Here is a 72,089-nt window from a genome sequence, read left to right as displayed (position 1 = left end):
AAATCCTCATCATAGTTAGAGATAGTATCAAAAAAAATTTTTTGATAAGGATTACAACCTTTCAAATCATTAGATACTTCAACATATTTTTTCCTCACAACTATGAGGATACAATTTTTTTTTTAAGTTGACGAGTCTCTTCATTTATATTTTATTCAAAAGGGTTGAATCAACTTTTATGGGGTGAGCTCTAACAATATATTCCACCCCATTTTTGGTGAGATGGTACTTATTCTCATTCTTCAAAACAATAGCCTACTTATCATATAAGTATGCGGTTCCTAAGACTATGCCACAAATTTCAAGTGGGACAACATCTAAATTAGCCTCATATACCAACTTTGAGGTGATGGAAAACCTAACCCTACACTCCTTGTTGACATTGAGATTTTCATTGTCACACACACAACCAAGCGTATAGGGTTTTGGATGAGCTATCATTTCCAAAACAAAATTCATAACAATTGATTCTGATATCAAATTAACTTAGGAACCTATATCAAACAATGGATCTATTTTTTAAATCTTATATACAACTCTTATATGAAATAATTTTCTCCCTTTCCTTTCATGATCATGATATTTACTTTCAAAACTTGAAATAACATGAAAGGAACCTTTACCATGTAACCCAATGGTTATGACCTACATCTGATGACTAGAATCACTACCAAGATGTTATTGTACTATAGCAATTAACTTCTTCTTACCTTTTCTCCCAAGCATATTAAGCCTTCATTGTTGATGTAACTTCTAACAATGCTCCCCATCATTACCATTTCTCTTGCAATGGGTGCAAGAGGGATTTCATTCCTCTTTCTTTGTTGTCATTCTCTTCTTGAATTTTCCTTTCCCATTGAAATTTTCGTTCTCAGGCTTGGATGGAGGCTTCATTGCATGATCTTATTGTGAATGCTTTCCCCTACTTTCAAGATGATTCTCCTTCACGGTAGCTTAATCTAGATTGGTGGTATCAAAAAATAACAATAAATGACAAAGATAATTGCGTAAAGAATAAATGTATTTCATTAAAGTTTCTAGTGAGTCTAAAGTGACATTGAATGTCAATGCTTGCTTCCTAAAATATTCTATAAAATATTGAACATTGTAACTTTTACTGTGTCTCAAGTTGTGTCATTTGATGTTGGATTTTTGCTTGTAACCTAGTAGGTACAATTCCCTCTTAATACATAAATAAATTTTAGCCATGAAGATGTTGGGAGTGCATTATATTCTTTCCACAACTAGCCCCATGTGTGAAGTCGGTGGGTTTGAGGGGGGCGGCAACCTCCCACTACGGGGTCCAGGGTAGCGCTCCTAGAATTCCTTTTTTTTACCCTATATTAGGTAGGCAGACCTGTGTATGGTTTTGTTGAAGGGTTTTGCACATGGTTTTGGGCATGATGGTTTTATGCCCATGATATCTCGTAGACACGGTCAAGGGAACTATGGTTATGTTCTAATCCAGGGTTAATGGATTTTGGTTTCTGAATGCTTCAGCATGTATATATATGTGTTGTAAAATTGAAAGGAATATAATGAAAAATCAATCCGGTAGTCCCAGATTTGGGATCCAAGGGAAAATATCTGTGTATATATATTTTATGTTTTATGCTCTCGCTATTATTATTTTTCTATTTTTTTAAGAATTCATTTATAGGTAATTTCTGTACAGGTTTAAAACCTACATTTGGTATTAGAGTTGTTTCGGCTTCAAAGGGATGCCTTTGCTATTGAGGGGTTTTCTCAAGCCCGTGGTAGACCCTATTCAGTGGGAGATTTGTGGGATCAATTCTTGTGGTGAAAGCACATGGAAAACTGTGGAAAGATAGATATCAAGAAATTTCATGGTCAGAGTTTTGAGTTGTGGAAAATCAATATCGAGGAACTTCTAGTCTATAAAGATCAGTGGATCGTGGTAGGTACAAGTACTAAAATGACGACATCAGATGAAGACTAGATGAGGTTGAATCAAAAGGAAAAGAACACAATACAATTGTGTATCCTAGATTTAGTATTGTTGAATGTATATGGGGAAGCTAGGATGAAGGCTTTGTCGGACAAGTTAGGGACTTTGTACCAGTTTAAGAATTTGGTGAATAAACTATTCCTACGAAAAAATTTGTATAACCTACGGATGAAATATGGAGACTCAGTGAAAGAGCATCTGAACACTTTCAATACTGTGATAAGCCAGTTGGTATCTATTGATATTAAAATTTTAGATTAAGATAACTGCATCAATTTGTTGTGATCTCTACCAAATTCGTGGGATAGTCTGGTTGTTGCAATAGGTAACAATAAAACTACCTTGAAGTTTAATGAAATAGTCTCATCCTTGTTGTTGGAGGAGATGAGACGGAGAATTATAGAGAGATAGAATGGAGATGCCTTGTCTGTACGAGGATAGTCCCAAAAAAGAAAAAAAAAAAGTCTTCAAGTGGAAGATCTAAATCTAGAGGGAGATATAAATCTTCAGGAAGACTTTAAAGCTATCTTGGAAATGTGGAAAGGAAGGGCACTTCAAAAAGGACTATATATCTAAAGCTCCTAACAAAGGAAAGGGATCTAATGATGCTCCTTCTGCATAGGAGAAAACAACCTCAGATGAAGGTGGGGATGTGTACTTGGCTTCTTCTTCAAGTACATATGTAGATCATGAGGCATGGTTGATTGACTCAAGTTCATCCTTTCACTTCACTCCCCATAGGGAGTGGTTCTGCAGGTATGAGAAATATGATGGTGGTGATGTATTCTTATGGGATGACAGGAAGTATAGAATCGTTGAACACATAAAATTCAAGCTGAAGTTGCAAGGTGGAAGGATTGGAACACTTCTGTGTGTTCTGAATATTCCTCCATTGGCCATAAATTAGATTTATGTAATAAAGATGAATGATGCGGGTGTAAAAGCAATGTTCGAAAAAGAAACCAGAAAGATGGTTTTGGGAGAATTGGTACTGATGTAGGGAGTTTGGATTGGAACTTTGTACAAGCTTTTAGGTAGTACTATTATTGATGGGTGCAACAGTTCTGTGGTTCCTGAAAGTGGAGCAGGAAATCTAATGGTCTCTGAAGAAAAGACCTTGCTATTTCATCAAAGGCTTGGAAATATTGGAGATAATAGGCTTCAGATACTTGATGGTAATGGTATGGTATAAGGTATGTCTAATTTCACTCTAGATTTTGATTTATGTGAACATTGTGTATATGGGGAGAAAAATCGGGTGAGTTTCCCCTATGGTTCTAAGAGGGAGAAAGGGATATGAGAGCTTGTGCATAATGATGTGTTTGGATCTATGTTGGTTCCATCATTAGGTAAGTTTGTGTACTATGTGTCATTTACAGATGACTTCTCGAGGAATACATGGATATATTTCCTCAAGAATAAGTCTGGAGTCTTTGATAGGTTTAAAGAATTTAAGGCTCTGGTGGAAAACTAAATAGAGAAGAAGATAAAGGTGTTGAGGAGAGATAATGGTGGAGTGTTATGCAAGAAGGAATCTGAAGAGTTCTATAGGAAGTGTGGTATAGCACGGAAAAATATTACTCCATACACACATCAGGAAAATGGAGTTGTGGAAATAATGAATAGGACATTGATGGAAAATGAAACAACCATGCTCAATGGTGTCAGGTTAGGACGTGAATTTTGGGTAGAGGCAGTGGATACAACATGCTACCTGGTTAATAGATTGCATTCATTAGTGTTGGACGATAAGTCTCCACATGAGGTATGGACTGGTAACAAACCCTCTTTTTAACATCTGAGGGTATTTGGCTGTGATGCATATGTAAATGTTCCAAAGGAAGAAAGAACCAAGTTGGATAGTAAATATGAAAGGTGCATCTCTATTGGGTATAAGTATGGTTCAAAAGGTTATAAGCTTTGGAACCCACAAACAAGGAATGTTGTGTATAGCTGAGATGTGGTGTTTGTAGAGGTGAAAGATGTTACTAAACATGAATTCATACCAAAGGAACATGGGAAGATAGAGTTTGAGCTAAAGGAGGAAGAATCAGACTCTACATCAAAAGAGGAATCAGAATAGGAAGAGCCAAAAACTCCAGCTGAGAGAAGATCAGTTCGAAAAAGAAGGTAGCCAGAAAGGTACAATCCATCTGCTTTTTGTTCAAATATTTCTTTATCTATTATTGATGATGATCCCATAACTGTCAGGAAGTCAGTAGATTCAGAAAATGGAAAACTCTTGAAAGATGCAATGTTTGATTAAATGACATATTTGCACAAAAATGAGGCTTGGGATCTGGTGGAGTTGTCAGATGGAAGAAAACCCATTGGAAGAAAATGGGAATTTAAGAAGAAGATGAATGTAGAAGGAAACGTGCAGAAATACAAAGCTTGTTTGGTAGCAAAGGTTTATTCCTAGGTGTCGCGAATTGATTTCGGTGATATTTTTGTCTTGTTGCTAAGGTAACTTATATTAGATTAATTTTATCTATTGTTGCTACCTTTTATTTTGGGGTAGAATAGATGAATGTGAAGACATCATTTCTTACACAGGAATTTCAAATAAGAGATCTACATGAAACAACCTGAAGGATTTGAGGTGAAGGGTGAGAAAGAATTGGTATGCAGATTAAAAAAAATATCTATATGGGTCAAAACAATCACCAAGGATGTGGTATCAAAAATTTGATAGATATATAAGGGGACTTGGATTCACCGGAAGCCAATCAGATCACTCTGTGTATTTTAAATTAATTGGTGACCATGTTATTTATCTGGTTTTGTATATGGATGATATGTTGCTGATTGGAAATGACAAAGAAATTATCCAAGATTTTAAGACCCAATTGTCCTCCAAATTCGACATGAAAGATATTGGTGCTGTAAACTATATTTTGGGCATGGAAATTAAACGAGATCAACAAAAGAGTAAGCTCCGGTTAAACCAAAGGAAGTATGTTGATACAATATGATAGAGGTTTAATATGAAGGATAGTAAACCAGTGAAGGTTCCTATTGTTGTAGGTGTAAATTTATCTGATGAACAATGTCCCAAGGCACAACAAGAGGAAGAGGACATGTCTCGTGTTCCATACGTAAGTGAAATTGGTAGAGTGATGTAGTAAATGGTATGTACTAGACCAGACATTGCACATGCAGTGGGAGTATTGAGAAGGTTTATGTCAAAACCACGGAAGGAGCATTGAACAACAATAAAGCAGATTTTCAGGTCTTTGTGTGGCACTAGTGATTATGGACTGTACTACCAAGGGGTAACAGAATTGGACAGATCTTTGGACATCTGTGGCTTTGTTGATGTAGAAACGGTTGGGGATATGGATAAGAGAAGATCTACTAGTGGGTATTTGTTTAACCTATTTGGAGGCGCAATCATTTGGATGAGTAATAGATAGTTTGTAGTGGCACTTTCAACTATAGAGGAAAAATACATGGAAACCACTCATGAAAGCAAGGAGGAAGTTTGGTTGCAAAGATTGTGTTCAAGTATAGTGTTAGTACATTGAGCTATAAGGATAGACTGTGACATCCAAAGTGAAATTTTATTTGAAAAGAACCCTTCTTATCATTCAAAGACAAGGCAAATTGATGTTCAGTATCACTTTGTGAGGGATATGGTTGAGGAAAAAAAGTTGTTGCTGGTAAAGGTAGACATTTTGAAGAATACTACAAATGCAATGACGAAGTGTGTTCACACTAAGAAGTTTTCTTGGTGTAGAGGAAAAATGGGTGTTGCAAGGTTGGACCAATGGCTAAGATCTCTTGTGCCCCCCTGTGTGGAAAGAAAACAACAAGTGAGAGAATGTTCAGTGTGTGTTATATTCTTTCCATGACTAGCCTCACGCACGAAGTGGGGGAGTTGGAGCAGACGTGACCAGTCTCCCCTTTGTTGTGTTAGGTGTAGTAGGGGATTGGAAACCCCCCATTTTGAAGGTTTTGAGGGTGCGGAAGCCCCCATCTATGAAGTCCAAGGCAATGCCCTCAGAAATTTGTTTTGGACCCTACATTAGGTGGGCAGAGCTGCCTATGGTTTTGTGCATGGATTTTGCACATGGTTTTGGGAATGATCATAAAATTACCATGGTATCTTGTAGATCCAGTTAAGGGAACTACTATTATTTTCTAATCTAGGGTTAGTGGATTAGGGTTTTTGAATGCTTCAGCATGTATATATATGTGTTGCAACATTGAAAGGAATATAATGAAAAATCAATCTGGTAGTCCTGGATTTGGGATCCAGGGGAAAATCTCTATGTATATCTATTTTATGTTTTTAAGATCTCACCATTGTTTATTTTATGTTCTTTTAAGAATTCATTTGTAGGCAATTTATGTATATGGTTAAAACCTACAAAAGAAAGGAGTTTACCATTATGTTGACTACCTTTCTGATGTTTTCTCTTGTGCCTCCTAGGTGAAGAGAAGCTAAATCAATGTTTGATTCATCCTCTTTCATCTATTTTTTCTAGAATTACACTTTGATCTCTCTAATCTAATTGTTTATTTTTTTTGCATTATATTCTCTATTAAACATGGAAAAATCAAATCTCACATCTAAACTTAAATATGGATTTTTATAAACATTTTTTTGATAACTATTTTAATTATGAGATTGAGGGGAAGAGGAAGATATTTACCTTGAAGATGGAGATCGAGAAGGTTCTTCTCCACCTCCTTGGTGTACTAACACATTGTCATTTACTAGATATCCCTCTTTCTTTCCTTCCCTTACAATTCTCCATTCATAATCTACAAAAACCTTTTCCACCTAATCTACCATATGGTAGGAGGCCTTAAGGAAATCCTGCTCATTCTCTGTGCGTATGTTAATGTTATACACTTTCTTTTATTGTGTTACATGTTAAATATCGGCATTAAAAGACTTGAGCTTCCCTTCACCCATTTTTAGTACGGTCCTGGTAAGCATCTACTTTCAAAATTCACATCAATGAAAACTACTCTAATGCCAACATGACCCAAGATATTTTCTTCAATGGTGTTAAATATAATTTCTTAAAGAGCATGAAAATACCATAAATAAAGCATCAATAAAAAATAAACAAAAAATGAATACAATATAGACAATGCACCAATGTTTTTTAATAGAGTTCACTAACAATGTGTGAGCTATGTCTCTAGGCCTAGCTTCAAAGTTCAGAGGCCTCTATATTATCTGAGTAAAATAATTGTAGGTACATGGTAAAATACATGGAAATAACTCACTTCTCCGAGTGACCTAAATTTTGTTGCTCAGATCCCAATTTTGACTACACTAGTGGATTCCTCATGAAAATTGAGCAAAAACTTTACCAAGTTCTATAACTTCTACCTCTTGGTCTCTCAGGGAAATTTTAAGATCTCATAATAGTTAGAATATTCCCACTATAAGGAAAAGACCTTGAAGTGAAGTTTATAATAAAGGTTTTTAGTGTTATAAAACTTGCAAAAATTATCAAAAAACATTTGCTAAAATATTTGTGTCTAGGAATGAGTGATTTAGTGAAGCTTATTATGGAACTTCATTAAACTAAAAAAAATTGAACGGTTGGAGGTTTTAGTAGAAGATTTATTTTCGGTACAATTTATGGAACAAGAAGCCCCGATGCGCTACTTATAGAAATGCGTCAGGCTTCATACATAATTCAAATCACCAATGAGTCTAATTGAAAGAGCATTAGAACTTGAAATGTATACCACCCTAGTGTTTACAAGAAAAAATTCTCTCGTGCATTCAACTTAAAGAGTACCAGAACTTGAAACGCATTCTGCATCAGTGTGTATATAAAAAATTCCCTAATTGTTTTTTGATGAAGGAACGAATCTAAGGCATGCAAAAAATAATTGAAGCTTTTGTGTTTTCTCTTAAACATGCCACACTGACATGTCTTGTTTACATAAAAGCATTGGTGAGTTTGTTATATAGAGGGTTAGGTGTTGTTAATTTTAATAGTGCACCAAGAATGGAAATAATATTTTGTAGAACTAGGGGGTGTTATTTCTATGAAAGCACTGGTGCATTAAGTGTTACAATGTATCAATGCATTAATTAAAAAAATAATGGTGCTTGAAGATATGAAATCCCCAGTGATGTCCCTTTTCAAAAATGTGCCTATTATGCTAAAAGACGACGTCACATTGTTTTTATTTAAAGTAAATCACTGGTGCATTATTATGTTATGGACACACTAGTGTTCTGGTTTGAGATTTCCTCTTTTTTGGGGATATCAACCTGTGACAATGCAATTATTGTAATTTTAAAAATTCGTTATTCATGGAGAAATCAATATATATCTTATAACAATATTTATATAAATTATTATTTGATTAGTGCATTTGTATATAATGTTTGAATTAATTTGTTATATTGTTAGATTTCACATCCCATCATTAATATTTAATAATCGATATATTTAATCAGCGGTGTAACATTTCATAGTGACATTGGATAACACAATAGAATAAATTAAAATTTGTTTTATTATATATCAATAAGAGTCTCATTTTCATGCAAAATTGGATTGTTATTGGTAACCCTTTTTCTTTCAATTGGGACATTATGTCCATAATTACATTAAAAAAAAATGTCTGATTTTCACACACAATTATTTCAAAAAATAGAACAAGTTGCATTGATATCGAAATAGGTCATCATTATTCGTTGAAATTGATGTCAGTGCTCAAGCTACTTCCATTACCTTGGTTATTTGGAGGATTGTTTTGTTTATTTCATTGATTTCTTTCATCTTCTTAGTTTTTTTCCATCTGCAAACATAAAAATAAAGTGTAATGAGTGTATATACATTGGTGAGAGTAATGAAAATTGAAATCAATAATATACATCAATGTAAATTGAAAAACAATGTACCATAGCAAGAAGTGACTCATGAATTATACACATTCTTTCAAAACCAAATCTCATGCCTTCTTTCAACAACTCTTCTATTGGCGTAGTTCCATACTTTGTTTCCTGTAAGTTTTATACCCCATAATTAATAATATATTTAATATAAAGGATTTTTTTTTTATTATATTAATTATAAACTCGGAGAAGTAAAACAACATAGATACTTACGAATTCCACTATTAATTGTTTATATGACAACATATATCCATAACCATTATTTAACCCAATGTCAATCAATTATTCTGATGGCTCTTCTTTGTATGTTAGCACCTGTTTGAAGACATTGAAGGATGGATGTTGTAAAAAAACTTAAAATAGACAAAAATGAAACCTTTAGTTGTTATAAGGAAATATTAACAATTACTCACAAACTTTGAAATCAACCCTTTTCTTCCTTGTCGTCTTATTTTATGTGCTGAATGAGTTCCATCTTGTTTTCTTTTTTGCAAGAAAATACTTTAAAATTAAAATTTAATGCTAAATTATTTTTTATATGTATGAAGTCAATCATGATTACATACATTTGAAGAACGTTGTTTTTGAGATGGCTCCTCCTATGATGCAATTATGTCAATTTCTTTGACCATCTCAGCACGTTTATCATTTGAGATTTTCATAATATTCCTTAAAAAAGTAATAATCTACTTTTATAATGATATATCAAAAACAAATATAAAAAAATCCATGTTAACAAATTAATGGTTTGTTGTAATATATATGTATAATTCTAGGAAATAGTTTTATACAATTAGGAATGTTACCTTTTGAATGATACTTTTTAGTTGTCTTATGTTTTTTCTATTGCAACTATGGCATGTCTCATTGACCATTGCTATGGAAATTCTTCCTATAGTTTAGATATAATTTCATTCTTCGAATCATTGCATTTGTTTTTTTATTGTAAGTGGAAAGTATGTCTATACGTTCTTTCGACTAGATCCCTCATATTTCTATAAAAAAATCCACCTCTTTCTTTAACCTCTGGAAGCACTCCGGATGAGCTAAAAAACCAATTTATTGTCATTTATATGTTCCATAACTTTTATTTTCTTAGAATGACATTGGTCTTTTCCTTCATTATTGGTCCATGTAGAACATTAAAAATATATGAATTAATAGATTGTTTGAAACATGTTATCTAATATTCTTAAGTATATTATTAAGGAAAATTAAAGAAAGAAAAAATCATATTGAATAATATTTTTTCATTTACCTGATTTGGCATTTTGCAATTTTTCTATCAGACTTTTACACTCTTTTTCACTTAGATTAGAAATAATGTTATCATCCTTGTCCATTTTGTGGCCTTGTGTGACACACATCAACTAATACATATTACTTAAACTTACATATATTTCGAACATATTAATTTTGTAAAGAATTTATAAAGAACTTGTCTTCTTTTATTTTTTTGATGTGTTGTCAATGTCTTGATTAGTATTTTTGTTTTGTTGAACCTGTTGAGACATTTTTTTATCAATAAACACCATGTACCATTCAATACAAATCCATTAGATATATTTTCCAAAGAAATCAAATAATTTTTAGCCAAAAATGTGTTTATAACATTAAACGCATTGGGCTTTTAATTGTTCATCACCGTCATGGAAAATAATTAAAAAAAAAAAAGATAAATTAGGACGGTGTGATTTGTAAGGCTAAACACACCACACTAATTTAATGGTCCTATTAGGAATAGGCACGCCCGTGTGTTATATTACATCGGAAGAAACGATGAACACACTAGACACAATTGAAAGTGTTATAATATACCAGTGCATTGAAGTACTCATGTAGTTGTTACAGTTCATTTTGTCACCATGAAAAATAAACATCAAAATTGGATCTCTCACCATCCATCCAAGTGTCATGAAGCACTCCCTTGCAAGTCGAAAACTTATATACCTTGAATAAAGTGGAAATTCTAGATCTCTTGCAACAAAACCCTACTTTTGAACATCTGTGCAGTTTTGCTGAAGAAAAACCGCACATGTGTAATTTCTTCCACTGTAAAACTACGTAGAACTACGCTCTGTGTGTGATCAAAAACTGCACAGGTCAATCGATAAAAATTAAAAGAAAAAAGTGAGATCTAGAAACATTGTTGGGAAAATCATTCCCAATAAAAAGCCTCAAACTGATGTTTATTCGAGCCTAACCTCATTTTTGATGGAACTAATTCCCATTCTTCAAGGAGCCCTCATCCCTCTTTTAGTGGATCTCATCCTTGGACTAAGGATTTCAAGCTACTTCCTTTTGGCCTATAAATCAAGCCATAGGTGGGGTAATTGAGGGAGGCTCGTGAGAGTAAGTTTATGCTCAAGTAATCAGGTTGGAGAGCTTATCATTCTTGGAGAGGGTTGAGATCAACGGGAGGAGCTTCACAACATCAAGCCATAGGTTTTGTAGTTCCTTTCTGTTTATGAAATTAATACAAACAAGCATTTCTTCTCACTTCATTGTTTAATGGATTAATTGATCAATTTCATGGATCATTTATGTTATTAATATTTCTCCATTGGAATGATGTTATTTATATTTGTCCATTGGAATTGTTCGTTACTAGTCTCCTTGGTCACTAGTTTGAATTATTGAATCATTTATGCTGCATATGGCTTTGATCCTTTGTTGTCTCCATGTCTATAGGTCTACATTCAAGCATAGAGGTGTTGCACTAAAGCACAAAGGGGGATCTTCATCAAGTATGTCGTAATAAGGTATGAATTTCCATTTCTCACCTTGTTAGATTATGATTCAAGGAAAGATAGATTTAGGGAAGGATTTAGCTTGATTGTTTGTTTGTTTGTAGTTTCCTTTTAGTATCTAGGGACATTTCTCTTGTCCACAAGAGGGATTGTCTGCCTAACAAACTGGCAACTCCACTGGGGAACATCTTGTTCTCTTCCATCTCTTTGTTTTTAATTCTCGAACTTGTTTTGATCGCTTTATCTTAGTCTTGACAAGTTAATGATCTTCCAAATTTTGTGATTTGTTTAGATACTTTTTTTTTATTTTTTCCTTTAAGTTTCTTAACCTGCATGATTTTTGTTTAAAAATAGAGCGCATATCTGTGCAGATCTATACAGATTATCTTTAGTAACAGTGTGCATGTGCAGTGTACTATACTATCTAACTATGCATACTATGAGAATTTTTGGAAAAAAATAGCTTTTCCTCTCATTAAAGTTTGAATTTTTTTTTAAGGTTTCATTACATCTGTCTCCAACTCCCTTCAGTCTCCACGTGTTCGATCGAGTGTCATGAAGAAGCTTCCTCGAGAGTTGTCTATTTTCAAGGATTGAATGGTAGGGTTTCTCAGGAATTAGTGTTTTGATGAGATTTGCTTCTTGTGTTGCATTGAAACATGAGTCATTTTTATTCTAGTACTGAAGTTAAATATGCATTACACTTTAAGTGTTGATTTCATAACATTCAATCAAGAATTTTAATTTTAAGGATTTCTTTGGGTGTTTTGAATTTGATTTCCTTTGATCATTTCTCACAGATTTGTCTTAGTTTCTTAACAACTCTTGCATATTTTTTTCTTTAATTGTGTCTAAGTGTTAATCACCTTTAAGTATCATTATTTTTTTATCTTTGGAATTTGACCCAATTTCCTTTATTTACACTTTATTTCTTCTTTAGTTGTATTGGTGAAGGAAAATAGTCTTGTTGTTCTTTCACTGATTTGGAATCATCTTGTTTCTGTTTTGAAGAATTATCTTGCATAGATTACATTTGCATGGTTAGATTTCTCATTTCATAAATGAAAATTGTGCATAAATTACATTTTCATAGTGTTCACAAAAATTTTTCATAGATTACATTTGCATAGCTTTCAGGAAAATTGTGCATAGATTACATTGCATGTTTTGCAACTTAGAGCTTTGAATTGGATTGGAAAATTAAAAGTGGTACATTTTTTGAGTTATTATTTTAAAGAAGAACCTCTTTACTTACTCTAGCTAGAATTCAACGAAATGAAAAGATTACAAATTTCATATTTGATGCATTGGATTTTTGAGTCAAGTTATAACACCATCAGTTTCACATCCATTTACATATTGAGTAAATAATAGCTTAATAACACAACGTTAATAAAATTCATCTAGAATTTTGATTATTTTTAGGGCTTTTTCGACCTATGGTAGATTAGGTTGTAAGGCTTTGCAATAGTGAAGGAAGTAAACTTTCCAAAGCTACAAATAAACAATAGAATCTTGAGTTAGGGAGAGAAAATCCAATTAGTTCAGTTTTGCTCTAGGAAGTTATTCTTATACATGAGTTAAGCATGAGATCACGTCGGATCTGGTGAAGTGGTCATACACACTTCATTGGCTATGATAGAGTGATTTACATGTATTAAAATGGTGCTGAAAGGTACTTGGGGTCACTTGAAAGTAAACCTCCAATTGATCATGTGGAGGAGCCTTCAAGGGGATTGAGCTTGTTACTCTGCCCTTGCATGTACATCCGATCTATGACTTCCCCCCCAGGAGAAATTGTTGTAGTTGGTAAACTTAGTGACCATAATGCTAGGGCCCTACCTAAGGTGATGGTAGAGGGAAGGTCCTACTGTACCTAGAACAAATGTTGACTAGACTCACTTGGACTTTTTGCAGGGTAGTCTTTGCTCAAGATGGTTTATAGCAAAGTTACTTCCACCAGATTGTTTCATTAAGTAGGTTGTCAAGGTAACCGGTTCAAAATGCTCATATCTATAAAAAATTCACTTTGATCTCTGTGAAGTTGGATTTCATCACCAACTAGTAAATATTGATCTCTATGAAACATGTGTTTGTACGGTTTGAATACCTATATTTTTTAGTGTGTGTTACTTTGTTTGTTTTTACTTTTTACAAGACCTTAGGTTTTGATTGTGAATATTATTTAATTTTAATATTAAAAACTTATTTGGATTGAATCTAATCACTACCCATCCACATGTTATGGACCAAGGAAACCCCATTAATGAGAATCCTAGTACTTTTCCCAATCTTGGAAATGTTGGTCCTCGTTATATGGCTACATTGTCACTTCTTAGATTCACAATAGGTTTACCTGTCTGGATGTCCTAAACTTCTTTAATTTCAAATACTCCAATTGTACCAGTGCAACCGAGTTTTTCACCTCAACCGAGTTCACCATCTCAACATCACCAACCTACTATTGACCCTTTACCTTATTCACCCAACATGTCCTCCTCCATTTCTTCTTCTTCGCTTGGTAAAAGCTTTAATGCTAGTAACCAAGTGACTAAGAAGAAGAAGAAAGGGAAGAATAAGACCAAGCAAGATAAGAAAGTAGTCAACCAACCAACCATGGTCGTAACTATTGGTAATGTTGATGGAACTTCTACAATGAATCATAAGCCCAAATACCCTTGCAAGCTTTATAAGGGTGACCATTTCCTTATCAATTATCCTTGTATTCCTTAGGTTTTGGAAGTATGGTCAAATAATTCTCATCAACTTACTATTGATCCATCAACTAGTGATTCTCATATTCTAGGGAAAAATATTAAGGTGAGTTTCCTTGTAGGTTATGTAAAGGGACTCATCATAGTCACCTTTTCCCTTAAATGGATTAAGCCTTAGAATTGTTGGAAAAACATACTATTTCACAGCAACAAATTCCAACTAATTACTATAAAATTTCTCCCCATATACCATCAGTTGACAAAGTGATTGATCTAAATCCAAATACAGTCAATCCTACTATTCCATTAGAGGGTGAAACATGTATCACTCAGATAGATGGACTATTTGTTGATCAAGTGGTCAAATCAATCCCATCTTCAGTCGATCCCACTCTCCCTTTAGAGAGTTAACTTCATACCGCTCATGGTCTTCATGTTACCTCATATTCTTATACACATGGGGGAATTTCATCTATTGCTTTAGAAACCCATCCACTTAATGAGGCTATTTTTTTTACTGGAGTAGACTGACAGAACCTTGTCTTCCTTCTTCCACCCCTTTCAAAATCATTATGAAGGTTTATGGTAAGAATGTGCAATGTACACATGTATATGAAGGTGCTTCTGTCAGTGTTTTATCCTCGATCGCTTGGCAAGCTTTGGGCTCCCCTCAACTTGTGTGTGTTACACATAATCTATTAGTTTTTAACATAACCATTAGTGAACCTTTAGGGATCCTTCCTAACTTACCTATTACTCTGGAAGGTAAAATTGTTTGTATTGATCTTATGGTAGTCCAAGATCCCTTAGATTTCAATTTTCTCCTTGGGCGAGACTATGTCTATGCCATGAAAGTTGTTGTATCGACTCTCTTTCATGTGATGTCCTTCCCTCACAATGGAAACATTGTAACGATTGATCAGCTTTCATACGTTGATATTGGTTTGACTACCATTCATACAACACCCTTGAATTTTCCTTATATGGAAGTAGTACCTACCCTGCCACGGGTTAATTATGTGGCATTCTATCCCATGTTTTTAGTTACTAATGCAAGTGAGCCTCTCACTATCCACTCAACTACTTTTGACTTAGATATGGTACCTGACATGGTAAAAGAATCAATGGGGGCATTTGACTATGATTTTCGTACCCCTATTGATCCCCTTGACATTGGATCCTTCCATCGAATTATTCTTCCATATGATGAAGACCTTTTGGAAGCCATGATAAAGGGGTGTCCCTTGTCATGTGTTTCTTCCATATGGAAGCCATAAACAACCTCTTTTGAGGATAGTTCTTTTACTGTGTCAACCTCGTTAAAAAGTGAAACAACCGCTTCTGAGGATGCTTCTTTTCCTATGTCAACCTCATTAAAAAATGAAATAGGTGTCTTAAGGATAGTTCTTTTACTGTGTCAACCTCGATTAAAATGAAACAACCTCTTATGAGGATAGTTCTTTTACTATGTCAACATCATTGAAAAATGAAACAAATATTTATGAGGATGGTTCTTTTCCTATGGAAATCACATTAAAAAATGAAATAGGTCTCATGTGGATGGTTATTTTCCTGTGTCAACCTCATTAAAAAATGAAACAGGTTATATGAGGATAGTTCTTTTACTGTGTCAACCTCATTAAAAAATGAAACAAATCCTTTTGAGGATAGTTCTTTTACTATGTCAACCTCGTTAAAAAATGAAACAGGTCCTGATGAGGATAGTTCTTTTACTGTGTCAACCTTGTTGAAAAATGAAACAGATCCCCATGAGGATGGTTCTTTTACTATGCCAACCTTTTTAAAAAATGAAACAGGGTCTCATGAGGATAGTTCTTTTACTGTGGCAGCCTCGTTAAAAACTGAAATAGGTCATTTGAGCATAGTTCTTTTCCTATGTCAATCTCGTTAAAAAAGGAAACATATCCTCCCCTATTATCATTGAGTCTTTAATTAGTTCTCCTAAATGTTAAGTCGAGTATTTCTGCTCTCGTAAACAAGTCTTCATTTCATCCTCCTATTGGTAACTTGTAGTCTACTCAGTTTATTGAAATGAATTTTGGGGGGAATGTGCCCTTGCATGCATTATGCTAGGGGCATGAAAACTTATCTCAAGAACAATTTTCTCTGTTTCAAGCTTCTATAAAAATGAAACCACCTTCAAGCACAATTTTCTCTATCTCAATATTATTTCAAAATGAAACCACCCTCAAGCGCAAATTTTCTTTGTTTCAAGCTTTTGTAAAAATGAAGCCACCCTCAAGAACAATTTTTCTTTCTTTCAAGCTTGTGTAAAACTAAAACTTATCTCAAGTGCATTTCAGTTATTATTTTCAAGATTCTTTAAACACATGAAAATCTCGAGTTTCTTTTGCTATCTTTTCATGCTCGTAAAATGTACATGAAAATTTTGTGTTCTTTCCATATTTTCCTGCACGTTAATTAAATTTAAAGTCAGTAAGATGAGTATATTTTTATCACTTTTTCGAACTCGTTAAAACTTACAACATGAAAATATTTCCGACTCTTAAAACATGAAAATATTGCCTAGCACTTGATTATTCAAACTCATAAAAGTAAATGAACAATTGTCCACTCAGTATAAGTTTAACCCTTTTACGGACTAAGCCACGACTATTTACTAAAAGGGTATACGTTGAATTATTCTGCTCAACAGAGTTCTCTCTTGTATTATTTTATCCTTTTTTGGACCTGAGAGACTAAAACTGGTGAAAAAGAACCTAATGGATTCTACTTATGTTTTTCTTCTGACTCTCTAAAATTGAAAAATGTAGAGATTTGCTTTCTCCAAGCTCATTAAAACTTTGCCTAAAAGAACTGAATGATTTTCCTTTTTGTGTATTTTTCAAACTCTTAAAATAAAATGACAGCAAGCTACTCCTTTACTGGACTCGTAAAAAGTAAACAGTTTAGGACTCGTTAAGCATAATGGGACCGAACCATTCCCTCTTAGGGTTCGTTAAAAATACTATGATGGACTCTTCTGAAGGATGAGCTTACAGGACAAGCATATGTTATCCTCATCAACCTTGTAAAAAATAAATAGCTACTGGCCAGTAATGGTTGGGGAGAATTGAGAAGAAAAGCTTGTTTCTTGTATTTTATTCAGTATGTTGCTCTTCAACATGACACTTCGTCACATATATGTTCGGGTTGGGAAATCCATTTGTCTCATAGTTAATCAAACCTTATCGAAAGTCTTTAGTTGGTTTTGGGTATTATTGTTGAGTGAAATGCTGCCAAGTCATTTTGTCGTGTCTCCAATATGTTCAAGTCTAAACCTTAGTTCAAATTACCTTGCAATTTGTAGCCTTCAATCGTGTCGACCATCCTTGAGCCAGTCCTTGTAAAATATTTTCAAAACTTGACATTGAGTTTCATGTCGTAGGCTTTCCTACGATGGGTCACTTCCTATCGACTTTAGCTCATTATCTAGGAAGTTGATCTACAATCCTTCAGTACCTTGAAGCCTACATGCCTTAATGGCAGGTTTCTCGCCTTCAGAGACACGTCCTCATCATTGGCCTTCGATTGAATGATACTATGAGTGTTCGACTTCAGATCCCTTATTCACACTTCATAGATTGTACTGGGAGTACCTTGAGATCCATTGTCATTAATGGTGGTTTCTCTCGCACTTCTTAACAGTTCACAACATTGACTGGTAATCAAGTGGTTTCTACCATGTTCAACTTTAAGAAATTTACTCACATGGTTAGATTCATACTATGGATCGAGAGATGGACATCAAGACCCCAGATCTAGTTTTATCCATCCAGGTTGTGAGGATTTTTGTATTCATGATTATACAAATAGTTTTATGTTTGATGGTTGCATCCATCCTGTATTTACTTTGGAATTATGTATGTTTGTACTTTGCTGTAAGACTTTTATGTTCTGAGTATGGGAATGCCTACCTCAGTGATGATTATTATATTGCCTTGTAGTGCTTGATTGATTGTTGCAGATTTCCAACCATGATCTCTCATCCAATCCTTGATATGGTAAAGTAATTTAGTCCTCAACTTTTCTGACTTCACACTTTAGGGGGGAAATCTGTTACACTTCATTTTGTCACCATGACAAATAATAATCAAAATTAGATCTCTCACCATCCATTCAAGTGTCATGAAGCACTCCCTTGCAATTCAACAACTTATATACCTTGAGTAAAGTGGAATTTCTAGATATCTTGGTACAAAACCCTACTTTTGAGCATCTGCGTAGTTTTGCTGAATAAAAACCGCACATGTGTAGTTTCTTCAACCGCATAATTGTGCTATATGTGTGAACAAAAACTACGCAGATCAAACAATAAAAAGTAAAAATAAAAAGTGATATCTAGAAGCATTGTTGGGCGAATCATTCCCAACAGGAAGCCTCGAACTCATGTTTATTCAAGCCTAACCTTATTTTTTATGGAACTAATTCCCATTCTTCAAGGAGCCCTTATCAACATTTTAGTGGATCTCATCCTTGGACTAAGGATCTCAAACTACTTCCTCTTGGCCTATAAATCAAGACATAGGTAGGGGAATTGAGGGAAGCCGTTCAGAGTAAGTTTATGCTAGAGTAATCAGGATGGAGAGCTTATCATTCATGCATAGGATTGAGATCAATGGAGGGAGCTTCAAAACTTCAAGGCATAGGTTTTGTAGCTCCTTTATGTTTATGAAATTAATACAAACAAGTATTTCTTCTCACTTCATTGTTTAATGGATTAATTGATCAATTTCATGGATGTTCTATGTTATTAATATTTTTCCATTGGAATGGTGTTATTTATATTTGTCCATTGGAATCATGTTTGTTACTAGTCTCCTTGATCACTAGTTTGAATTATTGAACCATTTATGTTGCATATGCCTTTGATCCTTTGTTGTTTCCATGTGTATAGGTCTAGGTTCAAGCATGGAGGAGTTGCATTGAAGCACAAAGGGGTATCTTCATCAAGAATTTCGTAATAAGGTACGAATTTCAATTTCTAACCGTGTTATCTTATGATTCAAGGAAAGATAGGTTCAGGGAAGGAATTAGCTTGATTGTCTATTTGTTTCTAGTTTCCTTTTAGGATCTAGGGAGATTTCTCTTGTCCGCAAGAGGGATGTCTGCCTAGCAGTAGCCCTGGTGTGTTATGTTACACATGACGCACCACAGAACATATAGCCATTTAAAAAAAATGAAGAGGGCCGACAAGGTTTAGATCTAATTCAATAAGTGATTCCCCTACTTTGTATCTCAAACACCCTATATATAGTAAGTACATAAACCCATTAAATCTAAAATTCCTTGATTGAAAAATCCTAATTGTGATGTGGTATAAAAAGTTAAATCCCAATGTGAAATTTTGGAGGAAGAAGCAAAATTTTGGAGGAAGAAGCAAGGGTTTAAGGTAAGCATTGTTTTTTTTGTTTTTCATTAAATTTAAATAGGAATAGCGATCGTAAAAAAATTTACTAGTTAAATCTATAGTAAATTTTTTATTATATAAGGTTTTTAATTTTTTTTCTAAATTGTGAACGAATCTAACAAAAATTGTAAAATATTTTAACAGAAAAATTTAAGATTATTGTTATCTAGGGTTTTGAGTGAATCACCATACATTTCCACTTATCATATTTTGGTAGATGCAAAATATTTTGTAGATTTGATTTAATATTCTCTTGTAAATGATCTATTTTTTAACGAAACCCTAATAAAAATTGTAAATTCTTTATTAGTAAAATAAACAATAAAATTTAAAACTTACTATGGAAGTTTTTGAGTGAATCAACACACATTTTAGCTTATAATCTTCTGATAGTTCTGCTAATCCAAAGTATTTTGTTGTTGTTGCACAATTCTCCCGGTGTATCTCTCTTGAAAATCACTCCCATGAAATTTTGTGTAAAATAATGAAATGGTGAATAACTTTTTACTATTTAAAAGACTTTATGAAATTCAATTTTAAAAAATCAATTCCTGCTCGTTTTTTAATTTAAAAAAAAATAAAAAATCATGCTTTTTATTATTATTCAATTTCACTGCACATTGGTGCATTTATAAAAAAAAGTGCACCAACATTTCCGGGCAACCATATTTTTTCAACACACTGACATGATTTGATTCTTTTTCGTTTTCGAAATCCGGAAATCGTGTGATTATTCTTTTTAACGCAATAATGGGGTCTATATTTAAAACATCATTGAGATGGTTAAATTCATTTTTATTTTCTAAATTCGAGAAATAGTTGCGTACCTGATTTATTTTTTATTTAAACTTACGAGTATGCTTTTATGTGTAAGTGCAGTGATATATTAAGTTTTATTTTTATTTTTTTAGAATGCCAGAAACTGATGTGGGTATTATTTAAAAGTCTTTTTGCTCTTATTATTTAAATATACCATTGCAATTTATTTTGATTAGCACATCGGTGTGGTTTAAAACCTACTTGAAAATTTATTTCCACATAAAATCGAATATTAATCCCAAGTTATCATTTAGGACACATCCACATGAATTATAATAGTTCATAGTATACATTTTCTTCTTAAATTCGCATCGTCCTTGAAAAATTGTTTCAAAACTATATTGAAATTCATATTGTGGTTATACGGTTCTCAAGATTAATTTTATATATTCACACAATTTTGTTTTCTCAAATACAGGGACAAAACTCAATAATATCAAATTATTGATTCTTCAAATTCCATCTCATTCCATATTGTTGATCAAAGTACTTTGTAGATTTCTCTCTTTCCATCTCGTGTAAGTTGATATTTTATTTTATATTTCGATTATCTAATTGCATCTATTTTTTTTAATCCATGGCAATTTGAGTAAAAATGTGTGCAGATTATTTACAGGATCCAGATTCAAAATCGAGCTCAAATGCAAAAAATATTACTCCATATTATTTTCGAAAATGTCGGAAGTTGTTATCAGTAGCAACATATCACAAGTAGTTGGTTGATGAAAATGGATAACCTCTTCACCCTACCAATTGGAACATGGCATCTTCTAGCCACAATCCTAGATCAATGATAGTAATAATTGTTTGGTATACTAAAATATCAATAAAACAATTGCATTGTTGTTCTTACTAATATCATTAATATTGTACTAATGATGTTCAATATTTTTGGAAATTAGGATCCTAGTGATGATTAGCGACCCACCTACTGTCTTTTGGTGCACCCCACTACAAAGTAAAATTGAGAGAAGGTTGCATTAAGAGAATGACTCAGAGAGGAAGCATATAAAGAATGGTTGAATCAACCAACTATTCAATTTCCACTACATCCATATTCACCAATTAGAAATGACTACAACAATAGTTGTTTTTTTATCACAAGTTGGAAATGGAGGAAATCAAATGGAGGTTGATATCGATGATTACTTAAGGGATATGACTACCATGGAGGAAATGTTCTTATATGCATTCCATAATGATGAGGTAGGGGATGATGCTCATTGATGGGCCTCTAAATTAGACATAAATTAAGGCCCATGCCTCTAAATTAAAACATCAATTAAGGTATATGACCATCCTTCAACACATTAAACCTCTCTTTCTGCATTAGATAACTATTTTTAACTTTAATATACTCATTAGGAAGGTTTATGAATAATTGGATATTTGTGCCTAATATTATTTATTTTTGTGGAATATTATGAGAATATTGGGCAGATTATGAAGATTTGGAGGAGGAGATAATTTAGGGAGTTTCTCCCTACTACAAGAAGATAAATAATAAATAATAAGTCAATCGGATATTATGGAATTATGGCATAGATTGTGGAACTCCAATTATTGAGAAAATCTAGGAATGTGTTCCCTACCATTTAATGCATATTCCTAGTATTGGGGACCAGATCCACTAATCAAGGGATTTTGGGGGGGGAAGCTTCCTCCATTCATTGGGAATGATTCCTAATCATTTTTTATAAGTAACTAGTTGAATTTTCCTCTAAGGAGGGATTTTCATTAGCATTCTTGTGGAGAGAACTCTTATTCTTGTAGCTCCATTGTATTTTCTTGTAGGGATGTAATTCTATTGATGAAAATAATTAAGATTGGTGTCATGTTCAGCTTCTCAATCGTGTTCTCTTGCATAGGTCTCTGAGTTTGCTTGGGCATGGCCATCCTAGTTGCCTCAGAGCCTTTGTAACATTTTCTTTCTTTCTTTTCATTGCTTATTCACATGCATCTCTTGCTTTTATTTCCTTCTATTTCTGCATTTAGTATTAATAATTTCTTGTTGTAGGATTGAGTTAAATAGTTTATGTAAGTTGTTTTGCAGGATCACAAGCATAATTTCATTCTTGGAATAGCTTTGGAAGTTCATAGTAATCATTGAGCTGCTTGGATTAGTCTTCTTATTCCCAAATCTAAATTTCTAGAACTCCTTTGTGGCAAAGAAAGATAAATTTCTACTATTTTTTAGAGCATTCTAATGAGCTTCCATCTAGTTTGTTCCACTTGCATTAAATCAAAAAAAATTCTAGTTCATAAAAAATAGTACCCCACTGCATTTGTGCATGATTAGGATAGGCATTCTTTATATTTACTAGCTCACTAGTTCTCGAATTTCTAGATTTTCGACAATATTGTTTTTCTATTTTCTAGCATGGGTTAACAGATGTATTTTTGAGTGATTCCACTTAGAATGGGGACCTAGGACATCCTAGTCAATAAAAAAATTTGTCCCATCCAATTTGGATTTGATTTCCTTGGTCATTCAATGAATTATAATTTCGTATAGTAAACTTGTAACATCATGTAGTAAATCAGAGGTTCCTGTAGGAAATCATTGTAGCATCCTGTAGGAAATCACTGTAGCATCCTATAGGAAAGCCTATTTTGAGCCCAAATTGAGAAAAACCATGATTGAAGCTGGGATTAGGCCTCTACTTGGCCTCCATGCCATCAAGACCATTTTTCCCCTCTTTCTCCACACTTGTCTCCCCTGCCAAAGATCAAGGAAAGATTAGCATTTGCATTTATAAAGAAAATATATTTAAAAAAAACAAGTTCGATTATATTTACACATGCATAGAGCAATTAGTACTGTCTAGATTAGATTTCATGCTTAGGTTAGTTTAAATCATCACATGTGATAAATAGGCTTAAGTTAGGTTTCTTTTACATTTAGTTCATGATCTTTATGCAATTAGAATAGGTATCTTTCCTTGTATTTTCTTTCTTGCAATAGGTTAAGGTTCCATTCTGATCATTTAATTTTTTGCAATTAGTTTAGGATTTGACTTCAGTACATGCACCCCATTACATCATGACAGAAAAGGAAGGACACGTTGTATGCTGCACATATAGTGCCGATACCTCTTAAGTTTGTACGAACCCGGGGTTGATAATTAACATCGGTAGCCTTGGGAGTTGCAACGTTCTTGTTGCAATACCGAGGCTCATCACTTTTTGGCACCATTTCTGTGGACAATCTCAGTTTTTCAGTTTTTAATAAGTAACATAAGATCTACAAACAATTTGAAATTCAAAGAGAAAGGTTTCCAAATCCTCTGACCTTGGACCATGAAATTTTGGAAGAGAATATGGAGGGATGTTCTTCTTGTGCACACTAACATCAATGCCTTGAATGGTAAATCCAAGAGGATCTTCCTAATTCTCATAATCTCCATCCATTTATTCTACATTCTTCGCCATATTCTTCTCCTACCTACAAAAGTGAATGATGATGTGGTTCTTACTCCACCACGTGATCAAATGCGAGGTGGGTTGGTGTTGGATACTTTTTTTGTTTTTATGATTGAATGGAAACACTAATGCAATGAACTTTTCTATTTTTGAAATGAAATATGCCTAATGCAAATATTGTTTTTTTTTCAAAAAATTAAAATAAATGAATCAACTAGGGAAGAAAACAATGCATACTTTGACACCTCGCCATAAAAACAATTTGGTCAATGGATGCACGGATCTCGAGAAAAAATAAAAATGGTTGAAGGTGATGGAGGTCAATTTCTTGGAAATCATGCACTAGAATTTGCTGAAATTGCTTGGGTGGGTATCCATCATCCATAAGCATCTCCCCATGAAACAAATTTTTAAATGGATTCACGAATATCAAGAAAATGCAAAACTTGATGTAGGTTATGGAGGTTGATTTCTCGAACAATGTGCACTGGAATTTGCTGAAATTGCTTGATCATGTGACCATCATGCATATTCATCTCCCCCTGAAACAGCTTGGAAAATGGATGCATGTTTTTCAAGCTATGGAAAAAAACAAATTTCTACTCTATGTATTTTTGTATCGTGCGGTAAAACAAAGCAACCTGTAGGTTTTTAGGACAACAAGGAAACTAAATGGGTGGATGGTGGAAATAGATGAGGATGATGGATTGGCATGGCCTTGGCCTTGTTGGAGAATTTGAGCAAAGGAGGAGAAAGTCAAAATTTGACTTCTTTTGAGTAGGTTTGACTTATTTTTTCTTTTCTTTAGTGCCAACTTGTTTTTGCTCGTTGTAGATGTTGGAGAGTACATGCATTCATTAGAGAGATACATAAAGCAAATATTTTTTTATTTTTTCCTTTTTTTTTCTTCTATGCCTACTAGCCGCCTCAAGGAGGTTTTCAACTATTACGTCTGCCTAGGTGCCTCAAAGGAGGTTTTCACCTGGGATCTTTTCTTCTTTCCTCTTTTTTCATTTTTCCCAACCCATTGAATGCCTCATTGAGGTTTTCAGTCAATGAGCCAATATTAGGTGCCTCAAAGGAGGTTTTCCCCTGAGTTTTTTTCTCTTATTTTTCAATTTTTTTATTGTTTTTTATTATTTTGATTTTTTTACCCTACTCTACATGAAAAACAAAATCACTTTCAAGTATAAGAATACTTCCAATGGAGATATGTGCACATCAAGATGACAGACAAAATGATGTGTAGACTTGAAGTGTATGCTTTGACATGTACCTGGATTTCAGAGACCAAATGATTTGACGTTGATGATATCAAGAATAATTGAAAAAAAGAGTATTCCTGCAACTTGGTGATTGTCTGGAACCATATTTCAATATAGTTGTGATGCCTCTGGTCCACCTGTTGATTTGGACCATCTTGGATGTCTTCTTCTATCATGACCTTCAAGTGTTCCTCTTTTTGCTAATTGATCTCTTGAATAGATGGAGGATTTGATGGTAACCATGACGTAGCTTTCTCAATCTCTGATTTTGATGTCTGCTCTTCATCAAGTGCAACCCATGATTCTTTGATATTCTCTTTCAATTATTCTTCTTCTTGATGTAGTCCATCAATGGTATGAAGAGAATATCTTTTTCCAATACTTCTCTGAGCTATGGTGAGTACCATTGAGCTCAAGAGGAGATGTTTGGAAGTGTTGTACCTCAGCATTGTAAGTAGGTTGAGCTACTTCAATGTGTGGGTTTGGAAATGGTGGTACAGGGAGTTAAGTGGGAGTGGATATTTGATATGGATGTGATTTGGGTTGTGGTTGTGGTGGAGGTGAATGGTAGGGATAACATGGAGTTGGGTATGGAGGATATTGAGGAAAATACTGAGGATATTGTGGATATCTCCCATAAGTTCCTTGCCAACCTTGTTTCCAAGATTGGTTTTGGGGTTGAGATGGCCAATGTTACCAAGGATAAGGTGTGTTCCAATTACTTTGAGGTGGATATGCATAACCTTGAAATTGTGAATTAGGCTCTTGCATCATATCTGGCTGAATAGGTTGCCATGGTCCTCTTGGAGCTACATAACATTGCTGCATTGGCAATTGACTTGGTCCATTGTCCTCTTGGTGAACTTCCTTCAATCTTGGTAATGAGGAGAAACATTTAATATCATGTGAATCTACATGGACAACACAAACATCTTCTTTTTGCTCATTTTGTATTCTTAACATTTCTACTTGTTTGGTTAGAATGCTAAGAATTTCTGTTTTAAAGTCATCAAACAGATTTCCAAGTTTAGCTTCACTTGCCAATCTTGATGTTGATTTACTTACTCTTGCAGTTCCTCTTGATATGTATTTGCATGTTTCACAAATTTCTTCAAATGATAGTTGGTATACATCACCTCTACTCATGAGATGAAGGAGATCAATCCACTCATTCCTAATTTTTCTAAGTAAGAGGGTTTTTAGTGTGTTGGATCCTAAATGATGTATTTTTTCCCTGTTAACATTATACATGAACCCGTCTATTAGATCCTCAAGGCTCTCATGTTCTTTTTGTTTCATTTTAAAGATTTCTTCCTTCAGATCATGATCTTTATATTTTTATAGAAATATATTTTGCATATCATTCCATGATCTTATTCAATTAGTCCCTAAACTCATGAACCATTTAAGAGGTTTATCCTTCAATGTTCCTTGATACCATAAACATCAGATCATTTGGCCTCTGAAATCCAGGTACATGTCAAAACATACATTTCAAGCCTACACATTATTTTGTATGTCATCTTGATGTGAACATGGCTACATTGGAAGTATCCTTATACTTGAAATTGATTTTTTTTTTCAAGTAGAGTAGGGTAGAGAAAAAAGAAAAAAAAGTGGCGTGCCTCGGTATTGCAAGAAGAATGCTGCAACTCCTAAGGCTACCGACTTTAATTATCAACCCGGGGTTCGTACAAACATAAGAGGTATCTGCACTATATGTGCAGCATACAATGTTTCCTTCCTTTGTTGTCATGATGCAATGGAGTGCATGTATTGAAGTCAAATCCTAAACTAATTGCAGAAAATGAAATATTCGGAATGGAACCTTCACCTATTGCAAGAAAGAAAGTACAAGGAAAGGAACCTATTCTAATTGCATAAAGATCATGAACTAAATGTAAAATAAACCTAACTTAACCATATTTATCACATGTGATGATTTAAACTAACCTAAGCATGAAATCTAATCTAGAAAGTACTAACTACTGTATGCATGTGTAAATATAAAAGAACTCGTTTTTTTTAATCTTTTTGCTTTATGAATGCAAATGCTAATCTTTCCTTGATCTTTGGCAGGGGATACAAGTGTGGAGAAAGAGGGTTAAAATGGTATTGATGGCATGGAGGTCAAGTAGAGGCCTAATCCCAACTTCAATGATGATTTTTGTCAATTCGGGCTCAAAACAGGATTTCCTGCAAGATGCTATAGTGATTTCCTATAGGATCCCCTGATTAACTACAGAACGTTACATGTTTACTATACGAAATTTCAATTCATCGAATTACCAAGCAAATCAAATCCAAATTGGATGGGACAAATATTGTTACTGACTAGGATTTCCTAGGTCCCCATTCCAATTGGAATAACTCAAAAAGACCTTTGTTAACCTAGGGTAAAAGATAGAAAAACATTACAAGTCGGAAATCTAGAAATTCGAGAACCAGTGAGTTGATAAATCTAAAAAATTCCTAAACTAATCAAGTGAAAATGCAATGGGATAATTTTTCTTATGAACTAGAATTTTTTTTTATCTAATACAAGTGGAACCAACTCAATGGAAGCTCATTAGCATGTTATAAAAAATAGCAGAAATTTGTCGTTCTTTACCACAAAGGAGTTCCAGAAATCTAGATTTGGGAATAAGAAGACTAATCCAAACAACTCCATGATTACTATGAACTTCCAAAGCCTTTCGAAGGATGAAATAATGCTTGTGATCCTACAAAATAAATTACATCAACCATTTAACTTGATCCTACAACAAGAAATCATTAATACTAAATGCAGAAATAGAAAGAAATAAAAACAAGAGATGCATGTGAATAAGCAGTGAAAAGAAGGAAAGAAAATGATACAAAAGGGCTCTAAGGCTCTTGGGATGGCCAAGCCAAAGGAAAATCAGAGACCTATGGAGGAGAACAAGATTTAGAAGCTGAACATGACACCAATCTTCATTATTTTCATCAATAGAATTACATCCCCGCAAGAAAATATAATGGAGCTGCAGAAATAAGAGTTCCCTCCATAAGAACACTAATGAAAATCCCTCCCTAGAGGAAAATTCGACTTTGTACTTATAAAAAATGATTAGGAATCATTCCCCATGAATGGAGGAAGCTTTCCCACTAAAATCCCTTGATTAGTGGATTTGGTCCCCAATACTAGGAATCTACATTAAATGGCAGGAAACACATTCCTAGATTTTTTCAAACACTGGAGTTCCATAATCTGTGCCATAATTCCATAATAGCTTGTTGAATTATTATTTATTATGGATCCTCCTGTAGTAGGGAGCAAGTCCCTAAATTATCTCCTCCTCCAAATCTTCATAATCTGCCCAATATTCTCGTAATATTCCACAAAAATAAATAATCTTAGCCACAAATATCCAGTTATTCATAAACCTTCCTAATGAATATATTAAAGTTAAAAATACATTATGTAATGTAGAAAGAGAGGTTTAATGTTCTGAAGGATGGTCATAGGCCTTAATTCATGTTTTAATTTAGAGGCATGGGCCTTAATTTATGTCTAATTTAGAGGCCCATCATACCCCCCTGCTGAAGGTGTTGCTCATCCTCTGAGAAGCTTAATGACCTCATTAGGCCTCATCCATGGCCCGCGTGGCCTCTCTCTTGTGCATTAGGAATATTGGCTGAAAATTCTGCAAGGACAAATTGAAAAACATATTTGTGCAAAGAAAAATCATTTTTTCTTGAGACCATTAGCTTGCCTTCTTCCCCTTATTCAAGATGGGTTCTTGAATATTTTTCAGTTTCGCAAGGTCTTCCACATGCTTATCAACCCTCTACTACCTTGTTCTACCATTTGGACACTTCTAACACCTTCAAAGTGCATCTAGATGAGAACTAGGACAACCTGTAGTAATTCCTATCAAAACTACAGTAAACCCTATTAAAACTACAGGAAACCCTTTTTGAGCATAAATGATATTCTGAGCCTAGGATAGGCCCTCAACATGACTCCCATGCCTTTTCCCCATTTTTAGGCCTTGGACAAAAGCTGGAAGGAGATTGGAGACCTCTTGGAAAACGTCACTGCAGTTTGAGTTTTGTTTTGATGGTGAGTGCCTTATTTCCTTTTGTTGCCTTCTTCTTCTCTCTCATAGCCTAGATGACTGCCTAATGGCCTTGGAGTTCTTTGTTTTGTTTAGGTCTCTCTTAAGCTATGCCATCTTGGGGTTTAGTGTAATTTTTTCATTTCATCCTTCTTGTAGCAACATTCTGCCTTCCTGTAGTAGTTATTCCTCCTCTTTCAGGGTCTTGTAACTGTATGCGAGTGATCAGAAATAATGAAGAGGGATTGGATGATGATGCTAGGGCTCAAAGGGAGTAGTGTAGGTTTGTGAAACTGGAGAGGATGCTCTGTTTGTTTCTCTTTTCAAGAATGAAATGGGATGGACGCATGATGAATAGATAGTGAATATGAAGTGGATGGAGGGCTTGGAGTTCTGTGGTGACTTGGCGTTTGAAAAAAAAAATTTCTTTTAACTGTTGTCGTCATTCCTTGAAATCATCACTCATATGAATTATACATTATTCAAAAGCCTCAAAACTGCTTCCACCACCCCTCTCTTTAGACCTAGATGCAAGTCAAGGTCTACTGAGTTGGGGACAACAATGTTTTTCTACATTCTGAAAGCAAAGTTTGGCATCTCAAATGCATGTTTATCGATAATATTGTGGTAATTGACTTGCATGGCCGATCAAGTTCCTTATATTTTATCACACAATCAAATTTGATAATGGTCGATTTTAGAAATCTTAAATATTGACATTGTACAATAATATTCCACACAAACTATAGGATATTCAAAGATAAGTTTCTTTTGAGTGAAGAGGAAAAGTAGTTTTTGAAACTTTTGTGTGTTGATTACATATCATACCATGCATGTACGAATGACTATATTCTATATAGAAGAGAATATGGAGACAAAGGGATATGTCTGAAATATGGGCAAGATAGGTACGGTAATTCAAAAAAATGGGTAAATCACATTGTCCTTCTCATAATACATTGAGGCACATACCCATAATCCCAAGGATTCAAATACTTTTTCACTGAAAATAATTAGCTATGTTGTAGCGATGGCATGCCTCACACATAAGTGATTAGGAGTTATATGAATCTCAATAGATTCAATAGCCATGTAGGATATAGAGGCTATGTGGCTTGAAAAATTCAAGGATGAAGTACAAAGTCTACGACTTAGCATAGCCATGGATAGTGTCAACCCATATTCCACCAAAAACACCAACTGTTTTGTTTGGCTTGTAGTAGCGATCAATAACAATATCCCACGATGGTTTTCTATGAAGAAAAGACATCTTATGTTGACTCTCATAGTCCCTGATAGAATAAAAGTGAAGAACATGGATGTCTACTTACAACCATTGGTAGATGAATTTAAGGGTTTATGGTAAGGGATACATGTGTACGATGTATCAACTGCCATTGGAATAGAGAGGAGTTTTACTTTGTATGGCATATTTTCTTACACCATACATGATTATCCAGGATTAGCAGTTTTCTCTGCTAAATTACATTCATATTGATTTGTTTAGTAACAATATTGTTTCACATATTAATTTAATTCATTTCAATTATTCAAATCTTCATTGTCGCTAACTTGTTGGCTTATATACAATAATTTTGCAGGTATTGTCATAAAAGGGTATCATGAATATAAATATTGTGGTCCTTCTAGAAAGGCTAGGAGGTATGAACACCTACAAAAGCTAGTGTATGTGTAATACCCTTCTCCCACATCTACCCAAGTAACCGGCCAACCGGGGTAAACATGTGATGAGAAGTTAGTATAATATGATTCAACTCCCAATGTGTCAGTTAAGGAAGTTAAACTGATGGAACCACACCATACAAACCTTCCACATCAACAACAGAACTCACAGGAGCCATCCCAACCACTCAGGTAACCAACCCCTAGGTCCCACTGAGTTTTTAGACCATTAAACCCTGGGAATCTCCCTTGATATGGGCATGCATATGTCAAGGAGGATTTGGATGCTCCAACAACATTGGTATGCATGTGTCTAGTTACTTTTATGCCTAGTGTTGTGCCTCTGTCTGTCAGATTTGTGCCACTTTTTCAGGCCCAAAGGCTAGGTCACTACCCATAACCAATGCCACTTTTAGAACTAAAATATAACAAGCGAATAATGATACAAATGCAACTACTTGAACAAGGGCTTGATTGGAACCCTATTATCCATGACAGGAATTTCGTCAAACATGTTACAATTATGTAATCTATAGGGCTTAACAACATAACTAAGCATAAGGGTCTCATACTTATCTGATATTCTCTATGAGGCATTGTTTCCTTATCACATTAGTTGCATTATAATCTATTAGGCCATAGATACATTTTTCATTCAACAACAAGTAAAAACATGATGAGAGCCATACACAGTCATTGTCATAATACATGTTCATAACCAGCATAATAACAACAAAAATACCAAGGAAAAAGTAGCCATATAATCCACATATAAACCAATATAATAATCATGAATTAACATGGATAAATAAACTCATATTAATGATGAAAATGTCAACCCGATATGGGACTACCACATTCCACCTGATCATAGATTCGTTAAGCCAAGTATATTTGCATCTAATCACCCTTGTGCCATATTATAAGCATGAATGTGGGATCTCATCAAACACATTAAAGAAAACCATCCAGGGCCTCCAGGGGCCAAACCACCTCAACCCTCAACTAGTTATTCTACCTCACGGTCGTACATCACTCCCCATCACTAGATTGATCTCTTCCAAAGGTGTCCATGGCCCTAGAGTGTTTTTTCAACCCGAGTTCTGAGACTAATAACTCAACACATGGATGCTACTGGGCTCTAGAGCATGTATCCAAACAAAGATCAAGGACTAGTAACTCAACCCACAGATTTCTACAAGTCTCCAAAGTGTTTGTCCAACAAAGGCTCTAGTACTAATAACTCAACCCAGTGAGGTCTCCAGAGCATTTGTCCAACCAAGGCTCCAAGACTAGTAACTCAACCCACCAATGGCTCTAGAGCATTTGTCTAACCAAGGGTCGAGGACTAGTAACTCAACCTATGTTGTTACACAACTCCAGAGAATTTGTCCAACCAAGACTTTGGGACTAGTAACTCAACCCAAGCCATTTCAAGGCTTCCAGAGAATTTTTACAACTAAGGCTCCCACAACTAGTAACTCAACTCAAGCTAACGAAACATGAGAATTGACCAGAAAAAAAGAAACGAACCCACAACACCATGGCTATTCAGGAAATGGAAAGGCTAGGAAAAACCATTGTGAATCGAGGAAACCCTCCAAGCCAATTGCATATCATAACCAGGAAACCACATGAAAGTGTCATGCATGCCAAAACTAGCTAGGAGACATACATCTAACTCGGTAACTACAAGAAAAAACCACTGTAGCTGCTGGTCCTGATGTTGTCTTGTACTTTCATGCTTTTCCTTTGCCTTCTTGCTCCAGGTTCCAAGTATACCATGGTCCTCCAAGAGTGCTCCACGAAAGCTCTAAGTATCCAAGAGTATGAGAGAGAGATAATAGAAGAGATTTCCACCAAAACATGTCAAAATTTTGAGCAAAATCTTGCCAACTGGTCCTTAGAAGCCTCTTTATCAATGAGGCCTCTATTTTGTTCATTTTCCATTATTTTCCTTCAATTTCATCCTCACATGCAACCTATGATGTTTCACCATCCTTTTCTCCTAATTTCCATTGTTTTTATAAATAAATATGCCAAAAATTCCATTTTTCCTTTCCAAAGCCTTAGCCATTTCCTTTAGCCATAATAACTGAAATTAACACCTAGTATATTGTTTTTCCCACCTTTCATCTTGTAATACGTGTCCCATGACAATGGTCTTATATTTTTTTACATGTATTTTTAACTAGGGTTGTTACAGTATGACTGCTTTAGGGTATTCCTCCCATAAGAACACCCTTACAGAAGAGAAACATCCTCCTTCAATGGTAAACCAGAGAGAAACCAAAGGAATGCAATAATGACACCAGATGGATGGCTTAGAGCATATGAAATAGAGAAGGAGGAGTTTGTAGAAATGATCGATTCAAATGGGGAGTCTATGTCCGATGATCTAGATTTATTGGACACCTATGTTGATAAATTTCCCATTGGGATGAAAAGAAAACCTATCTTTAATGAGCTCCTATATCAGGAGCATCTTAAAATTTCCCACTTACTAGATCCCATGCAGATATTTTAAAATGTTTCATCTTATTTATGGAGGCACATATCACTGAAATAAAGTGACACATTGGCTGTTAGGAGAGATCTTATTTATTCAAAAACTATAAAGAAACATTAGCTATGACAAGAAACTATAGGAGAGGTTGGCTCCTCTTGGTCTCTCAAAAACAGTGATGTCGCATGGATTTTAAAGAAAGATCATATTTCTTTGGCAAAGGAAGTTATAATGAATGTCAAGATGGCTTCTTTATATGGTTCTTCACTACAAAATTTCTTCAATGTGGATGACCATTTGTGGGGGTGGAAATCGCATAACTATTTGAAGCTTCTAAGAGTACATATGTCAAAAACATGATTTTATTTTTATTTTTATTTTTATTTTTATGTAATGGGATATTTTATAATTAATTTTTGTATAATGTACTATTTACTATGTAGTTTCATTATTCTCTACTCGTGTGTGGGTGTGTGAACCATGACTTCCCCCAAGACCCACCACGTGCCATATCTAAATTATCTACATTTCCACAATGGATAACATTAAAGGAGATTCATATGGCTAGAATTCCATGATGGTGTCAAGAGATAGCTAAGATTGTTTATATGTTTGAGAAGGAATTATCAACAAGTTTCATTGAATTGCAAGCTCATCCTGTAATTCACCTAGTAAATGAGGTTAAATTAGTTGGGATCGTTTCTTGTTGTTGGATGTTCTTAGAGAGGTACATGAAGAAATTGAAAGGCTTTAGTTGACAAAGGGAATAACCTGAGGGGTCTATAGCAGATTGGTATATATCGTATGAGTCTTTATGTTATTTCAACTATTATGTGAAGAAGATTAACAACACACCAGGTGTGGCAATCTGGGATGATGAAAGAGATGAATACAAAAGATAAGGGCATCTTCTGGAACTAAATGGAAAGAGGCGCATGATAAAGAGTAAGTGCAGCCTTATCATTTGTCAAATTACTACGCAATAAACATTCAAACTAAACTTCATATTAATGCATATTTTGATCTCATACATACTAGATATTTGTTGGTTTGATTTCATCAACGAATTCAAAAATTGAAGCCATCAACAAATTCATTCTTTAAAATATGGAAGCAACACAATCGTGGGTTGCATTGTATGAAGCCAAGAGGAGGAAATGGGACAGTGAGAGGAAATAATTCAAATAGTTGATTGGTAGAAGTGTGCCTTATCCTAATCATTTAAAATAAAATATGCCAATGACATGCCCTGACAGTTGGGTTCCTCATCAAATCAGAGAGAAATACAGTGTATTTTGTCATTACCCACGTGCTGAAGAGGATCTGCTAAACATAGGGATTGGGTGCAACAAATCATTAATTATAATCTCATTATGTACAATTTTAACTTCATATTGCACCTTTGAATTGTAACATCTATATATACTTTATATTTTTAATTATGTTCAGGATTTAAGACACCTGACACTGTGATTTTTTCACTTTCTTGTAGGTGCATTTATTCCCATATATGTGGGAATATGGATGTCATTTTCTCATGGAGGATGTCAATGATGGAAGCATGACACAAGACTGTGAAGTGGAAGTCAAGTTCAACCAATCCAGTCATGCTAGCCACCGTGATCAAAACCTAATACAAGGAACATGAGGTTATGTTGGAAATATACAAGAGATCACTCAAGTGGAATTCGCTTCTGTTATCACTCAGATGTATTCCCTAGAAGTTATCAAAGAACGAATAGTCTGAGGTAACCACCAACCTAATCTTTTAGACTCAGGTTCTAGCCAACCTAAGTCCAGAGAGGGCTCTCTCTTTATAATTTAACTTTGTTTTGGGTAGGATTTCAGGCTAGTTATTAGTGCTCATGATGTATTTTTTTGATTGGGTGGTGGAATTAAGAAAATGGATGGGAAAAACAAGTATTCAAGCCATTGGGATATGGATTCAATCTAAGGGTGGCTTGAGTGGACCAGATCAATCGCCAAAGTAAGAGTTCACAGGGAAGGCTAGCACAGTAAAAATCAAATCTGTAGGTTCAAATGGATGAGGTAGTCCTAACCAGGGCAAAGGGCAATGAAGAATCCTTAACCATGATTAAGATGAAGAAAAGAACGATGATTAGTAGCAAAGGTCAATGAAGAATCCTTTACTATGGACCAAAAAGGGGGAAACTACGGAAGTAAGAGAGCAATTAAAAATTCCCAGACCAAGATAGTTTAGCAGAAAACATATAGAAAGTAAACAGTTAAAACAGAGAGCATTTAAGCTAATTCTGAGATATCATTCCTTGTTTACTTTTTAGATTTCATAATAGAAACATGTGAATATTTATAACATGACAAGAAAAAAATATTTAAACATGAAGAGATAATACTTATTTGGTTCCAACTGTGCACAAGAATCCAGTGAAATGTCTTTAGCTTTATTTCATGACCCAGCAAAACCAGTCCAGTCTTGAATACAATAGCTCCTTAGCTCGATATAAAATGTCTATAGAAATGTATTTTAATCTAGCCTAATTACTTAAATTTGTGAAGTATTTATACAAAAAATGTTACAAAATATCTCATAACAATATGAGAATTATTCTAGGAAACCAAAAATATCTTCAGCACGAAGATAGAGACAGATGGGGAACTACCTTCTTACTATCCCTTTTATTATGACTATGCTGGCTATTGTAATTCAGATTTTTCTCTTTCAGTTGCTTTATAGTTGTGTGCTGGAATCACTTTCTATCTTCTGCCTATTGATACTCTTTACTTGCTACAATTTGACTTTGTTTTACCTATTTTGCCTACCTGTCATATAGATTTACTGCAGTAACTTTATAGTAAATCTGTCAGTTTCATCCACCATTCACTGTCAAGTAATTTCATCCTTATCATCTTTCTATATATCTCATCATCTTCTGTATACTTGGCAAAATTTGGCCTATTGACGAACAAGTGCTTGACCTCATGCTCTATGAAAAATAGATTTTCTAGACTATCATATAGTACCTTTCCAGTGGGCAGAGCTTTTACCCCTGAAGTACTAGCTTGGCTGCTGGCCACCTTGATTAGTCTTTCTATGTAATCATCTTGGGTCATCAGCTTGTCATGTGTTACGATAGGACTAGGAACTCCTTTTTCCCTCAAAATACCAAACTTTGTCATAAATCTATCAATGTCTGCTTGGATGCTTTGGCACCTTTTCTCCAGATTGAGCATAAGGTTCCTCTTAGTGAGAACCTTCTTTATTTCTATGGTAGTTCCTATTCTATCTTCTTTTTCTAGTTCATCAAGTTGGTACCTATTTCTGCTGTTCCAAAATTCTATCATTCGGTTCGCTTCTTTAGGCTTATCTCCCAACTCTTCCATTGTCTTGTGGATTGCTTTTGTAGCCACTTTTACTAGTTCAGTTTGTTCAAAAATTACTTGAATAGATGGCCAAACATCATTGATAGAATCAATGATGTTGGCCCAAAGAATTTCCTTCATATCTCCAAGTGGTTGTTGCAATGTCAAGTCCTTTTCAAGGACTTTTATTCTTTCTCCCATTCTTTGATTCTTCTAAGCTTCTTCTTTTTGTTGTATCTATGCAAGTTTGCAATCAGTCTCCAAACTTGACACTTTTTCTCTAAGCTTCTTAAGCTCAGTAGCCTGGATGCTCATTTCCTCCATGGCTTTTACCAATTCAGTTGTCTTTTCTGTGGATGTCCCTATGCTTGTTGATGTACCTGTAACTGGTAGAGTTGTAGCTAGTGGAACTATGGGTGCTAATGAAGCAGCCAATGTGGAGGGTACTGTTGTAGAGACTGTGGGGATTATTGTTTGAGGAGTGGTGGCAAACTCACTCTATTTAGAAAGTATCAAGTTATCCAACTCTTTCTCTGTTTCTTTTTTTTGTTCAGTCAGCTTAAGGACTAAGTCTATAAGCTCTTCCTCCTTCTTAGTTTCCAGTACTTCAGCGATTTGAGGATGATGAAGAGGAGGAATTTTGAGCTGCTTTTTTCAGTGCAGCTATGTCATCATTTTTCTTTTTAATAAGCTTTTCTGCAACTTTCACATCCTTGGGATCATGCCCCAGTTCTATGACTAAGTCCTCTAAGGACTTTATTTTGGTATCCTTGGCCTGTGAGGAGGCCTTCCCTAACTAGAATTGCATTGATATGTTATTCAGCGAACTTTGGAGTTGGTGAGATGCAATTGCCTTACTGGTCAAGGTGGGGTAGACCATTTCCCCAGTTTGCTTGTGTAATTCTATTTGGTCAATAAGATGGATATCCTTTGCCAATACTTCAAAGTCTGTTTTCAAATAATCTGCAATTGACCTGGGCTGCTGTGTAGTTGGCCTCATGAAAGTCATCTACATTTTACCCTCTTTCACATCAAAGGCTAACATTAGCCTTGTCTAATGAGTAGGATCCATTTTTAGGTAATGTGCATAGCTTTGGGCCTTGAATTTTTCATTCCTCGCCTTTATTTCTTTATATTTCTCTCTAATGTCTTGGCTCTGGCCAGTAGGAGCCCTGAAGGAGGATACTTCCATGCTCTATTGTCTTTCTAGCATTTGAACCTGTGAGGTGGAAGGTTCTTGTGTACCTCCTAAGGGAGTGGTCTGCCTGCTCTCTACTCTTTCTGCACCTACGGTTCCTGTTATTTCTTCAATAAACTCCTGTTCTAAAAATCGATTCAACCTTTGCCTCTTGACATAAGTCTGGGAAATAGGTATGCTAGAAGGAGTGGCCTCCTCTCTATCTCTCTTAGGATTTTTCTCCTCATTTAGAGGAGTCTGTAAAATAGGTGGATTGTTCATGATATGTTCTGGTTGAGCAAGTTCTTCTGATATCTCTAGCTATTCTGATTCCTTTGGCTGCTCTGATGGCTCTTGCTCTTGAGGTCCTTCTTCTGCTATTTGCCCACTGTGTCCCTGTGATTCCCTTTGAGATTGGGACTCTCCTGGCACCTGTACAAATGAATCTTCATCAAGTCTTCTTTCTAAATCAATCAATACATTATTGACAGCAACTTCTGTGTTATCTCGGTCTACCAAAGTGTTTTCCACCCATTCTAGTTGATTTGCATACTGTTCAATTTCAAGAATTCTATGGTGGATATAAGGAGATAATTTGTTCTTTTGTCTCCTATTGCAAATGAACTCTAAAGGGTCATAATTCCAGATAAAAAAAATATACAATTTCAATGTTTGGAGGATTTCTTCTGCTTCCTTTCCTGCTTCCCTACTGTTACATATAAAGGGGCCAAGCTTATCTTTTACACTAAGTTGAGCTTTCTTCTTGGCCTTCATAAAATGTACCTCATCTGAATTAATCATTTGCCTGTAGTACTCCAGAGAAAACAATCTCATGGTGAGGTATCTGGGCAAATTGTAGGGAGCCAACTCACATCCATATATTCTGATTTCGGTGTGGTTTTGGTATAAGTACCAATCTCCCACTCTATATTGTTTGGACAACTGTAGGACCCTCCTAATATCTGCACTGATTCTGGGGGGAGGGCTTCCTAATAACATAGTTTCCACTGGGTGCACAAAGAGATCTATGAAATCAGTATAAGAATATTGAGAGTCATGTAGGTGGATTAATGAAGTCCCGAAGACCACTGATCTAGGGTTCCCTCTGGTATCAAGCTTTTGGAGTGTGATTGGTTATTTGTGAGCTTGATAATATAGGAAAAGATGATATAAAACTAAAGAATATTTGAACACTCTTTCATTATCCATCCTCATGAATTGATCATGCATTTTATCAGCAATGAACTTAGCATAGTCAAACATGATGGCTGGGGGTTTCCCAGGAGAGTAGATGGACATAAAGGCTATAATAATTTCATCAACAAATTCACTTGTAGTCTGGCCTAACACACTGGATATCATTTCTATGATGTCTCGGCCAAGATCAGAGAATATAGTCCACATGTAAGGGGGAGGGTCCTTTGGAATGTATTGTTCTTCCCTAATGAAGGTCTGGTATAACCGAGCAAGTTTGATTGAGGTGAGTGTAGGGAATCTATTAAGAAAATCTCCAACAGAAAGAGGGGTCAGGCTTTGGCTTGGTTGTAACTATAGCATTTCATTTATGGACTCAGCAGTGATGGTAAATAATACAGAATGATCAGGGGTCATCACTGCCCTTTGGCTAGGATTATAGTTCATATGGCAGTAATGGATAATCTCTAGGAAGATATGAACTCTGGGGAATTGGTACTTGGGTAAACCTAATTCCCAAAGCCTTATTTAGTATGCATGGTTTAGGTATTGGTCTTTGTACCTACAGTATAGTTTCAAAGGGGATTCTTGGACAGAGGTATCTTTAATCTGAAAACCTTTATCTGCCAATGGGAGATGGTCTAAATCCCTATGGGGAGTATAAATTGGCACGATGTTTAACGCAATGGGAGCATCCATCCTTGGTACTTGTGGATTCAAGGACGGGGGCGAAGGGTTTTTAGTGAAATTGGGGAAAGTTGGTTTAATTCAGAGTATTTTGGAGTCACTAGCCAACTATCTTACTAAATTACTTAGTAATCTGAAGCAATTGAGTCAAGTTTTGGGAATAAAATAGGGTTTCTTAGTGAATTTGGGTAAATACCTGGTTTCAGCTTTGAACGGAGTGATGGGCGACTATGCACGGTTTGCAGGAAGCGTACGTGACTGAAAGGTGGTCTGGAGTTTCAGCAGCTTCAGCAGGTTGGCAGTTGGACGTGGGTTGATGGTTGCACATACTCTGGTGCTTGCATGGAGGTCTGAGTGGTCTTTTTCACGATAAAACTAAAAACAATGAGTTTTTTAGTTTTATTCACAAAGTCAACTATTTTGGCAGGTACACGGGGAAAGGGACACTTGGCGTTAAGTGGGTGATGTGACGTTTTGTTGTTTAGCAGGAGGCGGTATGCAGTTTCATATCGCACTGCTTTTGGGCTGGAGAATTTTTGGGGGGAGGCTGCCCGATGCCGTTCATCGAGTGCCACATAGTAGCAAGGTGAATAGTGAAACCACCCATATCAAGCGAGTAAAGTTCGGCCTTCGTAGGCCGCCCGATATCAGCGTTGACCGTTGGATCAAAAGGGATTAGATCGTATGGTGATCGAGGTAATGATTTGATATGAAGTTTAATGGAAGGGCCCGGCAGGGTTTTAATGTGGCGGGATTTAATTAATGAAGGATTATGGAGGTTTATTGACATCGGGAGTGATTTGATTGGCAAGGATAGATTATTAATTAACCACAGATTGGTCAATTAATCTCTTTTATTCGGCAATGGGTCTTGCTTATTAATTAGTCGATGATCGACTTAATTAACCCATTAATCATTATGTTAATAAGTTTTATGTTTCAAACTTCGGGGATGGGATATTAAAATTAAAGGGTTTAATAAAATATACGGGAAAGGGTTTATTTTTCGGGAATTAATATATAAATAAAATTAGAAGTTAATATGGAAAAAAGGTGGAAAAATGGATTTGCACTAAGTATAATGTGTTTTGAAATTTATTTACTTTTCACATGGAAACATTATAACTTAGGCTAAGTGCATTTTTGTGGGTTTTTCGGAAAAAAGGGGTTTTACATGGGGGTGATTACTTTCCCTAGGCAAATGGTGCTTTTACCTTAGGAAAAGGGATTTTTTAGGGGAAAATGAATGAATTGAAGGGGGTGAATGTTTATGAGGGGATTTTAGTACTTAGAACCTATAAGTTATTGGGTCGAGGGTCCGGTCCCTCCAGAAGTCAGAGAAATGCTCTGAGCCCCTTTAACTTAAGGTTTTAGGTACTTTAAGACTTTCCTTGGAAATTAGTTAAGTGAAAAATGTAGTGAATGAGGGAGGTTAATCTATTTGAATTTTTGTGCTTTGCTAAACACTCAATTATCATCCATACTTTAGAAATTTGATGATGAAATGATATGATCTAATCGAATCAATCATCATAATTCTACAACCATTCAACTACTTACCCATCTACTCATCCTACCATTTTTTCTACTCTTTATTAGGGTGCACTTAAGCTGGAAAACCCTTTATCAAAACTTTTCTTTTCTTTTACAATAGAAATCTGTCTAAGTCTATCCTTATTACATCCAAGGGCTCATGTTAAAAATTGAGCTCCTTTTATTTTCTCTACCTATCTACTTATCTGCCAAGATTAAACAGTTTGGTCAGATTTTATTCTCTATTTCTAAGCACAAAATTGAAAGCATGAAATAGCCAAGTTTAAACATTTTGACTATCCATGGATTGTGGCAAAAGTAACAAGCTGCGCACAATCTTTTTATTCTTCATCAAAGTAAATGGTAGTGGCATTTTGACTTGCACACTTTCATAGTCTTTTTTCTTTCTTGGGGTTCATTTTTCATCTTTTTTGACCTTTTTCATTCTTTTTGTCCTTTGATTTCTCTTTTACGACATACCCCATTTACATTTTTTATTTTTATTTATTTTTTGAATATGGAAAACATTTGCAGAAAGCAAAGGTATGTACATATTATAGATTTGACCTCATCCATCCAAAAATTATGACTCCTATTGGTATAGGAACATAATAGTGACTCCACTTAGGGATGGCATTTCCTAGTGAAATGTTAAGAACTAGTAGATCAATGGCCTTCTGAATTACTGTGTTTTTACTCTGCAGCTTTTCCCTTTTACTTTGCTACTTTAATGATATTTATGACAGTGAAAATTTTGAAGCTTAGGGCCTTTTCTTCGGGCTTCAACTCCAAAATTACCATCCAATCAACACTAAACTTTGTGAAAAATAAAATATGTACAAGTGATCAGTGAAATCAGTGACTGGGATCTATATAGTGCTTAAGAATTCAACCATTAACTGGTCCTCCTTCTACTTCTGCACCATCCAACTCTTTGAGAAAATAAACATTATTACCTCTGAAAGCATAAATGATATAAGGGCCTTTCCATAGGAAGTCAAACTTCCCATGTTTACCTTTATCTTCCCTTCTTGAGTCCCATTTCAAAACTTTATCTCCTAGATAGAAATCTTCTACCTTGGCTCTTTTGTCAAAAGCTTTCTTGATTCTCTCCTACACAACTTGGGATCTGATATACACTTCTTCCCTGGTTTGTTGCAAGTGAATTGTCTGGTTGATCCTCCTTTGAATATCATTTGGCTCAACTTGTGCTTCTTGGAGCAATTTCATCACTGGTGTTCCCAAGGAAGATGGGAAAACAACCTCCATTCCATAGACTAGCTGATAAGGACTGGTACCAATGGATTTCTTTGTGGTCAGCCTATCTGCCCACAAGGCATTTACTAGTTTCTTGTTCCAGGTTTTCTTGTTATCTTCCAACAATTTTTTGATGATATTCACTAAAATTTTGTTGGAAGACTCTGCTAGTCCATTTCCTTGGGGATAGTAGGCTATGGAGTGACCCAAGGTTATGTGATATTTGTTGCAGAAATCAATCATCCTCTTTGATTTAAAAGCTTCTGTGTTGTCTGTGATGATTTTGGTGGGGCAACCGAATCTGGACAGAATGTTGGCCTCAAGGAAACCTATTATGACAGTATCAGTGGCTTGTCTTGAGGGTATGGCTTCTATCCACTTTGTAAAATAATTTGTGGCAGTCAAGATCCATCTATGTTGGGTAGAGGAAGGGGGATGAATTTCACCAATGAAGTCAAGACCCCACTATTGAAATGGTGTTTCAGTAGATATAGGTTTCAAAGGTAATGGCAGTAGTTTTCTTTTTCCTTCAAAAATCTGACATTTGTGGCATGAGGTTACAAATTTCTTTACATCAGAAAACAGAGTGGTCCAGTAAAAAGTAGCTCTTAAGATCTTATCAGCTATGGTCTTCTAGTAAAGATGTCCCCCACAATCACCTACATGAAACTCCTGTAATATTTCGTCAAATTCTTCCTTTAACAAACAATTAAGAAGGATGCCTTCATGATTTTTCCAAAATAAAGCATTGTCAATTATTCAAAACTTCAAAGATTTCATTTTTAAGAACCTACTTTTAGTTATATATAACTATAGAGGAGCTTGAATATTTTGTAAAACGTATATAATGTCAGCATACCATGGTGAGTCTGTAAAGGCCTAGGTGATCTGTGGACTCGCCATCTCCTCTTCGCTATCCAATTCTGCAACGAAATTTATGTCTAGGGCCTGACAATTTGATTCAGCCATGAGCTTGGCTAAACCTTGGCCTTTGATCAATTTTGTAGGTTTATTTCTAAGTCATATTCTAATATAGTAGCTATCCACTTCCCTCTCTTTCAATCTAGTCCATCCTGTGTTAGGATGTCTTTGACTACAGCATTGGGAACATAAGCTACTATATGAGAATATAAGATATAAACTCTGAAATCTTTAATAGCTTTGGCTAGAGAAAAAGCTTGCTTTTCCATTATATTATACTTTAAAGGTGCATCTCTCAGGGCTTTAATAAAGAAGGCTATTGGTTGTTCAAAATATTGCTCATTTTTCTGCAATAGAGCTGCAACAATTGTATGTTCTGAGGTGAAAGAAAAAATGATGAAATCCCTATCAAACATTGGACTAATGAGAACTGGTGTTTGTGTTAATCCTAGATTTATATCTTCAAAAGACCTTTTATCCTCTAGAGTCCATTTAATAGTCGAATCATTCTTTAACATGTTGTTTATTAATCTAATTAGTTCAGCTAAATTAGAGATAAATCTCCTCAAAAAGTTTATTTTACCTAAAAATGCTTGTAGTTCTATGATGTTCCTAGGATGTGGTATCTGCAGAATGGCTTCAATTCTTGTTGGATCGATCTGGATACCATCTTTGGAGATTATGTGGCCTAATAATTTTCCCTCTTCCAACCCAAATAAATATTTTTTAGGATTCAGAGAAATTCCATACTTTCTACACTTGGTGAAGACTTGCCTAAGATGATCCAGGTGTTGCTAATCTGATTTAGAGAATACTGTGATATCATCTAGGTATATTACCAGGAAGCCATAGATTTCCTTAGCAAAGGATACATCCATTGCTCTTTGAAAGGTGGCCCCTGCATTTTTTAACCCAAAAAGCGTTTTCACATACATGAAAGTGCCCCAAGGAGTAGTGAATGCAATTTTTTCCTGATCATCTGGGTGGACTGGGATCTGCTTATAATCAGAAAACCCGTCTAGAAGTGGGATCCTGGTTGAACCTACTACTCTCTGTAATATGTGATCCATTTTCGGAAGAGGATAGTTATCCTTAAGTGAAACTTTATTTAAATTCCTAAGGTCAACACACAGTCTAATTTCACCAATTTTCTTTCTTGTAGGTACCAAATTAGAGACCCAATCTGAGAATCTAATTGGTGCAATAATGTTAGCTTCATACATTCTTTTGATCTCTTTTTTGATGGAAGGCAATAGAACAGGGTTAATCCTTCTAAGCTTATGTCTAAAGCCTTTTGATTTTCTTTTAAGGGAATGGTGTGTTGTATTATGCTGGTATCATAGGACTTAAGGTCCTCATAATTTCAAGCAAAAACGTCCTGGAATTCCTTTAGCGGTTTTATGTATTTCACTTTTTCATTGGGAGGTAAAGACTTTGAAAGTTTTATCATTTTGGGATCTTCTTCAGAGCCTATATTACATTGCTCAATGTCTGATTTTAAAGGTTCCATTTTAGGCTTTTTAGGGACATCATTTGAATCAAATAAGTCCTCCAAAGGAGTTAATCCTTTGGGCAAAAACATTTCTTTAAGATTGATGACTTCAGATTATTCATCGATTGCTTCATCAATTTCCATTTGTTTTAGGTTTCGAATATCTGATTTTGTAAACTTTGTGGGATGGAAATTATCTATATTTTCATCTTCTACTTCGTTAATTTCTACTTTATCAGTGTAATCAAAATCTAATGTTATGTCTGTATCTATGTTGCTATTTACAAATTCATCATCTGAATTTAGAAAATTGTTAATTTGTTGATCATTATCGGACACTTGCCAGTTCTTTAAGTTGTCAGGAATAGCAAGTCTATGCCTAACCTCATCAGTGTACTGATTGTGGGGCTGAAATGGCAACTTGCAAGTACTAGCAAACATCGCTAAACTGTGAGCTTGCATATTGTGTTTTCTTGGAATAACAGCAAGCTAGGTTTCTAGAAAAGTATTTAGTATTTCTACAATGTTTCCTCTATAAAATCCTAACCTAGGATCCCTAGTCATAGAAACAAAATTAATTTGTCTTATTACCAACTCTGAATCTCCCATAATAGAGACTCTTATGGCTCTTAACCTTTTGACCAATTTCAGACCTTACAGAAGTGCTTCATATTCAGCCATGTTGTTGGTACATTTAAAGTTCAACCTATAGGCATGACCCTCTGAATGATCATTTTCTAAGTTGTAAATCCATACTCCTACACCTAGTTTGTTTACTGACCCATCAAATTCAAGATGCCATAGAATTTCATGTTCATAATTCTTACTGTCTAGGGGAATAAAATCTTCTTTGACTAAAGTATCTAGGTCATCTTTATTATCTGAAATCTCATGAATTTGGACACTTTGATTTTCTTTTCTTCTGTTACTGTAATTTCTTTTGGTTCTGCCATGATACTGTCTGAAGTATTTTCTTGGTTAGATTCAACATTGTAAAGAATGAAAGAATCAATATCAGAATGCATTGAATATATAGGAAATTTTTGAGGCCTCTCTTGGGTACTCACTACATACTTCATCAGAGTCTCTCTATACAGTTTCTTAGGATGTCCAAAGACTGATATGGTAGCATACGACATGTCAAGTTGCAGAGATCCTTGGAGTTTAGCACCCCAAGATCTAGACAACATCATAGTATACTTAGGTGGTATATCAGCAACCACTATGTCCATAAGAATGGTCTTAGCAGGGTACTGCACTAGGGAAACACACAGGCCTTTTATAAGTCCTAGGCACTTAACTTGGCTTGAATCAAGTGAAAATAGGTCCTTATAAGGTCTAGTGATATCCAAGTTTAGCTTCTTCATAAAAGATTTAGGCATAGGATTGTGTGAAGCCCTAGAGTCTAGCATGGCATTATGTATGATTTTATCGTGGATGTTAAGGCTAAGGTAGAAGGGTGGTATCCCTCCTTCCATTGCTTTTCCATTAACATCAAGACCGAAAATTAACTCAGGTTGATCATCAAATAGATTAACAGAGTCTTCATTTTCAACGAAGTTTAAAGATTTGCTTATTTGAGATCTGTAGGTTTCATGTTTAACCAATTCTCTTAAAGGGACTAAGATTTTAAGTTTGGCCACCTCTACTCCCAAATTGGAAGGCAGAGGGGATTTGTCTGTTTGAAGATTTGAAATCTTAGCAACAAGGTTTGGAGTAGTTTGTTCTTCTTTTTCAGCGTTTGGAGTCCTTTTAATTGGATTTTCTAATATAATCTCTGGAGATTGTTCCACGGTTTCCTTGAGGGGAACTGAAGTGGAAGGTTTCTCACTAGAAGGTTGGTCATCGGTTACATCTTCAATGGTGGGACTGGGAGGGTTCTGATTTGATCTAGAAAGGATTTGTAGAGTTTTTGTAACCAAAGCAACTTTCATTTTCTTTGGCTGATTAGATATTGCTTTCTTGTTTTGGTTTGGAACATCGGTGTTCTTTTGCTCCTCAAATTGTACTGTTTATGCACTTCGAAGATAGTAGAGTCATACCCTTGCTTGTAATCAAAATATTCCCGACATTGGGTCTGTAACTATTGAAGCATGTATAATACCTGATCATCCTAAGTCAGAAAGATGGTTTCTTCATCATCTAACCCCATTAAGTTAATCTAAGTGTTTAGATCAGGGTCTTCTTGATGGGAAGTTTCAGCATAATTCTCTTGGAAAGGAGGTCCAATGTTCTGATCAAGCCCATTTTTACCAATGTTTTGTTTCTGGTTTTTCCTAAAGTTTGTATTCCTTACTGGAGGTGCCTGTTGGTTATCCCAGTGAGGTTTCCTTTCAATGACTTCTATCCTATCCGTCAATCTTTCCATTCATTTAGCTAAAGCATCCATTTTTTGATCAAAAGGTGAAGTTTCATCTTTTAGGGGTGTTCTTCTTTCGTTTCTAACCCTAGCTCTTTTGGATAGCAAATTATCTTCTACACTAGTTGCAACACTTTGCATATATTCTAGTGTAGGGGAATTCCTTTCACTAAGTTGAAAAGCCATATCTATGTCAAACCCGTCTGGAAACTTTATCAGGGCTAAGCCAGGTGGAGGTCTAAGGTCAAGTGGTATTGCGTTATACACATTGTTAAACCTAATACAGTAGTCCTGAACGGTTTTGTTTGGTCCCCTCTTGAGGTTTTCATATTCAGAAAGAATTTGAAGAGGGTTCTTTTTCTTCTCCCACCTATGTAAAAATTGCCGGTAAAAAGGTTCTAAACTATCTATGCTATTAGGAGGAAAAGGTCTAAACCATGTTCTCACTTCTCTAGCTAGAGTTTGCGCAAAAATTCTCACTTGGACATCTCCTATGTCAATTTCGTGTAGTTCAAAATAATCTATCATTTTCTTTGTGTGATGTTGTGCTGTGTAGGATCCAATGCCACCGAATAAGACAATTTTACTCTAATAATCTTTTGGTAAGGCACCTTGAGGAGCAAGCATCACAAGAGGGGCATATCTGAGTGCCATAGCTCTAAGTTGAACAGGATTGAGAACAGGAGTTGGGGTAATAGGATGATTTGGGACAACCAGGGAATTTGTAGTAACAGGGGTAATGGGTATTTGAAGGGTAGTGATAGGCTGATGGGGAAGTGAAGGTATGAATAGAGATGAGGAATGAACTTCAGAAGTGTGGGGAAATGATGGTGAGCTAAAAGAAGTTGAAGTTGTTTCAGAAAGTTCAGGGATTCTATCAGTAGTAAGGGATGATTGAGGGGAATTCAAAAGGTACTAATCAATTGACAAGTTTGCCCTTTGGACTTCAAGTTCTGTTGTAAATTCTGGATCTAGAACTGTGTCCTCAAGTTCACTCTCAGACTTGGTTCTAAATAGAGAATGGTCAAAATACTCATCAAAAGGGAGGTCTTCTATGAATAACCACTCACTAGGGCAAGAATTGGATCTAAATAAAGGTCTTGGGCTTCCTAAACTTTCTTGCCTTCTAATTATCATTAGAATAAGGTTGGGATTGTCAAATACAGGGTGAGGATTTGGATTAGGGTTGGCCCTGGTATAGTGAGTTCTCCCTGAAGCCAAATTTCGAGCTTTTTCTAATTATTCTTATTTTTTATGAATTTTTGAAATAACTTCTAATAAACCCTTTAAGAGGCTTAAAAATAAAAATTTGAATTTCTCAAAGGTTTATTAAGACTGGGGGTTTGAGTCCCCAGTATGGTCGCCACTATGTTATCACTCAGATGTCTTCCCTAGAAGTTATCAAAGAAGGAATAGTCTGAGGTAACCACAAACCTAATCTTTTAGACTCAGGTTCTAGCCAACCTAAGTCTAGAGAGGGCTCTCTCTTTATAATTTAACTTTGTTTTGGGTAGGATTTCAGGCTAGTTATTAGTGCTCATGATGTTTTGTTTTGATTGGGTGGTGGAATTAAGAAAATAGATGGGTAGAACAAGTATTCAGGCCATTGGGCTATGGAGTCAATCTAAGAGTGGCTTAACTGGATCAGATCAATCACCAAAGTAAGAGTTCACAAGGTAGGCTAGCACAGTAAAAAGTAAATTTGCAGGTTCAAATGGATGAGGTAGTCCAAACCAGGGTGAAGGGTAATGAATAATCCTTAACCAGGATTAAGATGAAGAAAAGAAGGATGATCAGTAGCAAAGGGCAATGAAGAATCCTTTACTATGGACCATAAAGGGGAAAACTACGGAAGTAAGGGAGCAATTAAGAATTCCCATACCAAGATAGTTTGGCAGAAAACATATAGAAAGTAAACAGTTAAAACAGAGAGCATTTAGGCTAATTCTGAGATATCATTCCTTGTTTACTTTTCAGATTTCATAATAGATACATGTGAATATTTATAACATGACAAGGAAACAATATTTAAACATGAAGAGATAATACTTATTTGGTTCCAACTGTGCACAAGAATCCAGTGAAACATCTTTAGCTTTATTTCATGACCCAGCAAAACCAGTCTAGTCTTGAATACAATAGATCCTTAGCTCGATATAAAATGTCTACAAAAATGTATTTTAATTCAGCCTAGTTACTTCAATTTTTGAAGTATTTATACAAAAAATGTTACAAAATATCTCATAATAATATGAGAATTATTCTAGGAAACCAAAAATATCTTCACCACGAAGATAGAGATAGATGGGGAACTGCCTTCTTGCTGTCCCTTTTATTATGACTATGTTGGCTATTGTAATTCAGATTTTGCTCTTTCAGTTGCTTTATAGTTATGTGCTGGAATCACTTTCTGTCTTCTACCTACTGATACTCTTTACCTGCTACACTTTGACTCTGTTTTACCTATTTTTCCTGGCTGTCATATAGATTTACTGCAGTAACTTTATAGTAAATATGTCAGTTTCATCCACCATTCACTGTCAGGTAATTTCATCCTTATCATCTTTCTATATATCTTGTCAGCTTCTGTATACTTGGAAAAATTTGGCCTATTGACGAACAAGTGCTTGACCTCATGCTCTATGAAAAACAGATTTTCCAGACTATCATATAGTACCTTTCCAATGGGCAGAGCTTTTAACCCCAAAGTACTAGCTTGGCTACTGGCCAACTTCTTTAGTCTTTCTATGTAATCATCTTGGGTCATCAGCTTGTCATGTATTACCATAGGACTAGGAAGTCCTTTTTCCCTCAAAATACCAAACTTTGTCATAAATATATCAATGTCTGCTTGGATGCTTTAGCACCTTTTCTCCAAATTGAGCATAAGGTTCCTCTCAGTGAGAACCTTCTTTATTTCTATGATAGTTCCCGTTCTATCTTCTATTTCTAGTTCATCAAGCTGGTACATGTTTCTACTGTTCAAAAATTCTATCAATTGGTTGGCTTCTTCAGGCTTATCTCCCAACTCTTCCATTTTCTTGTGGATTTCTTCTGTAGCCACTTTTACTTGTTCAATTTGTTCAAAAATTACTTGAATAAATGGCCAAACATCATTGATAGAATCAATGATGTTGGCCCAAAGAATTTCCCTCATGTCTCCAAGTGGTTGTTGCAATGTCAAGTCCTTTTCAGGGACTTTTATTCTTTCTCCCATTCTTTGATTCTTCTGAGCTTCTTCTTTCTATTGTATCTGTGCAAGTTTGCAATCAGTCTCCAAACTTGACACTTTTTCTCTAAGCTTCTTAAGCTCAGTAGCCTAGATGCTCATTTCCTCCATGGCTTTTACCAATTCAGTTGTCTTTTCTATGGATGTCCCTGTGCTTATTGATGTACCTGTAACTGGCAGAGCTATAGCTAGTGGAACTGTGGGTGCTAATGAAGCAGCCAATGTGGAGGGTACTGCTGTAGAGACTGTAGGGATTACAGTCTGAGGAGTGGTGGCCAACTCACTCTGTTTAGATTGTATCAAGTTATCCAGCTCTTTCTCTATTTCTTTTAGTTGTTCATTCAGCTTAAGGACTAAGTCCATAAGCTCTTCCTCCTTCTGAGTTTCCAATACTTCAGTTGTTTGAGGATAATGAAGAGGATGAATTTTGAGCTGCTTTTTTTAGTGCAACTATGTCATCATTTTTCTTTTTAATAAGTTTTTTTGTAGCTTTCACATCCTTTGGATCATGCCCCAGTTCTATGACTAAGTCCTCTAAGGACTTTATTCTGGTATCCTTGGTCTGTGAAGAGACCTTCTCTAATTAGAATTGCACTGATATGTTATTCATCGAATTTTGGAGTTAGTGAGCTGCAATTGCCTTGCTAGTCAAGGTGGAGTAGACCATTTCCCCAGTCTGTTTGTGTAATTCTATTTGGTCAAAAGGATGGATATCCTTTGCCAATACTTCAAAGTCTATTTTCAAGTAATCTTCTATTGAACTGAACTACTCTGTAGTTGGCTCCATGAAAGTCATCTGCATTTTACCCTCTTTCACATCAAAGGCTGACATTAGCCTTGTCTGATTAGTAGGAGCCATTTTTAGGTAATGTGCATAGCTTTGGGCCTTCAGTTTTTCATTCCTAGCCTTTATTTCTTTATATTTCTCTCTAATGTCTTGGCTCTTACCAGTAGCAGCCCTGGAGCAGGATACTTCCACGCTCTATTGTCTTTCTAGAATTTGAGCCTATGAGGTGGAAGGTTCTTATGTACCTCCTGAGGGAGTGGTCTGCCTACTTTCTACTCTTTCTGCACCTGTGGTCCCTGTTGTTTCTTCAGTAAACTCCTGTTTTGAAAATGGATTCAACCTTTGCCTCTTGACATAAGTCTAGGCAACAGGTCTGCTAGAAGGAGTGGCCTCCTCTCTATCTCTCCTACGATTTTTCTCCTCATTTAGAGAAGTCTGTAAAATAGGTGGATTGTTCATGATATGTTCCTACTGAGCAAGTTCTTCTGATATCTCTAGGTATTCTAATTCCTCTGGTTGCTCTGATGGCTCTTACTCTTGAGGTCCTTCTTCTACTGTTTTCCCACTGTGTTCCTGTGATTCCCTTTGAGATTGGGACTCTCCTGGAACCTGTATAAATGACTCTTCATCGAGTCTTCTTTCTAAATCAATCAATACATTATTGACAACAACTTTTGTGCTATCTCGGTCTACCAAAGTGTTTTCCACCCATTCTAGCTGATTTGCATACTGTTCAATTTCAAGAATTCTATGGTGGATATAAGGAGATAATTTGTTCTTTTGTCTCCTATTGCAAATGAACTCTAAAGGGTCATAATTCCAGATAAAACTTTGTTTCAGTTTCAGCCTTTGGAGGATTTCTTCTGCTTCCTTTCCTGCTTCCCTACTATTACATATGAAGGGGCCAAGCTGATCTTTTATCCTAAGTTGAGCTTTCTTCTTGGCCTTCACAAAATGCACCTCATTTGAATTAATCATTTGCCTGTAGTACTCCAGAGCAAACAATCTCATGGGGAGGTATCTGGGCAATTTGTAGGGAGCCAACTCACATCCATATATTTTGATTTCGGTGTGGTTTTGGTATAAGTACCAATATCCCACTCTATATTGTTTGGACAACTGTAGGACCCTCCTGATATCTACACTGATTCTGGGGGGAGGGCTTCCTAATAACATAGTTTCCACTGGGTGCACAAAGAGATCTATGAAATCAGTATAAGAATATTGAGAGTCATGTAGGTGGATTAATGAAGTCCAGAAGACCACTGATCTAGGGTTGCCTCTAGTATCAAGCTTTTGGAGTGTGATTGGGAATTTGTCAGCTTGATAATACAGGAAAAGATGATATAAAACTAAAGAATATTTGAACACTCTTTCATTATCCATCCTCATGAATTGATCATGCATTTTATCAGCAATGAACTTAGCATAGTCAAACATGATGGCTGGGGGCTACCCAAGAGAGTAGATGGACATAAAGGCTATAATAATTTCATCAACAAATTCACTTGTAGTCTGGCCTAACACATTGGATATCATTTCTATGATGTCTTGGCCAAGATCAGAGAATATAGTCCACATGTAAGGGGGAGGGTCCTTTGGAATGTATTGTTCTTCCCTAATGAAGGTCTGGTATAACCAAGCAAGTTTGATTGAGGTGAGTGTAGGGAATCTGTTAAGAAAATCTCCAATAGAAAGAGGGGTCAGGCTTTGGCTTTGTTGTAACTGCAGCATTTCATTTATGGACTCAGCAATGATGGTAAATAATACAGAATGATCGGGGGTCATCACTACCCTTTGGCTAGGATTATAGCTCATATGGCAGTAATGGATAATCTTTAGGAAGATATGAACTCTGTGGAATTGGTACTTGGGTAAACCTGATTCCCAAAGCCCTATATAGTCTGCATGGTTCAGGTTTTAGTCTCTGCACCTACAGTATAGTTTCAAAGGGGATTCTTGGACAAAGGTATCTTTAATCTGAAAATCTTTATTTGCTAATGGGAGATGGTCTAAATCCCTGTGGGGAGTAGAAATTGGCAAGATGTTTAATGCAATGGGAGGAGCCATCCTTCGTTCTTGTGGATTAAAGGATGGGGGTGAAGGTTTTTCAGTGAAATTGGGGAAAACTAGTCTAATTCAGAGTATTTTGGAGTCATTGGGCAACTATCTTACTGAATTACTTAGTAACATGAAGTAATTGAGTCGAGGATCAGGAATAAAACAGGGTTTCTTAGTGAATTTGGGTAAATACCTAGTTTCGGCTTTGAATAGAGTGATGGACGACTATGCACGGTTTGTAGGAAGCGTACGTGACTGAAAGGTGGTCTGGAGTTTCAGCAGCTTCAGTAGGTTGGCAGTTGGACATGGGTTGATGGTTGCATGTACTCTGGTGCTTGCATGGAGGTCTGAGCGGTCTTTTTCACGATAAAACTAAAAACAATGAGTTTTTTAGTTTTATTCACAAAGTCAACTATTTTTGCGGGTACACAGGGAAAGGGACACTTGGTGTTAAGTGGGGGATGTGACGTTTTTTCATTTAGCAGGAGGCGGTATGCGGTTTCATATCGCACTGCTTTTGGGCTAGAGGAGTTTTGGGGGGAGGCTGCTCGATGCCATTCATCGAGTGCCACGTAGCAGTGGGCTGAATAGTGAAAGGTAAAGGTCGGCCTTCAGAGGCCACCCGATATGAGCGTTGACCATTGGATCAAAAGGGATTAGATTGTAGAGCGATCAGGGTAATGATTTGATATGAAGTTTAATGGAGGGGCTGGGTGGGGCTTTAATGTGGTGGAATTTAATTAATGAAGGATTATGGAGGGTTGATGACATCGGGAGTGATTTTATTGGCAGGGATAGATTATTAATTAACTGCAGATCGGTTAATTAATCTCTTTTATTCAGTGGTGGGTCTTGATTATTAATTAGCCGCTAATCGACTTAATTAACCCATTAATCATTGCGTTAATAAATTTTATGTTTCAAACTTTGGGGATGGGATATTAAAATTAAAGGGGTTTAATAAAATATACGGGAAAGGGTTTATTTTTCAGGAATTAATATATAAATAAAATTAGAAGTTAATATGGAAAAAAGGCGGAAAAATGGATTTGTGCTAAGTATAATGTGTTTTGAAATTTATTTACTTTTCACATGGAAACATTATAACTTAGGCTAAGTGCATTTTTGTGGGTTTTTCGGAAAAAGGGGTTTTACATGGGGGTGATTACTTTCCCTAGGCAAATGGTGCTTTTACCTTAGGAAAAGGGATTTTTTAGGGGAAAATGAATGAATTGAAGGGGGTGAATGTTTATGAGGGTATTTTAGTACTTAGAACCTATAAGTTATTGGGCCGAGGGTCCGATCCCTCCAGAAGTTAGAGAAATGCTCTGAGTCCCTTTAACTTAAGGATTTAGGTACTTTAAGACTTTCCTTGGAAATTAGTTAAGTGAAAAATGTAGTCAGTGAGGGAGGTTAATCTATTTGAATTTTTTTGCTTTGCTAAACACTCAATTATCATCCATACTTTATAAATTTGATGATGAAATGACATGATCTAATCTAATCAATCATCATAATTCTGCAACCATTCAACTACTTACCCATCTACTCATCCTACCAATTTTTCTACTGTTTATTAGGGTGCACTTAAGCTGGCAAACCCTTTATCAAAAATTTTCTTTTTTTTTACAATAGAAATCTATCTAAGTCTATCATTATTACATCCAAGGGCTCAGATTAAACAATTGATCTCCTTTTATTTTCTCTACCTATCTACTTATCTCCCAAGATTAAACAGTTTGGTTAGATTTTATTCTCTGTTTCTAAGCACAAAATTGAAAACATGAAATAGCCAAGTTTAAACATTTTGACTATCCATGGATTGTGGCAAAAGTAACAAGCTGCACACAATCTTTTTATTCTTCATCAAAGTAAATGGTAGTGGCATTTTGACTTGCACACTTTCATAGTCTTTTTTCTTTCTTGGGGTTCATTTTCATCTTTTTTGACCTTTTTCATTCTTTTTGTCCTTTGATTTTTCTTTTAGGACATACCCTCTTTACATTTTTTTTATTTTTTTTTTTTATTTTTTTAATATGGAAAATATTTGGAGAAAGAAAAGGTATGTACATATTACAGATTTGACCTCAGCCATTCAGAAAATATTACTCCTATTGGTATAGGGACATAAAAACTTCATTACAATGTGTTATTTTTAGGTGCAAGTGGTGGAATGCCTTTTATCAGAATAATGTAAAGGAAAATCGCAATAGTAGGCTGATATTTATCAACTCTACAAAGATGTGGCATGAAGCTACAGAGCCTTATCTTCTCCCAAAACACTGCAACCAGACGTTTGTTACCCAAATGTGTTAGATAGAGGTTGGGGGTTTGTACTAAGACATGACCATAACTGAAAACATGTTTTTGAGAACAGCAATGTTATCATGCCAATCATTGAGGAAGATAATCAAGGTAACAATAATGGAGAGTGATATGCACTTGTGTTATTTCATCGTTTATATTATTTTTGCGTGTTTTTGTTTTCATTACTTCTCTGTGTAATTCCAATTCTAGCTACTCCCACTAGTGATGTCTATGCTACATGATTTACATATAAAATACATTAGCCAAATACATAAAATACAATATTTTTTATTAAATGAAAAATGCATTTACTAATATGGAAACATAACTGTCAATTAAAAAAGAAGAAGAAATTACCGGTGCACCAAAAACACAGTCATGCAACATCTTTGGGTCTCTATAAAACACAATTGCACTGTAGACGGTGTGCACCTGTCTATGACACATCATTGTTGGTTCAAAAATTTAAACTTTCATAGTGGTGCATCACATGTATGCACCAGTGTGCACATATAACATTTTTGCACCCGGATAAAATGTTCACGTTATCAAACGCATCGATATATAGTTGTATTTTTAAATACTATTTAGGCGGTTGGTTGGGTAAATATAATAGCACCGGTGAGATTAGAATATACGAAGCACACCACATTTATGATGGTTATTAAGAGGCATTTGTTTTAGTTTCAAATAGACCTGGTGACACATTTTTGTTTCTTCTTTAGATTATGTAAAATAAATATCTATTTTTTATATATTTGTGACTAAATTATTCAAGGTAGACATGTCTTTATCATTGTGAACATGATGTAATATTAGCCAGGAAAAATGTGAAAAACATGAATTTTAGTGAATATCTAGTGATAATTTAATTTGTATTATTTAAACTGTATTAATTAAATCATATTTATTATTAGAAAGAGTTAAATTTAAACTAGTACAATACCAAACAAAGAACCAAAATAGCATCCAAATCTTATATCTTTATTACTAGAAGAAAAGTTCACTTGCCTCTTTTAGTGAGAACTTCCAATAGAGAAAATCCCTAGCTACAAGTAACTTGATCACAAGCCTTGTTTTACATTTATTTATCCTCATCCTTAGAGAGATAAATTTTTAATTTAAATTGGTAATATTTTCTATAATGATTAAATTTAAATTGCTTGAAAATCTCATAACTTTAGTAATAAATTAAATTTTATAAAATACAAATCTTTAAGTTCTATTAAACCTAAATTAATTGGGCAGACATGGGTTCTACAACTCATTATGGGAGAGATGTTGTCACATAACGTTACATTTAAAAATATTAAAATAATAATTCAAATTAACAAATTAAAAATAGTAAAATAATAATTCAAATTAACAAATTATAAATAGTAATAAGAAAAGAAATTAGTGTCGGTCATAATTACAATACTTCAATTTACACCTTAATCTTATATAACTTTATATCGAGTTATATTGTAAATGAAAGTAAAAAAATAAAAAAATAGTTTTTATTATGAGGAAGAAATTTAATGAGTAAAAAATATAACTTGTTACTACAAGGAAAAAATGTAATTTTTTCACATGACAAGAAATAGTATTATTGATATTACATTATGTGTAATTCATTCTATGTTCCACTTACATGTGATATTTAAAATAAAAATATATTTATAACAAAAAATATTTTACTTACGACAATAAGTAAGATATGTCAATGTTCGTATTAAATGACATAATTTTATAGATTCTTTATATAGAGAAAACTAAAGTAATTTAAATTAATTTTTTTCTTATATTTTCACTTTAGTGAGAAAGATTGAGAGAATTTTTATTCCATTAATAGTTTCTTTTTAACTCAATGTATGAGGGATATTTGTAAAATTTTCAATATTTAATATGGATTTCAGATGTAATATTTTAGAAAATATTAATAGTAAAAATAATTAAATGTATACATACAGGAAAAAGGTATGAGGGGGCATATTTTAAGATTTTAATATGGAGAACGTGAATTATAAATAAAATATTTCAATGTCAACTAAATATATGTTATACTAGTTGTCTAGATGCCTAGAGGACCAAATATGTTTTTCACTCAAAGAGACGTTTGACTCTCAAGAGATTTGATCCCTATCCGAACTTGGTAGATTTAGAGTTAAGATGGATCTAGGTTGCAAATCGTAAAAAGTTCGACTTAACTTTTTTAAATTGAAAAATAGATTGAATTTTATAGTTAAATTGGATTTTTGAATAATTTATTACTAGTAATATTTTATATTAAAAATTGAATGAGTTAAAAAATTTCATCTTTTTAAGATCTAACTAAATTATTAAATTTAGCTTTAATTATTTTATCGTTGTGAGTATTGAAATATTTTACTGATTAAGTTAGATTAAATATCAATGAACTATCTAAGCTATAAAAAATATTTATCGCAATTTTAGAATCTTAGTTTTAACCATACTAAATTATTTTTTGCATTTTTTTTAAAGTAAGTTGCTTTACATCCAATTTCATATATAAAAGTTCGATATAAATTCACAAATACATAATCTATAATAAACATTATTTCATAAAAATAAACATCATGATGATAATCATCTAACAAACATAAACATCATCTAAGATACACATTCGAATTCACTACCATCATCTAATTATATACACTTTTAGTAGCACATATAAACATCATTAGCTAGCGTACAAATCTAATAATCTAATCGGGCATCATCATCGTGGTCACATATAACAAAACACAAATTTTAATCTAACATCGTCACCACACAAATCGTCAAATTAATATAAATATCATGTTGAATAATTGCTATCACATACACATCGATCTGCAAGCACATTAAATTAACATATCTAACATGACCTAACAATATACACATCAATGCCAAAATATAAATTAAGCACATAAAAATGAACAATATACGAGAAAGTGAAATAATTGAAAGATCATGAAGTCAAATAAGTGCAATAAAATATCCTATACAGCATATGTAGTAGTGCCTGCAACCTGGTTTGAAGTAGAAGACGATGGATTGTGAACTACTTAATGATCAAGTACATATGTCAAACTCAATTGAGCTAGAAGAATAAGAGGTGCTTGGTGTATAGTAGAAGGTGGTTGGTATCCAGGAGAAGGTGGGAAGTCTTCTCTATTTGGAGAAACATACAACAAATCCACTACCTCTCACATCTTATCATCATCAAATGACTGAAGAGCGGGTGTACTACCAGAATGATTATTGGCACCCCGACGACCATGATCTGATGGGGTAGTAGCACCAAAATAATCATCATCCCCATCCTCATGATCATGCTCATGATCATCACCCTCATCATGATGATCATCTTCATCACCCTTATCATCACCATGAGCACTCACAACTGATGGATGTGTTGATGCATGATGCCCTACGACCCTCATCACTACTAGTAAAGTACTAGCTCTGATGACATGTCGCATAAGAGACATCAAATCCCACAGAAAATCCATCTATAGATCCATGAACATCATATCCACGGTCATATCTGGAGGCCTCACAGGATGGACTCCCTACCGAACCAAAATTATAGCTAGCCTATCACATTAGTCCATCTGAAATTGTATAACAATCCTCCTCCCCCAAAAACCCATGCCCCCCCTAAGGATGTGCCTCACCCTCTTGGGCCTTGCCCATCTCCTCATCTCCTCCATCTGGCGATTGGGGAGGAAGCAAGTCCCCATCATATGAGATAATATCTACAAAATATATATTACACAAAAACAATTAGATAGTTTTAGCAAAATAATTTAAGAAAACAAGTTAAAGAATGCACTAGAATAAATTTTATTCTAATTCATTAAAACAAGAAAACAAAGCTAGATTAAATTAAAGAAAAATCTAATATTACCTCTATCATCTCGAGGCTCATCCACTATGAAGAATATTTTTGGAGACCCTCTCCAATCAGTCCACATGTATGGATACCCTGATACTACAAATGCATGGTCATCCACACGGGCCAGTAGTGCTAGTGCCTCATCTGAAATCCTGGCCGAAAAGTATGGCATGCCCCTCTCGGGCATCATTTGCCCCCACATGAACAACCTAGCCTAGGAGGGAGAAAATTAAATGTAGGCCTCCTCTTGAGAAACCTCTCAAAAAATAAACAAAATCTCTTAGAAGCAAAAGGGAAGGCCTCCCTCCCATGTATCGACAACACACAACCTTTATCTAAAGTCATGCAAAACATTCTCAAAAGAATGGTAGACCGTTTGATGCAATGAGGCACCAAAATCAAAGAATCAACATAATGCAAAAGAGGGATAATAATGTGTTTTCCATCACCACAAGAATGTGCAATTGTGCTGACTAATAAGGATAGGCAACTAGTCTCCTCTATCACAAAAGAAGAAATCTGTAGCTTTCCACCAAAGACATGAAAATGTGATGGACGAACCGCATGAGGGACAACCTATATTTAAGTGTATGTAAGTTTACTCTCAACTACAACAACATGGGGTACATCAGGGAATTGGGGAAAATCCTCCCTTCTCCTTGATAGGTCAGTGATAAAGTATATGTTCTCCTCAGTGGGCCTATACCACAACTCAAAACCAACACGGAAACCTTATTACTGGATATTCCATCGGCGGATCATATGGGCCAATAAGACAGAGTGTGGCTTCAAGGCTGTACCCTCTTACTAGTACTTCAGGAGTCTTACATTCCTCAAGAGCGCTCGTGTCACTGGAGTAATAGGGTGAGGGAATAAATCCCCCCCTCTCTCTCTTATTTGCCATGGTCGGACCATATTGTATGGGTCTTCCTGCTACTCCTGCTCCTGCTCCCTCTAGTGATGTATCTGCTACATGATTGACATATAAAATTGATCAGTCTCATACATAAAAATCAATTATTTTTATTGATTGAAATGTGTATTTATAACTATGGAAACATAACTTTTGATTAGAAAAGAATATATAATTACTGGTGTGCTCAAAACACAGTTATTCACCAGTGCCAGTGTGTTTGCAACTATAACCACACTGGTAAGGGTGCACAAATAAGTATGACGCATCGCGGGTGTTTCAAAAACTTAACTTTTCATAACACTAATGAATACTTGTGTACTAGTGCACATGTATAACCTGTTGGAACCAGTACAGTACATTCAAGTTATTGAATGCACTGAGCTATAGGAATGTTTTTAAATATTTATTTGTTGTGTTTGGTAAATATAAATGAACTGAGAGTTACGTATTGACAAAAAATATGTTTCATATTTCCCGGTGTGTTTATATTTACAAAACAAACTTGAATTATGTTCTCACACCACAATGTGGTGCACCCTATAAATTTATAGGGTGTACCGCTACGAGTGCGAGCCGAGCATATCAAGCGCACTATGCATCGAATATTTTTTGGCAAAGGAAATGAGAAATCCAACTTAATTTGCTATTCTAATCTGCTAAAAAATTAAATTAGAAAGAAACATAGAGATTACCTCGAAATTTGGTTGTTGGGGAGGCATTATGGGCACATAATAGACAAAAACAAATTTTCACTCCATGTGAAAATTTTTCAAACTCAAATAGTGAGAACGGTAGTAAAAGGTGGTGAGAAACAAAAGTACAGATGTTAGGGCACTTGCACGTGGAAAGAGCGGCACCGGTGATTTAAATCTCTTCCACACTATAGATGGTAAAAATAAAAATTACGACCAGAAGTGTTTTTCTTAATTAACGCTCTTTCGGTGTGTTTCGCTAGGTGCATCGGGATGGGCTATATCCAAAAGCATTGTGTTTTTCTCTAATCTTAAATTATCGTGGTGATTTATGGAGATGCCCCGAGGATTTACGTTACTATTACTACACCAGTGTTGTGGTTTTACAATAACGGCGATATTTTTTTAGAAATTAAAAATCATCTATCGGCACGCTTTATAAGATGCCCCAGGGCATTGTTATATGTTTACCACACCAATACATCATTTTCGAATAGCACGAGTATGTTTTACTATATGAAGGAGTCTAGTATTAGAAAATATTCAAGAACTGGTGTGTTTAGGTATTTAGCACACGGTGGTTTTTATTTTCCAAAATAAAAAAATTCTACGATCCACCATGTTATATGCAGCTCTGGTGCATGTATGGATAATAAAGCATCTGTGGCCTTGAATAATTTAGATGCACCGTCAAAGAAACATCTAATAAAACATTCACCCACCCACCTCTACCACAAATGGATTTTTGGGCTATTTTTATAGGGGTCTCCACAAAAACCTCCGCTAGAAGATCTTTACCTTGTAATGTCCAAAAGTATTCCTACAAAAAATTCCTTAGAATATACTTTGGCATCTACCATTAAAAACATGCCCACCAGACATAGTTCCACTGCACAAAGTTCTTCTTGGCCATTCATGGCTTGACCTCCATCTCCCGTTTGAATGACATTAGCATGGTTTAATTAAATTCCATGCCATTAGACTTTACAACATCCTGTTGAAGTCTAGAACTGCACTGACTCAACACTAGATGAGTTGCCTAGTCAGAAAACCGATTAGCTTCTTTTCCATTGTTGGAAGTCCTGACTGGAATTTTGGATTCAATTATCCTTCATGAGGTGATGCTCCACCAAATGCAGACTTGATTTGAGAAGACAATTTTTTTTGTGTTGTTTCTTATTTTTTTTTCTTTTTGAAAATATGAAGAGAACACAATGCATGACCTTAATTTCAATGCAATTCTTACTCTAAGCTACTGGTGTATGTATAAACCTAGAGTCAAACTTATGTTCATGAAAACAAAAGATGAATAGTAAATTTGAAATTTGAAGATTAATCAGAAAACTTTTATTGAAAGCACGACTACAAATACAAGATTTATAGTTTTTCCAAGAACAACCAAATGAATTAATCGAACGATATATATGTGAAAATAATGATCATTTGCGAGATATCAATCTACAAAAGGGATGTCTTTAATTTTCACTGCAAGTTAGTAAAAAAGAATCCTTTAAATGATTTGAAACAAACTTAATACAACCTGGAGCATCCACACACATATAACTAACAACATGTAAGTATGAATAAGGAAGATGAACAAAATGACTAATAGAATTAAATATATTAGTATAACATACCACCATAAATAAAAAATAAAAAAAGAAACAACTTATTCAATATATAACTAACAACATGTAAGTATGAATAAGGAAGATGAACCAAATAACTAATAGATTTAAATCTATTAGTATAACGTCCATTGAAATGAACTTAAAAGTACCACCATAAAGATAAAAATAAATAAAAAACAACAACTTATTCAATATAGCGCAAAAAAACATTAGATGACTAAATGTTTATACAAAAGAATGAATAACAAGTTGATTTGCAAAAGTTTCCCTTTTTATTAAATATAAGATATAACATGTTATATAAAAAGAGAAAATAATTTTGCAATTTATATATTATATATAATATATAAATAAATGTTATAACAAGACATATATCAAAAGGATCGCACAATATGTATATCAAAGACTAATAAATAGAACACAAATTTCAACCAAAATTTAACACATATTATGGTATCAATAAAAAATACTTGGATTATATATGTACATGAAATATATCAGGTAGCCAAAGGTTTAAACAAGTCATAATGTTTGTAAAATGACCAGGTCAACTAAATGATTAGTTTGACCTTCATAAAAGAAATAAGCTAGAAAAAAATAAGTCGTTAAAATATTTACAGATCAGAGAATGGTTTGCATACAGTAAAACAAATCTGACCTCCAACACAGGAAAACAATGAATATTAAAACCAACACTAGGCTTATGCTATGAAGCAATTGGTCCACGTAGGAGAATAATCGAAATGAAAAAAATATGTCTAGGAGAATATGCCCAACGATTTCAGATCTCTAAACCACCCCGCAATTTAGGATCGTCTGACTCTATCTAACTGCACCTACTTCACCAAACACTTTCCCAACTTCAAAAAAGATGTCGCTCCAACAAGCAATCAATTTTAAACCAAAACACAGTTTCCATTCAAAGTGGAAATGGCATATTGTAACTGCTCCTCATTTACGAATCAACTTGGTGCCTTCTATTGATACGAACATCCGCCAGATTCTATACCCTCTCCATTTTGGCATGCAACTCGGCGTATATTTTTGGAACAACAACCTTTGAACAACCTCTAGGAATTGTGGATTCATCTGTACCTTCTTCCTTTATCATCCTACAAAGACAATCAAAATGGAGATTAACAAAGAAAGATATAACTATGGCAATTTTGTTGGAAAGTTGGAGGAGACAAAGCATGAATTCACACAAAACACAAGTTGTTGCTCTTCTATTGATCACACACAACATGATGATTACAATGAACCCAGTGAAGGGTATTTAAACCTTTTCAACTAGACACTCGCCTAAAATATCTTGACATGCAACTACATGCAATCACACACTCAAAGTCGTGTATCACTTAACTCGACTTGACCCAACACTCAAAAACTCAACCACTCAATCACTTATTTATCTGACTCTCTATGTTTAGCCAACTCCTCATGCAAGAGTAATTATCTTATTTTAACACCACCCCTTAATTACAACTGCTAAACAAAAACATGACTCATGACAACTCAGACATGCCTATTGGTCTATGTCTCAGCTAGGTTTACAACACCCAAGTTTCTTCTATGAAACTCAAACACATCTTGTGCTAATGACTTAGTAAATATATTAGCCAATTGGTCACTAGATTTACAAGGCTTCAAGTGAACTTCTCCATTGCTCACAATTTCTCTAATAAAGTGAGATCTAGTATCAATATGCTTGCTCTTCTGATGAAACACACTATTCTTCGATAGTGCAATCGTTGAGGACTTGTCACAATATATTGTTGTTGATCCTTTTTGTTATTGCCATCAAATACTCTTCTTAACCACACTGCTTGACATGCTTCTGATGTTGCTGCTACATATTCTGCTTCTGCTGAGGAAAGTGTCATAATGGGTTGCTTCTTATATGCCCATGAAATCATGCCTGAACCAAGATGGAACACAAAACCAGAAGTGCTCTTCCTATCATCCAAGCTGCCTACAAAATCACTATCTGTGTATCCAATAAAATCTTTATTTTCTGTGCTTGCATACATTATGCCATAATCTCTAGTTCCTGGTATGTATCTTAGAATTCTTTTTCCTACACTCCAATGTGTGTCTTTTGGAGTCTCCATAAATATGGAAATCAAATTCACTCCTTGCATGGTATCCAGTCTTGTAGTTGTGAGATACATGAGGCTGCCAACCAATCTTTTGAATAGAGTTGGATTGACATATGATCCTTCATCATCATTGCTTAACTTTCTATCTGTTGCAACTGGTGTAGGGACAGGTTTTCAATTTTCCATCCTGAATCTTTTCAACAAATCTTTGGCATATTTGTTCTGACAAATAAAAATTCTTTTTCAGATTTCTCAACTTCTATGCTTAGAAAATATTTCATGAGACCAAGATCTGTCATCTCAGATTCTTTCATCATGGCTGCTTCAAATTCATCTATCTCAAAATCACCTGTAAAAATCATGTCATCAACATATAAGCAAACAATCAAAATCTTTCCATGCTCATTTACCTTCATGTATAAGGTAGGCTCAATGTTGCTTCTGCAAAATCCATTCTTCATCATGTAGCAGTTGATTCTGCTATACCAAGCTCTAGGTGCTTTCTTTAGTCCATAGAGTGCTTTCTTCAACCTATAAACTTTCTCTTCATTACTCTCAACTTCATATCCCAGAGGTTGCTGCACATAAATTTCTTCTTCTAGAATTCCATTCAAGAAGGCTGATTTCACATCCATCTAATATACTTTCCACTTGTTCCGAGCTATTGTGGGTAGAACTGCTCCTACAGTATCCAATCTGGCTACTGGAGTAAACATTTCTCCAAAGTCTATTCCCAAATGCTGTGAGAATCCTTTTGCTACAAGTCCAGCTTTAAATCTGTCAATTTCACCTTTTTCATTCAACTTTATCTTGTACACCCACTTCACACCAATGAGAATTTTGTCCTTTGGAAAATCAACTGAATCCCATCTATCGTTCTTTTCATTAGGTTAAATTTCTTCATCCATGGCTTGCACCCAATTTTCATCTTTGATTGCTTCTTCAAACGAGGATGGTTGGAATGACAACAATGCAAAATTTGAACTAACATCCAAATGATCATAAATATCTTTCAAACTTCTCATGTTTCTCTTACCATTGCTTGACTCATCACCTGACTGATTGTTGGGGGAATCTCGATCTATTGATCTGCTTGAAGATTCATGCTTCTCTGAAAATCTTGGAGTCCTTGTTGGTGTGGCTCTATTTGGTGTCTTCACCTATGATTCTTGCTGCTCCTTTTTTGCTACATCATCTTCTTCCATCAGTGGCACTTGTGCATCAACTGTTTTGTCTACAGTTCCATTCCATGACTCTTGTTCCTTGAACACAACATCTCTGCTAATTATGGTCTTCTTTGTGATAGGGTTATACAATTTGTAAGCTTTTGATTGCTCACTATAACCAGTGAATATGCATTTTTCACTTTTATCATCCAATTTGCCTCTTCATTCCTTAGGCACATCTGCATAAGCTACACATCCAAATACTCTAAGATGAGATATGCTGCAATACATACCTTACCATGCTTGTTCTGGTACTTTGTTCATTACATTCTTTGTAGGAGTTCGGCTGATCACATAAATAACACATGCAACTGCTTCTACCCAATACTCATTAGACAATTTTATGCCTTTCAACATGCTTCTTACGATGTTCATAATTGTCTTACTCTTTCTCTCTTCTACACCATTCTTCTGTGGTGTGTACCTGGTTGTAAACTGTCTTTTGATCCCATGTTGTTTGCAGTAATCATCGAATGCCTTTGAGTCATATTCTCCACCACAATCTGACCTCAATACCTTGATCTCTCAATCACTTTGGTTCTCTACTAAGGCTTTGAATTCTTTGAACTTTGGAAAAGTTTTAGACTTTTGCTTCAAGAAGTAAACCCAAGTCTTTTTGTTGTAGTGATCAATGAAAGTGAGGATGTAACAACTTCCACCAATTGAATGTGTCCTCATAGGTCCATACAAGTCTATATGCACTAGCTCAAGAGGTTGCTTTTCTCTTTATGCAACTCCCTTTGGAATAACTTCACAGTGTTGCTTTTCCAAGATGAAACACTCACAAGTACTATCGAGTTCTTTGATGGGAAGTAATGCTCTGACCATTTGTTTCTGCTGCAACAATCTTAAACTAGAAAAGTGCAAGTGTCCAAATCAAAGGTGCCATAACCAATAATCATCAAAACATGCAACTCTAAAAGAACTCATCTGACCACTGTAACTAAAAATTAGAGGGAAGAGTTTGTTCCTCGTCATCTACACCTTTTCTATAAGCTGCTTGCTTGGCGGCTTGTCATATATAACACATTCTTGACCTTGAAAGATAACTCTATATCCTTTCTATGTCAATTGACCAACACTTAAAAAGTTATGTTTGAGACTAGGAACATAATATACCTCTGAGATTGTCTTTGACTCCCCTTGCTTGGTTAGAATGTTGACCACTCCTTAACCATATACTTCCACAGTCTTTTTAGTCCCCAACTTTACCTCTCTTTTCATATATTGATCAAAATTTGCAACCAAATCCTTGTTACCTGTCATGTGGTTACTGCAACCACTATCTAATAGCCACACACTAGCAGAAGGTTCATGCATGGTATGCAAAGCTAGGAACATGGAGTTAATACTCTCTGTAGTGACATTAGCTCTCTGGTTCCCTTGATCAGCTATCTCTTCCTGCAATCACGAGCATAGTGACAAAATTTATTGCAATAATAGCATCTCACCTTTGATTTGTCAACTCTTTGATTATTATTGAAGCTTCTATAGTTGTTTCCATTTTCATGTTGATGCTGCCTCGACCTATGTCTCTTGAAATAAAAACCTGACTTTTGAAAGCGGTCTCTAAAGTGGAATCCTTATTTCTATTTATCCTTGCCTCATGTGATAGAAGTGATCCCATTAGCTCATCAACTATCAATGATACCAAAGCCTTGGCTTCTTCTATGGCTGCTACCACAACATCAAATTTGGTAGACAAAGATCTGAGGATCTTTTCAACCACTGTTTGATCTTTAATTTCTTCACAATGAATCTTTAACCGATTGACGACAGATATGACCCGATTCATGAAATAATCGATGTCCTCTATCTCCTTCATCTACAAACTTTCAAAATCTCTCCTAGTATTCTGCAACTTAACAATATTGACTTTGGCCATACCTGTATAGTTTGTCGCCAAAGTATCCCATGCTACCTTTGCTGAAGACGTGATCATAATCTTCTGGAACACTACTCGGTCCACTCCCTGCTGGATAAGCTGCAACGCTTGTGCATTCTTCTTCTTGTCTTTCTTCCATTATTCCCTCTCTGTATTATTAAGAGCTTGTTCTTCTTCTTCATTCTTAGGTTCTGAAAACCCAAACTGGACATAATCCCAAACATCATGTGCCTACAACATGGTTACCATCTTAATGGCCCACACATCATAATCTTTCCTTGTAAACGGTGAGAATTGGGGCTAGAAATTTGAGAAAGCCATCTTTCTCCAAAAATTTCTCTTTAGAAAACCCTATTTTTATCTTTTTGTAAGCTTTGTAAAATTCTTTTTCAAAAAAAATACCCTTTTCAATAAAAACCCTAAGTTTTTTTATTTAAAAAAAAAACTTAAAAAAACCTTTTATTATATAAAATATTTTATATAAAAATTATTTATATATATAAAATCTTTCAATAAAAAAAAAATACGCTTTTTAAATGCTCTTTGAAAAAACACTTTCAAAACACAAATTTGAAAGAGTGAGTATACAGTCCCACTTGCTTGTGACGAAGCAGTTCAAACATACACATACCCACTTTCAAACACGAAAACTGTTGACTTCGACTTTCGGCAAACATGATTTACGGCGACAGTGCTCTATATGTTTTTCGTGGGCTCTTCACAATAATAGGACTGCCACTATTATGCCGTAGATTGGTGATCAGTCACGGCTCCCTTAACCAAAAAATAAACTGATTTTGCAGACTACAGCTGTAATCTGTATTTTTTGAGTCGTGAATCCTTGCTCTGATACCAATTTGTTGGAAAGGTGGAGGAGACAAAGCATGAATTCAAACAAACCATGAGTTGTTGCTCTTCTATTGATCACACAAAACATGATGATTACAATGAACCCGGTGAAGGGTATTTAAACCTTTACGACTAGACACTCACCTAAAATATCTTGACATGCAACTACATGCAATCACACACTCAAAGTCATCTACCACTTAACTCGACTTGACTTAACACTCAAACACTCAGCCACTCAATCAATTAACTCACTCTCTATGTTTAGCCAACTCCTTGTGCAAGAGTAATGATCTTATTTTAACAAATTTTAACATTAAAATCATTTTAACAAAAATGAATACAAAAGGAATGTTCTAATGCCAAGACAACTAATTAAGAGTGTGGAATAACAGAAGTTGTTGGTGACAACGGTGGACAACGTGCAATTTTTTTTGTGTTTTTCTTTTAAAACCAATATCGTAATTCCATATGTGGTTTGAAAATATATTGGACGCATTAATTGAAAAGATGTTTAAAATGTTTAAATGAGTGTTGAATAAAAGAAAATTTTGAAATCCCCATAAAAGTTTGTGAAATTATTCATTTCATTTAAAATAATAATAATATAAAACAATATTATTATTATAATAAAGCAATAATATTTTTTTTATTTATAATAATAATAATAATAATATTTTATGAAAGCATAAAAAAAACAGTAATACGTGAAATAACAAAACAAAACAAACAACAATAAAAAAAAGGCAAAGGATAAACATATATATAATAGAATTTATTAACAATATCATTTATAAACAAAAACTTTAGTTGCAACAAAACACATAATGGGTTGAAACAAAGAGAAAGAAACAATAGTTACATAAAATGATTTCATTCTTTTTATATTTTTTTGGAAGAATGTCATTCTCGTTTATAAAATGATTGATTCATTTTCCTTGGTGCACGTGAAGTTGAGCCAAACTAACCTAAGATCCCCAGGAAAAATATTGTAAAGCAATAAAACAAACAAAATTTTGAACTAAAGTGAAATGAAAAAAGAAAAGGGTCTCCATTTATTGTTTTAACACCAAGCCAAAATAAGACCTATTGCAACTACAAGACATCCCTGGAGTGGTTCATTGGAAAGTTGTTCTATTATGCCGTGGGTGGCTTGAGGTTGAACCTTGTGGGCTCCCACTTCGGCATTTGGTTATTACAAGTTTGTTTTAAAATTGAATATATGAACCCTATATTTACATATATGGTGCCAATGTTAGACCCGTCAATGTGTTCATCCAAGTAGGTATTGTTGGAACTAATTACGCCCACCTGACAGATTAATCACTGAACATCGCCTCACCGCCATGACCCTTCCAACCTGAAGAGGCAATTAACCGACTTAGTTTTTGTATAAATTGAGATGAAGCAGAGTCTGTATGCAGAGTCATGGTTGTAACACAATAGTAGCTGCAAAGTATTCTAGTGAGTGTTGTAAGGCAGTTGTAGTTGCATACTGTTGTATTATTAAATGAGTAGTTTTTTTGTTGGTAGCAGAAGCTATGTGTGATTTATGTACGCTATGTTGACTCTAATGAGTCCTTCAGTTTGTATCAGAGTGTTGAGCGTTGCACTTTCAATTGGTATTAGAGCCACGGTTGTGAGGGCTCGACGCCGTAGTAGTTGAGGTCTAGGAGCCAGTGGGAGAAAATTCAAAAATTCTACACGTACATGTGGTGGAACTTGGTAGCCTGATCTTGGTAACATGTTGTGATATGAATATACTTGAAGGGTATAATACTTTGTTTTATTAGGTGAATCTATTGGAGACTATGTATGCCCTGAAGCTTATATGTAGTCATGTTTTACTCGAGTCCGAACTATTAGATGGATATAAAGAATTGGTTGCAGAGTTTTTAAACTTGCTGATTGGATAACTGAATTGTCTAGGGTCGTGTGAGTTGATTAGAAGCCTGGAGATGCATGTTGGCAAGTAATATATTTTTTAATGAATTATATTTCATCATTTTTTTCTTAGAGCAGATGGTAGTTTTGTTGTTGATGTTGAATGAATATTGTGTAGAGGTAATCCACGACCAGCAAACGGGTGTTCAACTCACTCTTTTTTTTGGAGGAAAGAATCCACTTGCTTAAGGCTCTTTTCCATCATTCCCCACTCCCATATGCCAAGAGAGCTACAAATTTGTACATGCACTTGGGGCTGTGGCTGTAGCAAGTATTACCCACGTAATATTATTTGAAGTTGTTAAAGTGTATGGCTAATAAGAGTGGAAATTTGTTTCAACTGTTGGGTACATGAATGAGCCACCAGCCTGCAGAACCACCCCAAGAAGGTATCATGGAAAGAAGAACTGCAACCACAGTAGTAATTAGGATCCAGTGAAGTTTGAAGTAGCTGGTTTGGTGAAAGGAGGACTGGTTAAGTGCTGAGTGCAATTTGCATGAAGCTGAGGCTCTAATTTTTGGAGAACGTGTTGTGTGATTTTTGGAAATCATCGCATAACTGACTGTGCTCTGCAACGTTTCAAAAGTAAATTGTGTGTAGCGTGGCCCTGTGTGAGGCTCACGTATAATTGCCTTGTGTGAGGAGGACTGCTCCAAATCTTAATAGAATCCAATGGTAAAGTGGAAATTGATCTGCTATGTTTTGCCCATTTAATTTATTTGCTATCCATTGTTGTTATCAAAGTTGTCATATACAGAGAATAATAGTTGTGTTCAGAATATTTATATTCTCCATCGACCTCATATTCTTCAAGATATTATTGTCCCTCACCTTGCAACTAGCACCGCTAGAAGAAGAAGGAAAAGCGTAAATGGAATTCGATGAATATGTAATTCTGCACTAGATTGCAAAGCAATTCACCATATTGAGATTTCGTGGCTTGAATCAGAAAGAAAGTATAGAAATAAACCGAGTCTCCATAAAGACGAGTGCAGTGCGAGGAGAATGATTGTGGGATCGAGTCAGCTTAGTGGGAGCGTATTCGGGCAAGTCAACCACTGCATGATTTGAGCCTCCACAAGGTAATCATTTCCT

This window comes from Pinus tabuliformis, chromosome 9, assembly GCF_031772625.1.
Source record: "Pinus tabuliformis cultivar Carrire ecotype Pingquan chromosome 9, CPIR1, whole genome shotgun sequence".
NCBI lineage: Eukaryota > Viridiplantae > Streptophyta > Pinopsida > Pinales > Pinaceae > Pinus > Pinus tabuliformis.
The sequence above is the reverse complement of the archived record's forward strand: the minus strand, read 5'-3'. Positions refer to the sequence as shown.